A 72,089-nucleotide genomic window follows, 5' to 3' on the forward strand; every position below is an offset into this window, starting at 1 on the left:
GATTTCTCTCACAGTATTAGGGATAAAAGTCCCAACATCACCAGGTCTGTCGAGAGGCTCCTCCCTACAGCCCATCATAGCAGATGGCATCCTGGGTGACTATGGAGGGGGAACCACATTTTGAAACAGGAAGCCAGGGGTGGGAAGGGCCTGTCTTGCTTCTTCTAGCAGCCTACTTGCAGGGCATGCTCCCAGTGACCTGATCACCATCCCCTCTGCTCTACCCCTTAAAAGGTTGGGCCGCCTCAGTGACCAGGTTAGGAATAGCCTCAGAAACCTTGAAGGCAAGTACCTGAGTGGACTATGTGGACATGTGTCCACAATTGATTGTAAGGTCCCCAGTGACAATTGAAAAGGCTGCGGCCCCCGACGTCCAGGTGCCTACTTCTGGCGGTTGCTGCGGCAGTCAGGGGACAAAGCACACGAAGTCCCCAGAACCCACCCAAGAACCCCCTGAAACGCGGCTGCATTTGATGGCTGGCAGGTCAACCACAGCTCTGAGCGGACACTGGGTCTTGCATCTCAGCAGCCTGGGACCAGCGAAAAGCAAGCTGGACTCTGAACCAAGCTCAACAAACTGCGGGCATTTTCCACCTCCCAGCCTCCCTTGCAACACAGAGGAAGAGGGAGAGAGCAGAAAACACAGGACCTAATTGAGAACACCCTCAATTTTCTGCAGGCTTTCTCTACCCACCCTCCACTTGACAGCTCTCACATGATTGATCCTATTTTTCACCTTATCTGCATACCGACACATCCAGCCAATCAGAGCCCGCCTTGCTCTATATAACAAATCTGGAGGCATGCGCGTTTCAGAGATCGTCATAGGAGGAAGAGAAAGAAGAATTCAGACTCTGGATCCTGGCTAGGGAAGCTGGCTTCAGACCATTAGTAGGAGGAAGGCGCATCCTGTTCTGTCCAAGGCAAGTGAGGGAACCCACTCAGGCTGCCCCTGCTCCAGCCTCTTAAGACTCACGTGGAGGAAGCCTTGCTCCCTCCTCAGCCTCCCAGACTCCACAATTTGGCGGCAGATGGGACTCCTCTGTGCCTGCAGCCCTCGCCAGCCCGACAGACAGGAGACCAGCTGCTGCTCCTTCTTGTCTGTGACCTGCATTCTGACTTCTCTGGGTGCACCCCAAAGCCTGCTGGGAGCATGGAGCTAGAACACCAGCATCCTCTTGGTTGGCATCCTGTGGCTACTGGGGGTCCCACATCTTTGGCTTTCCTGCTTCCCCCATCTAAATTGTCATTCCTGCATGGCAAGTGAGGTTCCCCTGTCTTCCTTTGCCATATGCCCATCCCATGATCCCCATGCTCGGAGAGGGGAAGACAAGATCCTGAGAGGATTGAAGATTCAATGGTCTCGACAGCGTGCACACTGGGGACCAAACCCATGACACACTAACCTCAGAGGACACAGAAAAACCTGGGTGGTGTAGATGGGACTAAGGGAACAACGGGTACCTTCGCCTTTCATTTTCACTTTTTTTCATGGAATCTCCACTGCATTTGATATTTTTAAAAAGTACTTCAGCACTGGAGAGATGGTTCAGCCATTAAGATTGTGCATTGCTCTCACAGAGACTCCAATTCAGGTCTCAACACCTGTGTTGGGCAGCTCACAACCTCCTGTAACTCCACAGGCACCTACACTTAAGCATACCACATGCATACACATAATTTTTTTTTTAACAAAAAGAAAACAGCACACCCACGTATACTTCAAACCATATGGCTCTGCTACCCAAGGTAGAATTCCAAGGGAAGGTTTTGGTGAAGGAAGAAGAAGATCAGTTAAAGATGGCTACAATGGATCAAGGGCTCAAGGGCAGACATGAGGGGGAGGGGCTAGCACTGATTTCTGACATCATCTACCTCCCAAGGACAGGGAGTTGCATTGGGGATTCCTTCAGTGAATATAAGATACACTGTCTAAAAGAAGGCGGGGCATGAAAGGTCCCCCCAAGTTTATGTGTTGGGAACTGAATCTCCTGACTATGTGGTGGCAGGGCCTTAGGGAGGTGATGAAGGGTAGATACAGTCATGAAGGTGGGCCTCCATGGTGGATTTAGAAGAGCCAGAGACCTGAGCTTACACACTGCTCTGTCTCTCATGTGACAATGTAGCACAAGATTCTCCAAGGATTCCAAAAACTGGGAGATGAATAAACCTCTTTTCTTTATAACTTATCCGGTGCTTAGCTGTGGCATTATAGCTAAGGAAATTCAATGTCAACAAAAAGTAGGGCACACACAACCTTAGCTGCAAGGGAGGCTGGGATTGGGACAGGGTTGTCACAGCCTCTGGCTTACCTCAGGAGCTCACTTCCTCTCTAGCCCAAGGATCTCCACTGATTTTTTCCCCTCTTTCTTAATTTTTTTCCTCTTCAAGTCTACCATGAATCTTTCTCTTCTCGTAAAACAAACGAGCTATCTCTAAATGGAAATGTTCCAACTTAACCTTGTCCCTTGTTCACAGAGCCTCCCCCAGCTACCTCCTGGAAACAGGTTTTTCTCCACATTATTCAACAATCTTCCTCCCTCCCTCTCTTCCTTCTTCTAATTTTCTTTCTTTTTGTTTTTCAGTGCTGGAGTTGGAACCCAAGTCCCAAATGGTCATGAATGCCAGGCAAGTGCTCTGCCTCCGAGCCTGCAATCTACACTCCCAGGCTCTGCAATCTTTCTATGTGCAGGTCTGGGTTGTTTGTTGTTATGTTTTCCTTGATGAGTTGGTTGGTTATTGGCTGGTTTTCCACAACACATCAGAATTCTGAATTTACATCTTGCCTTTCTGAAGGGAATACCCAACAAGTATGAAACCAGCCAAGATCTAAGTCTAGCTGGCACAAGAAGTGCCCAAGTCAGCCATGCCTGTAACTGTCCCTGGCTTCCGACTCTGCCCCACAACCTGTCCCTCTAGTGCTGGAATTAGAGCCTAAGTCTCCTGCATGCTAGGCAATCATTGTAGCACTGAGCTGTATCCTAGCCCACTGCTTCATCTTTTAAGAAAGAGCCAATAAATACATTTTAAAAATTGGGTGTTGGTGTGTGGAGGGAAGGGCTGGGAGTTGGCTCAGTGGTTAAGAGCACTTGTTGTTGCAAAGGACCCAGGTTCAATTCCCAGCACCCACATGGAGGCTCAACACTTCCCTGGACACCAGGCATGTATGTGGTGCAGATGTACATGCAGGCAAAACACTCATATACATCAAATAAAAATAAATTAATGAAAAATAAAATACATACATTTGAGAGAGAGAGAGAGAGAGAGAGAGAGAGAGAGAGAAATGGTCTTTCAGCTTAGTAAATCTGTGCCCTGAGTATGGTGGTTTCTTCCCCCAGGGGTGGGGGGTGCATGGTGGTAGGTCTCATACAATGCAGATGTGCCCCACAATGGCCCTACTCTTGGAATTCAATATGATGGAGTCACATCACTGAGCTTTACCTGTGGCCCGTCTACTCCATCCCAAGGCCCCCCTCTGTGTCCAGTGCTCAGCCCTCCCCATCACTACACCCTTCTCATCCAGGACCTCAGCTCCTTGTTTTCCCTCACTTCTTCCCAAATCAAATTCTTACCTGGCCAGCACACTTCCAGGAGTGTTCCCAAAGGAAACAACTGTCTCTCCGTCTCAGCTGCTGTCCTCATTACTCTGACCAAACACCCAACAAAGCAGTCTAAAGAAGGCAGAGCTTCCTGGGGCTCACAGGCTGAGGGTGCCATCCATCATGGTGAGCAGGCAAGATCAGAAAAGGGGGAGGGACGAGCAGGTAACTCAGTCTGTGACCCCAGCCCATGGGTGGTGCCACCCACATTCAGGGTGGGTCTTGCCTCTCTCTCACACACACACCCAGAGGTGAGTCTCTTAGGTGATTTGGAATTTAGTTCAGTTGATGATAAAAACCAGCCATCGCACACCCTTAGGGCTCAGGCTGCCTGCCCGTCTGTCCTCAGTGTCTCCCACACTTGTTGTCTCTTAATCATTAGAACCATAAGTTTGGGGAATGCCTCTAAGGAGCATAGTTTCTGAAACTCGGAAGCAAGCCCAGTTGATTATGGAGGCCTGTGGACCGGAAGAACAGGTGTGTTCATGCACCAAGGCAGATGGGGTCTGGATCAAGTCTCTGAATTGCTTTGTGGTGCCATCACATGACCAACGGGTGACCCTGGGTACTGTGATGGAGTTCATGCCTAAGAGGCTTTCTTACTTCCTCTCAGGAAGCCTTAAGACGTTTGAAGATACAAGCACAGGCGACGGCTCATGCTTAGGTGAGCTGAGGCAGGAGAATTGCTACAAGTTTGATTGCCAGCTTTGGGCTATAAAATGAGACCCATTTCAAGAAAACTGTACAGAGCAACTTACAAACCCTATCTTTCCAGTGGCCTCATGGATAATAACGCAGGGCTCTGAGGCTCCAGTCCTGGAAGCATTGTGATTGGGAGCCATGACCCATTGGAGAAGAGGGCACCTTCCTGGCCTTGACCCACCGTGGTCAAGAGCAGCAGCAGGTCTGAGGCTGGCAAGGCTGTAAGTGAAGACTCAGAGAATCCTGGGGAAGGCAGTCTCCCCCCTACATCCATGCACACCCCTGCCAGAACCTCCTCCAGCCCATACTTTAGTCCTGTTTGTATGGTCACTGCCCAGGGAGCCATTTGCTCTACCTGGTTCCCAGGCTACCCTGGTCCATCCACCCTTCACACAGCATCAGCTTTTGAAAAGCATGGTCCAGATCCTGCTGAAGATCCACAAAGGCATCACAGCCCATAGATGGAAATGCTATTACAGACCCTTCTTAGTGGCTCCCATAACAAGACGGCCTCTGCTGTCTCAAAGCACCAATGTTGAGGATGCCATGGCCTCCACTCCCCACATTACAAGTGACCCCAGTCACCCATCAAAGCCCAGATGTCAAGATTACTGCTGGAGGAGTGTCTCCCAAGAGCTCCTGGTGGCCTCTGAGTGCCAGTATCTAACCCCCCCCCCCACACTCTCATTTTGTCCCCTGTAGTCTTGGACCTTTTTTTTTTTTTTTTCATACTTTCAGCTCTACAATCTTATCACTAGACAGTGTCCACAGGAAACTTGAGACCCCTGGCCTTCAAGTACCTCCAGTCACATGCAGTCACCTAGGAGTCCTGAAAAGGATTTCTAACCTTGTCCATGGGGTGGTGGTGGTGGTGGTGGTGGTGGTCATGGTGGTGGGGAGTGGGGATATGGGTAGGTGTGGGGGTAGGGTGGTGGTGATGGTGGTGCATTTGGTGGTGGTGGTGCATTTTGGAACCTCCCCAACTGATTCCAGGTTACAAGCAAAGTGGCAGAGCAGGGCATACTCAGAGCTGGTGCATACTCTCTGACAGAGCAGGGCATGCTCGGGGCTGGTGCACACTCTCTGACAGAGCATGGTGTGCTCAGAACTGGTGTGCACTCTCTGATAGAGCAGGGTGTGCTCAAAGCTGGTGCACACTCTCTGACAGAGCAGGGTGTGCTTGGGGCTGGTGCACACTCTCTGACAGAGCAGGGTGTGCTTGGGGCTGGTGCACACTCTCTGACAGAGCAGGGCATGCTGGGGCTGGTGCACACTCTCTGACAGAGCAGGGCATGCTCGGGGCTGGTGCACACTCTGACAGAACAGGGCGTGCTTGTGGCTGGTCCACAGTCTCTGACAGAGCAGGGCGTGCTCAGAGCTGGTGCACACTCTCTGGAAGGGGGGGGGGGGTCAGCTTTCCTGCTGGCTTTCCATAACGAGAAACTTTAAGGCCATCTCCCTTATAGCTTCCCTGGCTTTTCCTTGTCACTTCTCTTCTGAAAAACAAAGATGGCTGTTGTTATGCTTTCTGCAGTGAGTCAAGCACTCCCAACAGCCAGGCTGACTGCAGGTGTGAACCAATGGCTGTGGAAAGAATTTACCTTCCGGCTTTCAGGATGTCTGCATCTGTAGCCTTACAGACTCTGCTGGGCAGCCTTGTGCATGAAACATGCCGGAAAGCAGCTGTACCATGAGCTGGGGTAGGGAAGCCCTGGTGTCCCTCCAGCCCTGTGGGGTCCCAGGGAGGGAGGACCAGGGGACAGACAGGTCTGAGATGACTCAGGAGAGATCAGGGGACTATTTCATCTCAGCTTTACTTTGATAATGGTCTGGATTCTGTCTTGCCCATGAGTTCCTACCCAAATCACTGCACACGCTTTTGGAGGGAGCAGTGCTGGCCAAAGTCTCATACATGCTAGGTGAGCTAACCCAGGCAGTGTTTACACTTTCTGGACAGCACCATCGGTCTGGATGTGGGTTGTCTCGTCTCCATTGTTTAGCCTGTTAGAAGGCTCTCTGTCTCTTTGTTTGTTTGTTTGTTTGTTTTGTTTTTCAAGACAGGGTTTCTCCGTGTAGCTTTGTGACTTTCCTAGAACTCACTTGGTAGCCCAGGCTGGCCTTGAACTCACAGAGATCCGCCTGGCTCTGCCTCCGGAGTGCTGGGATTAAAGGCGTGCACCACCACCGTCCAGCCAGCTCTCTGTCTCTTACAGGGAGGGGCTGTGACCGATCTCAGAGGCTTCTAAGTCCCTTTGCTTCTACCTTCCAAACAATGGTCTCCCTGTCCCCAAGAGGAGCTGTGGTTCCATCTTGCTGGTCCTGGAGACCCCTCAGAGCCAGAGAACAGAAGGAAGTAGAGTCATGCAGAATTCTCTTCAGAGAACCACACCCCTAACCACTGCTCAAAGGCCTGAGGCTGCCCTGGACAGGGAACTCCTGGTCTGCAGCAGGGTGTCTTTTTCTTGAGCAGTGGCTGCCCCCCTGAGGGCAAAGGCAGCAGCTGTGTGCAGGAAAGCCGATGGGCGAGACATTGCCACATGGAGCAAGCCCTGCCATTAACTGACCAAGGAAGAGGTTTCTGGAAACAAGGAACCCTGGAGTGCTGTGTAAGACCCACCAGAATATGTGGCCCAGGGGTTCCTGGGGAAACTGAGGAGGCACAGGCAGGCTGCCTGTGTGAGGGTGGTCTTTGGGGAATGTGGGAGGTCCTGGGGGGCTGTGTCTATACCCTTTAGAGAAGTTAAGTATAAAGAATGATCACCTAGTGAGAGCGGAAATCAAGGAGACTGTTGCATACAGCAGGCTGCCCAGAAACATAGGCCTGCAGGCTGTTGTCCCCTAGAGGAGGGAGACACTGCTCATCCCGGGAACAGGGTAGAAAGCAGCACTACTTGATGCAGTCACTAGGGGTCCTTCTTGAGCTGCCTAGCTCAAGTGGAGACATGCTTCATGCTTCTCACAGTCTGAGCCCGGAAAGGCTAGCGAGCAATGTCAGATCCCCTGTGCTCACCTAGCCACACTCTGGAAAACTGAGAACTTTAAACACCCACAGTCCAGATGCCTGGCCAGGAAAGTCACCTCTAAGTGGCAGAAGCACCACTTAAATATTTGAATATGTCCTGATCTGACACAACCATGAGATTGATGGCACTTGATTTCCCTTTTCAAAAGCCGCCACCGAGAACAGCCGAAGAGGTAAACAGACGACTGTGTAGGAACCCAGCTGGTTTCCCTGGCGTGACATCAATTTCACAAACATCCCACAATAGTCTAAGCAGAAGTACGGCTCTATCTGCACTGGCCCTGGACAAAGAGAAGCTGTAAGAGTGCAAAATCAAACACCCTCATCATGGGCTGGGGTGTGTGGAACCAGAGTTTAAGGCCTGGCATCATAGCAAGAGCCCACCTTCTCCCAAGAAGATACCATAAGGAACAGTGACCTTGATACCCCCGATACGAATGAACATCACCATGGAGCCACACAGCACACCAAGGTGAACTGCTGTTTCCTCCCGTGATCACGGGGCTGATGGGAGCTGGGTTTACTTTCCACTGGGCAGCATGGGGATTGAGATGGGGGACCAGACCATGAACTGCTCGTTCAGGAAAAAACATCCAAATTCATAAGTCTAAGGAAAGACTTTACTGGATGCACGTTGCTTTGACATCCTCAGACAAGCTATAGGGAGTTGGGATAGCCTGAAATGGCTTCCTAACCAGCGACGGGCACCTCGGCCTGCATGGTGACAACCATGTCACCTCTCATGGCTGCTGGAAAGCTTATAGCTGTTAGCATTGAAGAACCAGCTAAAAGGTGGCCGTGGGAAGGCAGCACCAGTGGCCACGAGTGCAGCGCTTGTCTTCTCTGTGATGGTGCGTGAGGAATCCTACAGAGACAACAGAATGGCTTAGAGCAGAGGTTCTCAACCTGTGGGTCACAACCCCTCTGGCAAACCTCTGTCTCCAAAAAGATTTACATTACCATTCATAACAGTAGCAAAATGACAGGTGTGAAGTAGCAGCAAAATAATTTTAAGGTAGGGGGCCACCACAACATGAGGAAATGTATTAAAAGGTCGCAGCATTAGGTAGGTTGAGAACCACTGGCTTAGAGCTCAGCATAACACACACACACACACACACACAATCCTATCTATCTATCTATCTATCTATCTATCTATCTATCTATCTATCTATAGGTACAGATAAAACTAGGGCAGTCTGAATCAGATCAGCTGTGACATCATCCTGTAGTTTCCAAAAATATCACCACTGGGGACATGGGCAAAGCACACATGTAATGGCCCTGTGTTGTTTCTCACAGCTGTGCATGAACCTAAGGTCTTCTCAGCCAAGGTTTCAGCTGCTGAAATGTAAGGATGGCTTCAGCCAATCAGAGACAAGACCCAGAGAAAGGCTGGGAGGAGAGTGGGATACCACATTTGTGCTTCCAGGAACCAGGCTGAGAAACAGGACCTCATATGGGAAATGGCCCAAGAGATCAGAAGGGCCCAGTAGAGAGCCATCTGCTAAGGGTGTCTGTTCCTACTTTACTGGAGCATGGTGGGAATATCAGGGTCTAACACCTGTGGAGCAGCCTGGCACAGTCTCAGCCAGGCCTCTGGGCATGCAGCTTCAGCACAGAGCCTTGGCCTTTTGGACTGTCCAGGGGGCCTGGTTTGGATCTTGTGGCCTTGGGGGTTAACTGCAGGCAGGCTGCATATGTTGGCTGAGCCTGGTGTGTGGTGGATGCTCAGGAAATGCAGCTTCCTTCCCCTTGGCTCAGAGAGGAGAATCACATTGAAGGAGTGAGTTCTGCAGTCTCTGGGGGCCATCCCCCATCCTTTCCCAGATCCCTTCCCTTTATGGGCAACAAACCAGAAAGAGAAACTGTTGCTTGGAAGCCTCCTCCATGGGAGACCCTTCACGAGGCAGCCATGCTCTCAGCACTGTTTTTTAATTCCATTTATTTGTTTTGTGCATGTCTGGGTGTGTGTGTGCTGTGGCACATGTGTGGAGGTCAGAGGATCATTTATGCTTCCACCATGTGGGTTCAGGGAATTGGACTCAAGTCTGCAGTCTGTGTGGCAGGCACCTTTATCCCCGAGCCAGCTCATCGGCCCCAGAGCGGTTTTACTTCTAAATAAGCCCCACAAGGCTAGGTACAGTTCAGCATTTGTGGGTCTGGAGTTCTAGCCCCAGCACCACAATGTGGATGAGGAGGAGAAAGAGGAACACTTTGCAGCCCACTAGGCACAGGGCCCAAGAGTTGCCCTGGGAACATAGCACACTGGTTTCTGCCTGCTCCATCCTCTCTATGCCTCAGCCTCCTTTTCCATAGCCTAGGGTTTATCATAAGGGTTCAGTGAGGTGACAGATGAAAGGATGCTGCCTTGTACCCAGCACCCAGCACTTGCTGTTATCATTACTGACCCAGGTAGCTAAGGAACACATCTCCCCTGCATTGTCACCTGGGGACGGGGAGTGATGTCTCAATTGACTGAAGACGAAACATTTATAGTGGCACTCACATAATGAGGCATGTTTTCAAGTCCTGGGCTCCTGCTCATTAGTCCTCATGACACTGCACAGAACTTACTAGCCTCATACTCTTCAAATGGAGAAAATGAGGAGTGGAGAGACTGAACCACCAACACAGTCCCCTGGGGCTGGAGCCAGGGAGGAGCTGCCTCTCAGTGTGGACTGTGCCCAGTGGTTCTCTTCAGTCCCCACCATCCCCTGTAGCCACGCGACACAGTTGCTCTTTCTCCAATGCAGTTAGTTCTCAGTACTCACACCTGTCTCGAAAACTGTAAGCCAAAAGCCAAATCAAAGGCCATGGGCTTCACAGAACATGAGCAATGTCCATGGGTGATTGAATGTGCTAATACGTGTCCCAGGTGCATTCCCTGTCTGAACAGAGTCACCCTGCAAGATGATAATGGTTGCATACTGCTCATATCTCTAGAAGTTCCCTGCAGCCACAGTCTGGGGGAGCAGCACCTCTGGCTGTTCCCACCTGCTCAGCCGTGGTCCTAGGAGGGTCAACACTGAAGTCTCAAGACTAGGGCTTCCAGGCTCCATCCCCAGGCTGTGTCCTTGAGAGCCTGTCTAAGTTGTGGGGGTCATCCTTTCACGTGATCCACACACATCCTTCTGTGGCACAAATACGTCCCTCCTGAGAAAGTCCCAGGGGCAAAATGCGGCCCTACGAGCCCTTCCAATTTCCTGAAGCAGTGTAGATAATGCAACGAAGATGACCAGATGACCAGATGCTCGTGGGTGACAGTGACCGTGACGATGAGGATGCCGGGCAGCAGCACTTCCCATAAGCAGCTTGGAGTGATCTAAGATTCCCTGATCCACGACACCCCCACATTCCACCCCACTAGGGAATTCCCTTGCTAAGGAGGGAAGGGGTTCTCATTCAGTAGCTTCAAAGAACCCATGAGAATTTGTTATTTGTTTTAACCCACCCTTCCCCTGTTTATCCACTTCTGGGAATCTAGCCTTGGAAGAAGAAAGGAGGCAGAGGTGGGGGGGAGGAATGGGGAGGAAGAGGTGGAGGGAAGAAAGAGAGAGACTTACACTCAGTGACTTTGGGCAGGCATGCTCCTAAGTGACCATGGGGCTGTGGCTGTGGGGAAATATCTGTCTTGTTTGCTTAAATTTGTTACTTCAGAAACCTTCTGAAACTGGACCTGATCAGATGCACCAATAATCCGAGGCTGAGGCAGGAGCATTACTGCACATTTTAAATCAACCTTGGCTATAGAGTAAGAACGTGTTTGAAAACTAACAACAAAATCCACCTTTTTGGCTGGGTGTGGTATAATCCCAGCCCTGAGGAGGCAGAGGTTGCAAGACTGCCCCAAGACAGAGGCTACACAGTGAGTCCCAGGCCTTCAGGGTGGTACTGAATCTGGACAGCAAAAAACCTCCGTATTTCTATTTACTTATTTATTTTATTATTGAGTGTGTGTGTGTGTGTGTGTGTGTGTGTGTGTGTGTGTTGCCTGAGTTTATGTCTGTGCACCACATTTTCGTCTGTGTGCCTGGTACCTATAAAGATCAGAAGAGGGCACCCAATCAGCCCCTGGAACTGGAGTTATGGATGGCTGTGATTGCCACGGAGTGCTGGGAATCAGATCCAGGTCCTCTGGAAGAGCAGCCAATGCTCTTAATGGTGGAGCCATCTCTCCAGCCTAACAAATATAGGATCCTGAGTCCCTCACCCATGAAGATGGTCAGCTCTTTTATTCTCTTGGGTTCATTTTCCTTGTTTTCAAAATGAGCATAATAATGATCCTAGCATTGGAAAGTCTGAGGCAGAAGGATTGTTTTAAGACCAAGGCTAACAGTTTCGTAAGGTGGAATTTATTCCTCATTAAAAATAAAAAAAAAGGGCGGTGGTGGTGCATGCCCTTAATTCCAGTACTCAGGAGGCTGAAATAGGTGGATCTCTGTGAGTTCGAGGCCAGCCTGGTCTACAGATCAAGTTCCAAGACAGCCAGAGCTACACAGAGAAACTCTGTTATAAATAAATAAATAAATAAATAAATAAAAGATGAATGAATAAACAAATGAATGAATAATAAGATTAAATTAAGGAGAGATGCAAACAGATATGACCACCATGTACCCTCATCAGGATAAGGGGAGGGACTTTGCAGCAGAATCGGTGACATAAGCCCCTGATGCTGCCTGAGGGTCAATGCCACCTCGCAAAGGCAAGACCTGGCTAGCAGTGTGGCTATCAGGGTCATCTCCATGACAGAGACAGGGGAATAACTGGGTTAGCCCAGGAAGTGCTCTAGTTCAGCAGCATCCCTTAATTAAGGACAGTAATGCTGTGTTCCTGAGCCCATGGTGACTGCAGAGCTCTGGCATGTCAGGGTCTAGCCACATGCCACCTCTTCTGAGCCCCAACCTGAACCCGATTCCTGCCAGGTTGGTGGGAGGGGGGCTACTGAAACACAAACCATCTGCCTGCAGAGGCCTAGGTGCCACCAAGGGTGGGGCACTGCCACCCCCAGGCAGTGGACAGGGCCTCTCGCATCCGTTACTTGCCCCCAGCCCATGCTCTGCCCACCACACAGCAGTGATAGATAGTTTGTGAAACACCCTGAGCTTGCGGTTGACCAGAATTCTGAAATAATTCCATTGAGACCGGAATTCATGCAATGTTCTGTATCCTGATGTGGTAAAGAAGGCGGCCCACGGGGTGGCGGGGGGAGGCAGGGGCTGTGAAGGCCCAGGGATGGTAAGGCAGCCTCCAGGCCCTGCAGCAGGGACTCCTTCTGGCCCCCCTCACCCACGGGCTCCGGAAGGCCCATCTGACAGGAGCAGGGCCCTGATAAGCGCCACCTGACCATGAGGCCCCAGGCAGAGAGATTAATGCTCAAATCGTCAACAACCTCCCACGACATACCCCACGGGGAGCAGGGGCCAAGAGGAGGCAGCTGAGAAAGGATAGACGAGATGTCAGCAAGAAATGGACAAGGGGGCAGCTCAGTCTCCCTGCCTTCTGGTCTCAGCTTGCTATGTCAACCCACACTGGTCTGGGTTGGCCTACCAGGGCAAGATGCCAAGGCTTGAGGAGCAGCAAGCAACATGGCACTCAGTCATGTTCCATGTTGGCCCTGAGCCTGAGCAGGCCCCAGCTAGGCTATGCAGGAAGGTGACTGGTAGTCAGCCAAAGTCCCTGAAGCCGTAAGGCTTCCATGCGGAGAACAGTTCCTGAGTCTCCTCTCCTGTGCCAGGGCTCCAGCCAAACCTGGGTTGCCGGTCCCAGACCTGTCAGCTCCTGGCTGCTGTCCTGAATGGCATGTGGGTTTTTCCTGGATGGTACCCCTTCCCCCAATTCTTGCATCAGACTGGCATCATGTCTGGGTTTGGCAGTCGCTGGCCCATCACATTCAGGACTCGGTCCAGTCCTCAGGTTCCGGCTGACTAAGGTTCCTAAGCTGTGGGGAAACCAGAAACTCAAAAGACGGGTTTTCTATGAAGCAAAACGTGTTCTCTGAAAGCCTTCCCTGTGCTCTGTGGTTATTCTCCCCCGACCTCTTAAGGGAACCCCCCTTTTTTTTTCTGAAGAGATGGTGATACTAGAAAAATCAGAGTCATAAACCCAGGCCCCTGGGGCATTTCACCAACTCCACGGTGACTGGGTTTCACATTTCGATCTCTATACACATTTGTGCTTTCACTGTACATTGTGTTCCCAGCTTTGCTTCAGAGGCTCTGTGCTCTGGCAATTGAGGACACCCCCTTCCCAGCCCTACACCTGGAGCAGAGCAGTGGCCACACCTTAAAGGGGGCCACTCTGTCCTTGACTGTCCTGCAACATGAGCCCCCAAGTGTGATAGCATGTCCCTGGTCCCAGTGCTTGGCCTCTGGCCTCTATGCTGGGTAAATGTTCCCTTCTGTCTGCTGGTGATGTTCCCACCCAAGGACGATGGGAACTCCACATTTCAAGCCAGATGCTGTCCTGAAGAACCCAGACAGAATGGAGTGCCCATGAGGTCTCAGGTCTGAGGATGTCAGGAGACATAGTCTCTCTCTCTCTCTCTCTTTTTTTTTTTTTTCTCCTTCCTCTGTTCAGGCCCTTGGGTGCAATGGCCTGTTAGTGACTGTTTATATGAATGTTAGTCTTTCTCATTAAGTTGCCAAGGGCAGAGGTCACAGCCTCAGGAGCCTTGGGAGCCAGGCTGGAAACAGAGGGGAGGTCCCAGGGCAGAAGCAGAACTCTAGAAGGTACTCAGGAAGCTGCAGCTGCTCTAACCTGGTGTGCCAGGTGCCAGGCGCCATTGCCCATTGGAACTGACTCCAGACACAGACAGTTTGAATGTGCCAAGGAAATCTTCAGACCAGTAAACGTTGAACCTGAATTCCTGGATTTTACTTCTTTGAAACAGAATCTCATTCTGTAGTCCAGAGTGGCCTTGAACCAGACATCCTCCTGCCCAGGATTGTGGACCTAAGCCACTCTACTCAGTTTTGAGTTCAAATTGGTGCTTTGTTTTGTTTTAGTATGGTCTGATGTTTTGAGGCAGGATCTCATGTAACCCAGGTTAGCCTCAAACTCAGTAGACAAAAATGATCTTAACTCTTGATCCACCTGCCTCCACTTCCCCACTTCTGGGATTACACGTATATGCTGTCACTTTCAGCCCTGAATTTACTTACTTACAACAGAATGTTGTATAGACAAGATCCAGGTGCCTGCTAGAAGGAACTTCACTAGGGAGGAATCTCTCTCTCTCTCTCTCTCTCTCTCTCTCTCTCTCTCTCTCTCTCTCTGTGTGTGTGTGTGTGTGTGTGTGTGTGTGTCATACACACACACACACACACACACACACACACACACACACCTCCATAGCCATCTTTTGTGTGGGCCAGGCCTAGGGGAGCTGCTGTGCAGCAGTGCACAGAGACATGCAATTAAAGCGCAACCCTCCAGGGAATCTACTAGAAATCGCCAAGGAAGCTTTAGGTGGGTCGCAGAGAGGGAGAGGTGGGGCTTCCTCTCTCTTCTGGGCACTTCTGGTCAGTTTGAGGGCTTGCTAGCATTGTTTTTACAATTTAAAACATATGCGTACTTCTTGGAGCCTATGGAGGGAGTGTTGGGGAGAGGTGGTGGCAGTGGACGGAATACAAGCTTGGACGTGGAGACAGAATGGCACGCCGGGTGTCTGGGCAGGCCTTCTGCACACACACGTGTTACTGGGCCCTAACCAGCCATCGGAGCCTTCTGGCAGGGCAGGGTGAGGGCCTAGGCCCAGGTCCTGATTTGTTCTGTTGGCCCTCTGTGCTCAGTTTCTGTGTCTGCTCACTGGGGGGACTTAACTCACCTACCTCCCACAGGGTCAGCATCTGAAGCTGCTGACACTCCATGCATGAGCTGGCCTCCACCAGCCAGAACCTCAGAACCCACATGGAGGAGGGCTAGCCCAGCTTTGTCCCAGCAGCCAGGCTTGGGAGGACAAGCCTCTCACATGACATCCATATTCCTGTTGAGTAAATCTCTCCAAGGGTCAGAGAGCCACCGGGTTCTGCTGGCCGCTGTCAGCCTCAGTCTCAGCTTATTGGCTGCTAGCTCTGATGCCCAAGGTAGGCAAGAGAAGGACCCTCAGCCCGAGAACATATGGGTCCCCGTGGACCCAACCCAGAGTCCCAGGGGGTGTTTTCAGGTCCCCAGTCAGCTGGGTCCCCTGCTTGGCTGATCACACGGACCCGAGAACAGTGGAGTGTGGTGTGACCGGCCCGTTTGTGGGCTGCCACTGGCTGTTTTGTTCAGAGCCCTTATAGCAAAGTGTGGCGTCTTCAGCTCTTTCCCAGCATTCCCTAGCGTCCTCCATAAGAATTTCTACTTTGATGTGTACAGGGGGCAGCTGCCAGAAACTAATGGGGGCTGGAGTGTGGCTCAGCAACCTAGTGGACCCAAGCTCTGGGTTCTGTCCCAGCACCAGGAAAAAAAATGGAAAGGAACCAGTGGTATAAGGGGGCTAAACCCAGAATATGAACCTTACAATAAGGTGGCAGTGTGGGGACCTCACTCGTACCTTGATCCTCACCAGAGCCCTCTGGCTGGTTCCTAGCATGAACTTACGTCAGCTCAGAGAGTGAGGCCAGCAAGGGCACCCACAGCCGGTGCGAATAAAACAGGGAATGAAGGGTGGGTGGCCCCAGTGTCCAGGCTCCCTCCATCTCTGCGCACAGACACCCACCTTCTCTCCACCCCAGGGTTGGATTTGCAGGGCTTGGGGCGCCCTCTTGTGGCGATGAGGCTCCAATTCAACCCCTACCCCAACCTCGAGATGCAGGCAGTAAGATGAAATTGGTCCAGCTTTCCCTGACCCTGTGCCCTGGGTCCAGGAACACCACCCCACTTTGCAAAGGGGAGACCAAGCCACAGGCTGAGTGCACAAGACAACTGGAGGAGGCGGAAGTGCTGCCCAGCACGTCTGTGGTACATTCCAGGGGGCGTGGAATGGCCGCTATGTGCTCCGTTGCAGGGCTCCGTGACCCCAAAACAAGAGATTATTCTCTTCTATAGAAAAAACCCCAAGTTACTCTACATCCCTGACCTAGAAAGTCCCCACAACGGCCACTGAGTCTCACTCCATGCAGTGAGGCATAAGGGACCCATGGTGGGAGCTGAAGGAGACCAGTCAGTGCCTTGTGATCGGCAGGCTGGGTCTTCACATCGTTAGCAGTGTGGTGTGCACCTGCCACTCAACTTGGACTTCTCAGGGAACAAGATTCCACCTTGGGCCACCACCAAAGGATCCACCTCACAGGCTGACTTATTTGAGGCTCACACCGCTCTGAAGAATTAGTATTATTGCATTTTAAGTGAGTGAGGGGAAGATGGAGGGAGTGTGTGTCTCTCTCTGAGGAGTGGGAGGTGAACAGAAAGAAGATAGAGAGAGGGAAGGTGTTCAGATCTGGTAATGGGTGAATGATGAGCGCTTTGCATTTGCTGATATGATAGATATATCCATTGAGACCAGTGCTGGGCTCTGAATATTTCAAAGTTACAAAATCTACTTTTCAAACATTTATAAACTTTCTGGATAGTCTTTCAAAGACCAATGTTAACATTTCAACCACTTTTGGTTAAAATTTCTCACACAAAGAAACATAATATGTGTTAAAATTTATAAATGCTAGAAGACTGATTTCTTAGTAACCTTCGACTGTTACTTTATACAAGTATTTGGCACATATAACAAACCAAACAGGAAATTACTTTCCTTGTCTTTCAGAAAAACCACAAGTGTTCAGCGGCTAAAATGGAATTAAAATAACATATATGAGACAATAAGTCTAAATACAAAAAATCTATATATGGCAAAACTCACATCTTGAAAACCTAGCTAGGAACTAGTGAGAGGCATGCAGCTGACTGTGAGACTCTCAGGTCAGGATCATGAGCATCACAACTAGATTCCAGACTCTGGAACAAGAGAGAGACCAAGGACCTTCTGCCTGGTAATAAGAAACTTCCCAGATGTGAGGTGCTGGCACAGGAATCTTGAACTTCCATCCCGCGGATCCCTCAAGAAATCAGCACCACTGTAATAAGCCATCCAACCTGCTGTTGTGAAGATACACAAAACCTCACACATCCCTGGGGACACACTCCTCACTGACAGGCACTTAGTGGGATGGTACACCAACATGGGGTGGAGATGTGGGAAGATACATCAAGAAGAGGGCAACATGCAGAGAAAAAAGGAGATAAAAGTTGGTGCCCACCCAAGTCAGCTCATTTAAACCCCAGGTCTTCTGTGCAGGACCCTGGCTGAGCCATCTGGGCCAAGGTCCATCACAAGCACACATGTGGCTTCAGCTTGAACATACTGAGTTGATGGCACTTTTGGGGCAGAGCATGGTAGAAAATGAGTGTTTTATGGGGATTCAGGAAGGGTTGGGGCTAGTCTTATGCAGTGGTTTGATTTTCCCATGGGTCTTTCAACCTTCCAAACCCAGGTTGTCGTGAAGAGTCCACCACTCTTTCATGCACTATGTTATTTTATTATCATTACATTTGTTGTTGACAGGCCATGATCCATGCATGGAGATCGGCTTTGGGGGAGTCAATTCTTTGCTTCCACCGTGTGAGTGTCAGGGATCCAACTCAGGTTGTCAAGCTTGGCAGCAGGTGCCTTTACCCAAGAGCCATCTCACTGACCCTGAACTATTTTTACCCATTTTTCTGCCACATTATGACTCTGCCAGGGCCACCAACCAGAAAGTTGGTTAAATACTGTTTCTGATGGGCTTTCCAGAATTGTGAGCCAAATAAACGCCTTTGCTCTAAGCACCCCTCCCTCAGGAGCAGAAGACAAGGGGCTGAGGCAAGGTCCCTCGGGGTTGTCACCTCTGTGTGTGCAGGTAGACAGTGTCCTCAGAGTCACAGGCAGCCACATTGGAGCTGGCACCTGCCATTCCCAATCCCTAAGAGCTTCTAAAATCCAGCCACAAATACACACAAATCCTCACTGCTGTGTGTAAGTGCAGTATGTACCTCGATGGTTTCACCCACCTGTCACCCTCACAATTCCAGGATGATCTGGACTTCTGTTTGATGGGTACCTCATCCATAAAGAAACATGGACACAGGCACATGCATCCCCACTCAGACATGCCTGCCCAGACACACAGAACACAGCTGGATATACCACTTCCCTGGAGCTAGGCTCCTCTCCTAGGGCAGGCTCTACTGTACAGTGTCCCTACTAACATTCTCCTCCAGCCTCATTCTGACAAGTTAACTGAAGCCCACATAGCCCTCCTGCATCGCTCTGCTGCTCCTGGTCTAACCTCAGATGAAAGTCTGGGTTTGGGGCTGGGGATTTAGCTCAGTGGTACTTGCCTAGCAAGTGCAAGGCCTGGGTTTGGTCCTCAGCTCTGGAAAAAAAAAGGTCTGGGCTCCTGGCAAGAGCTGTGGGAGTCAAAGGGTGGGAGACTATGCCTGTCCCCGCATCCATTCCTCATTTGCATGCTTCCGGACTGACCCACCTTCTCCTTCCAGGCCTTAATGCTGGGCACAGGTCCTGCTCAGCATGTTCCCCCTGACAGCAAGTGGGGGGTAGGTTATAACTTCAACGTGACAAAAAATGTGCCCATACCCAAGCCCTCGTGTGCACCATGTGTGTTCTGCTTCTCAGGACTTGGCAGGACTCTGTGGGTATCAAAGGCTCTGAGGATAGGGACGTTGCCCCAGCCTACTGTTTTCTAGGGACAAGAACAGCACCCAGAATTGACCAAGTGCCTAACAAAAGTCCACCTAGCAGCACGTGTGTTACCCGTGCATACACTGTGCACAGGGACAGTGCACCTTGGTGAAGGCAGGAGCTTGTGTAGTCCAAACGTTGGAATGGCTGTGAGCCTGCCTATGGCTATCTGCCTCACTTACCCACAGAAGACAGAAGTGTCTAGGCATCAGGGTCAAAAGCTCTCACATCTGTCATTGCACAGTGTGCCAGGTGGGAGCCAAAGCACAGAACTGCACCCACCACTCCTGACAAGGCAGCAAGAAAACCTACCGGGCACCTCAGCCTCACCTCTTCCCAGCCTGGGAAGAGATAGGACCTGGGATGGAGAACAAGTCAGTGCCACTGTCCTCCACTCAGGCTGAGCCAGACTCCCCAGCACCACCAGACCCATGGCAAGCAATGCTCTTGGGCATCAGTGCTGAAAAGCCCTCAGGTACCTGTCACTGGACAACAAGGCCTAACTAAGGCTTGGGCCATTGCAGGTTGTGATAGATACTGTGAAAGAAATGACTGGGTGATATGATGAATGGATCGGTCTGAAGGTGGGCAACCATTCCTGGCAGAGAGGGAAGGAGGGAGAGAGAGGCCTGCCCTGGGCTGCGTACTCTCTGGCTATAGAGTTTGTGACCTGGGTTTGGGGACTCAGTAGGAGTGCCATCCTGGCTGACACCTCTACCTGCTGTTGGCACCAGATGCACGCAGACTGATAAAGTACTTGATACACTGTCACTCGGTATAGCCTCCTGGCTGTGGCTGCCCCTGTTGCTGTGGAGGGCAAACCCCTTGTACTGGAGGTCTGTGCTGGGCCTCACAGATGTCAAGTCACAGAGCTCTTCCAGGCCTTCTATCATTCAGTCCCTGTTCTCCTGATGACAATTCAGGATCCAAAGAACAGCAAACACAAGTCTCCAATGAGTGGATGGCCCCAGAGGCCTGTCAGGGATGGTCACAGCCTTCAACAAAGAAGAGCTGGCTCCATGAGTCGAGCCCTGGAGAGGAAGTTGGGTGTTAAAAGGAGGGAGGTATGCTGGGAAATTGATTCCAAGGCAGGAGGTTCTGCAGCCACCAGAGGCCTGGATGGGTGTGTAGTAGAGAGACCAGGAGAAAGGACAGTAGGAGGTAGGGACACACTCTGTCTGCCAAGGATGGCTCCCAACCTTCAGACCAGATCTGTTCATCATATCATCCAGTCACTTCCTACACAGTATCTGTCACTGCCTGCAATGATTCACTCTGTAGTGTCTGTTTCCTCTCCAAGTCACAGGAGGCTGGCTCCTACTTAGCAGCATAGACTTGGTGCCTAAGACAGTGTCTGACACAAAGCAAAGAACTGAGTAAACTGACACCCTGCCTCTGTTTCACCTGCTTGAGAGTGGAGGGCAGAAGGCAGGTGTGTGTGGGGGGGGGGGGGGGAGTGTAGCCATCCATTCACTTCGGAGAGCAATGCCAAAGCTGGGGGTGGGGTAGGGTGTGCCTAGCCTTAGGTGATGGTTCTCAGCATCCTTTCACAATCCCACCCACCCTGCTCTTTCGACTGTTTGGACAGTTTTCTCCTGGAACTAACAGCTCTCCCTCCCTATTACCTCCTCCTTACCCACTAGTGTGCCCCCAAATTCATGTTGGCCTAATCCCAAATGGGGGCATGTGTGAGGTGATTAGGGCATGGAAGGAAACTCTCATTGTGAGATGAGTGACCGACCTGATAAACAATGTCCCTGGGAGGTTCCTCCTAACTTCTCCAACATGGAGGACTCAGTGAGAAGCCCACCCAAGAATGGGAGGAGTCTCACCACACCCAAATGCCCACACCTCCCTCCCAGCCTTCTCCAGAACTATGGTGGCCAAGTCCTGTTTATAGGCCATCCAGGCAGCGTTTCATGATAGCCGCTCAAGAAGACTTTGACATCCATTTTAAAAGGACTCCTTCTGGGTTCCACATCGAGAGTGGAAGTCAAAAGAAGGGACTAGAATCTGTGCTTCTCCCTTGCACATCACCACATGAAAATGTTTCACTCGGTCTTTCCTCCTCCGATCCCTTTGGGCTCCCTGGTTTAGGTCTAGACCAATCATAGGTCACGTGTAAGCTGAGGCTAGATGGCTGGAAGACACGGTGAAGGGCCTGGCCATGGGAGCAGTAGGGGCTCCTGACTCTTGGACCAGGGCCAAAGGGCTGGAGGCTAACTGTTCTGACTCTATCACCTCCCTAGCCTGGTGAACAGAGCAGTACATGCCAAGCCCCAGGAGTCTACCTCCAACATGGCGGCAGCTTGGTCTCAGTGCAGGCCTGCAGAGTCCCCCTGATGCACCGGGGCGCTTCCTGTCCCAGCCTGTGGCCCCTAACCGCTGGCAGCGCGGTTTCCGGCAGGGCTGCGGCCAGGGGCTGCACTATCAGCTCGGCACCAGACACCCGGTCAGGATACTTGTGGTGAAGCTGTGAGGACGACTGGGCCTTCGGGGTTTTCTCCATGTCAGCCTCCAAGACAAATGGAGGCAGCTCAGAACCCGCAGACCTCTGCTGTGCTCTGAGCCAAGACAGGGTTACCCAGGGCTGGGCCCACCTGCCATGTGGCCTTGGGACACGTGAGCTGAGGTGGTAGCCTGGTTTCTGGGCCACCTGCCATGCCTGGACCCAAAGTGAGGCTGTGCATTGCCCAGGGGTCCAAACCTGGTGAGGTGTGGGGCCAGGTTCCCATTCCACTCGGATTTCCAAGAGAAAAACTGAGGCTTTGCTTGCTACTGGGGGAACCAAGGTGCAGGTAGGCTCGGGGATGTGATGGCCTGAGGTTCTTGGCTCCAGGGCGGCAAGAAGGATGGAGACAGCAGAGAATAAGCTGCACCTGCTGTACCAGCCCAGGGATTCCAGAACACCACTGCTGGGCCACCTGCAAACCCACGTCCTTCACCCTTCAGCTTCCTGAAGCAGGGCTACATAAACGCCCGACGCAGTAATACTGGAGCCAGGTCCTTATAAGGGTCCCCTTGACCAGGTGGCTTTGAGCAAGGCCGAACAGAACCAGGCCTTTAAATCAGGAGCAGTACACGCATGCGCCGGGTTGTTCGAAGCTGGCCATCAACTGCGCTTGCTCATCCCAGTCTTGGCGCCCCCCCCCTCTCGCCAGCATTTGAAGTGATGCCAGAGAGCAAACGTGGCCCTTTCAGCCTCGGGTCCACTAGGGGGCGACTGGCGCACGCTCAAAATACCGAGATCTGACGTGGCTTGCTGTCGTCCCCCCCCCCACCCACACACACACCCCCGGAAGGCTCCAAAATACAAAGAAAAGACAGAGGCCTGGGCTTCAGCAGGCCTGGTGTTGCGCCAGGCACCTGTACAACGGGCAGTTGCCGAGCGAGCATCACCTTGACACCGGCTCCAGCTCCAGCAACTCCTAGGACCAGCACAAAAGAGAACCAGCCCCAGTGCCTTAAGCCACTGCCAACCTATGAGCAGGCCGCTCCATCTTAAAGACAGCCTTATCCAGGGCCAGAGGCAGGCTGGATTTCACTGCACTTAGGACTCCTGACCTCCCATCCAACACACCACACACCTGTTCCCTCCCTTTTTGTTGTTTGTGAGACTGGATCTTACATGCAGCCCAGACAGACCAGAGCACCATCCCCCACCTCCCAAGTTCTGAGACTGCAGTCCTGCACCAGCCACCACACCCAGCAGATCTCGGAGGTTGGGAATTTTAGCTCAGTGATAGAGCGCTTGCTTAGCAAGTGCAAGGCCCTGGGTTCAATCCTCAGCTAAAAAAAAAAAAATCCTCACAGCAGATCTCTGTACCCAACCCAACAGCAAATGGCTGGCCTTGCCCACTCCTAAATCCCAGGCATTGCTGGCCTCCTGTCTTGACCTGGATGCGGTGCTCACTGGTTCCTAGCTCTGGCTCATCTTGTATCTTTTCACTTGCCTTCCTCCCCTGGTCTCTCTTCCCTCCCTGCTAAATGTCCACCCAAGTGGCCAGTGTCTCAGGAGGCCCAATACTATCTTGGGAATCTCTTTATTGGTGTTAAGATGGTCTCCTTTGTCTTGATTTTGTCTCAATAACTTCTACTCAGCACCAGAAGATGGACATATTTTTATAATATAAGCATACTTTTTTTGTATGTTGTATTCATTCTTTAATAAAGTGAGCTCACTGTTGGCTTGTAGATATTAAAAATATTCAATAAATGCTTTAAGTAAATTGAAAAACAAAAAGATGGTCTCACCACATTGTTCCAACTGATCTCAAATTTCTTTGCTTAAGTGATCCTCCTGGGCCAGCCTGGTCTAGGGAGAGTTCCAGGACAGTCAGAGCTACACAGAGAAACCCTGTCTCAAAAAACAAACAACAACAACAACAACAACAACAAAAATCAAGTGATCCTCCTGCCTCAGACTTCTAGACAGCAGGCACTACAGATATAGACTGCCACATAGGCCCTAGGTCTTCTGTGTGTGTTGTTTTTAAGACAGGGTTTCTCTGTGTAGCCCTGGCTGTCCTGGAACTCACTCTGTAGCCCAGGCTGGCCTCGAACTCACAGAGATCCGCCCGCCTCTGCCTCCTGAGTGCTGGGATTACAGGCGTGCGTCCCCACCGGGGCTGGTCTCTTCCTTATTCTTCGTAGGCACTCCCACCCACCACAGCCTCCATCCCATGTCCCTAACCAGCTCTGTGCTGGACAGAGCATTTGTCATCCTAAACCACACCTCTCCTTGTCAGGTCCTAACCTGCCGTGGGCATCCTATTTGGAGTTCTCAGGTACCTTGCCATATCTGCAGCAAAACTCCACCAGTTTACCAAAACTGGTCCATAGCTCTCTGTGCTCAGTGGATGGTACTGTCACATCAACTCACCCACCAATTGAAGAAGTACATAGGCCCTTTAATCCCAGCACTCAGGAGGCAGAGCCAGGAGGATCTCTTGTGAGTTCGAGGCCAACCTGATCTACAGATCGAGATCCGGGCAGGCACCAAAACTACAAAGTGAAAACCTGTCTCAAAAAAAAAAAAAAAAAAAAAAAAAAAAGATGGCTGGGCAGTGGTGGCGCACACCTTTAATCCCAGCACTCAGGAGGCAGAGCCAGGAGGATCTCTGTGAGTTCGAGGCCAGCCTGGTCTCCAAAGTGAGTTCCAGGAAAGGCGCAAAGCTACACAGAGAAACCCTGTCTCGAGGAAAAAAAAAAAAAAAAGAAGTACATAGCCACCCACCCAGTAATGGCCTATAACTGAGCGCCTGTCAACACAAAGGTGAGCTTGTCAACAAACTCCTGTATGTCTGCCAGCCCAGCGGTCACATTACAACAGTAGGTTATGATGTGAGAAACAAGAATGAGAACCTGACTCAGTCAGGTTACAAACAGACTCCTGACCGCTGCGTGTTATCTGAAGGAGGAGGACTAGGCAAAGATGGGACTGTACCCCAAGCAGACACTTCACAGCACCCACGAAAGCACCAAAAACCACTCTGCCCCATCTATGACTACAATATGCTCTTGGCTTTCTCATACCAAAGTCTACTGGTCCAGCTCCCGCAGTCAATCTTGATGGGTTTATATATATATAAAATTTTTATTTAAATTTTTTTTTCTTTCCTTTTACATACCAACCCGTTCCTCCTTCCTCCTCTTCTCCCACTGCCCCACCTACCCCCTTCCTCCTACATCAAGGCTGAGTAAGTCCTGGTCCCACTGCTAGGGGACTCACAAACACATCAAGCCACACAACTTTCACCCACATTCAGAAGGCCTAGTTTGGTCCCAGGCAGGCTCCTGATGTTAAGATAAAGCCAAAATCCATGACAGACCTATCAAATTATCTTGTTCTGGACCCGCACCTCTGCAGCCGTCAGACATTATCCACTGTCTTCTACAGACTCCCTGTGGGTCCTCAAACACCTGCCTCACCAGGTCTTTCACACACACTGGCCACCGCCTGGAACACGCCACCCTGTCATCTGTTCCATTCTTAAGCCTCAGCTCTAGACCACCCTCGCTCCTACATACACCCAGTCTAAGCCCAGTGTTCTCCAGGCCTGTGCCCTTCCTCAGTGTGGTCAATTTGAAATCATGAATTTGTGGGGTACCCCCCACGAACCACCTCTGCTCCACTCATCACCCTTTTTCAATGCTTAGGATGTGACACAGATTTAAGGAATACAAAAGGATTAGTTCACCAATGCTCTGTGACTCTCTGGGTCTCTGGGCTTGTATTAGAAAACATCAATGTTCTGACACTTGCCTTGTAAATACTCTGAGAAAACTCAGTGACAAAAGTATTATCTACTGGCCAGATAGATGCTACTGGCCACGTGGTGGCACTTTAACCCAGCACTTGAGAGGCAGAAGCAAGCAGCTCTCTGTGAGTTTGAGGCCATCCAGGGTACAAAGCGAGTTCCAGGACAGCCAGGGCTGTTACACAGAGAAAACTTGTCTGTATTATCCCCAAACTTCAGAATTACATGAGGGATTTCAGCACAGTAAAAGCAAAAGTTCATAGTCCCTCCTTTATTTTCATTTGGTCATACACACTTTAAAAAAAAAAACCATGCATACACTCACAAAAGAACCAGACATTAGGAGTTAGAAAAGTTTAAAACAGGACTTACAAGTGGAAAAAATACCCCAGGCATCGGAACAAATCAAATCAACTACTGAAAATGCCTTTGTTCAAAACACAACCATATTTGTTTTTATATGAGATTTTTGTTTGTTTTGTTTTTTTAAAAAAGGGAACCATTCAGAAATAAGGGACAAGCTTCTTAGACCGCTGTGGGTGGGCCTTGGCCTTTCTTCTGGAGGCCTTTTGCTAATCACAACCTCTTCCCTCTCCCTATGCACTGCATCTGGAATGTAGGCAGCCTAGGCCTACCCTGGAGACAGGAGCTACAGAGCGTCCAGGATGTGATCGATCTTGGTGACCAGCTCCTGGCGTTTCCCTGAGCTGAGCTTTTCATTCTCGATGTACGCATCCTTCTTGAGCTTGCCAGCCACCAGCCTCTCGGCCTCCACTGCCGACTTCAGTACCAGTTCCTTGACCTGTGCATCCAGCTTCTGCATTTCACTCACCTGGCAGAGACAAGATCAGGGAAGGGTTTGAGAGGTGCCCTCTCACCTGACTCAACAAGCCCCATCGGCTGCCAGGCCTACAGATCCAGAGCCCCACAGGAAGTCCCATAGAGCAGTGCCAATGGCAGAGGGCTGGCACGCAAGAAAACAAGCCAGGCTCCAAACAGCAGCTTCACCACCCACAGGCCATGTTCTTTTCAGCTCTGACAAGCAAGGTGCTTTCCACCCTAACAACTGAAGAGTGGAAACCACAGGACCCCAGTGTGGAATACTCCTCTACACCTTGTGAACACATGCTGCTGTGACTGGTTTAATAAAGAAGCTGATTGGCCAATAGCTGGTTGGGACAAGGTTAGGCAAGAGAACCAGACTAAGGACACTGGGAAGAAGAAGGGCAGAGTCAGAGGAGTCACCAGACATGGAGAGGGAACAGGAGATACAAGACGAAAGAGAGGTAACACCACATGGCAGAATGTGGATATGGGTTAGTTTAAGTTGTAAGAGCTAGTTAGCAATAAGCTTGAGCTATCAGCCGAGCATTTATAATTAATATTAAGTTTCTAAGTGGTTATTTTGGAAGCTGCTGGTGGAACAGAGCTGATCACAGTACTGATGAAAAACTCTGCCTACACTTCAGCATCATGACTAGCACACAGGCTCCATGAGTGCCCCCTCTCTCTACTAGGACTAGAGATTAGTTATGACAAAGACCAACAGGTGATATCCACTGTCACCTGTGTGCCAGGCTCCAGAAGCAGGAAGGACAGAGAAGGTGTCCTGCCTTCAAATGGCTGACACATAAAACCCAGGTAAGCAATGCAGGGCTGTTTCACAGCGCTGCTGCAAAGGAACTAAAGGGCTAGTAAAAGGTCCAGGGCGGAGGTGGAGGAGCTAACAGGAGCCCAAGAACTCGGAGGGCACTTTTTAAAGTAGGTAGTACTTCCTTTACAGATAAGAATAGCTAGCTCCCACAGCACATGACTGACATGAACCACACCTTTCAGGTATTGTGAAAGACTACTGACTTCCCATTATCCACAAGGATGCTCAGACACAAAAATTAGGTAATGTGCCCCAAGTTTAGATAGTCTGGATCAGAGCCTGGGATTTATGTTTGGGTGCCTCTGCACCTCCCCCCTCCCCAACATCTTTTTTGAGAGTCTCACCCCCTGGCCAGGACTCACCTTGACCTCATTATGTAGCCTAGCAGGACTTCATCTGGAAATACATGCCCCTACACTTACACATGCATTTCCAGAGTGCTGGGGTTAAAGGCGTGGCCATCTGGAGCTGAAGATGGCATCTGGAGAGGGGGATACCGCTCTTACTGCCAACCACATGGACACAGAGCTCGAGAAGCTGCACAACTCCTCCAAAGCCAGCCTACAGATACCACAGGTTCGTGTCCTACCACAAGTACTGGCTGCTTGAAGAGCCTAGCTTACCCCAGGAGCAGGATGGGTGCTCTTCTGACAAGTGGGAACAGTCCCTGAAGTGGAGCGCCACAGACAAGTGACTCTCAACACTAGTACTTACTCTGTCACACAGGTCAGAGCCTTCTGTCTTCAGCCTGGACTGCAGCACAGCAATCTCACTGGTCACAGCTTTGTGCTCTGTCTCCAGGCTCTTCTTGCCACTACTGAGAGTAGAGGCATCCCGGGACTGCTTGTACCTATTGATGGTCTCATCAAAGTGACGGTAGAGGCCTAATCTCTTGTTGACCAGGGTCAAGACCTGCTCTGTGATACAGGCCACTTTCATCCTGGCTTCTGCAGCTGGATCCTGGAGGGCAGAGAGACCATGTCTGTCAACATAGGCCGGTGCTCCCTCCCACCCATCTGTCATAAGATGCCTACTGCCACCAGCCAACGGAGGTCACCTTAGGAGGCTGGGAGTCAAACCCTTCTGACACTCAGAGGCCCAGGCTCTACAACCAAGACTGGAGGAGACATCAAAACGAAGCGAACACCACTTTACAGTTCCACAGGCACATGGTCGTGACCAGGACAGTAATGGTAGGACGTGCCATGAAACTGGCACAGCAACAGCTCATCTCTAGTCATGGAAGACTTCGGGGAAACTATCACATCTCACCCCTTCAAAGGTTTTCAGAACTTCAGGAAGGAACAGGAACTCTTTCTGCCATTTACCATTCCTTAGAGGCCCCACCCTCCCTGGTTCCTCTCACTATGTGTCCACTGGCAAGGCCTGCCTGACAACTCAGAGGCTGGCTTAGGTCTGGTGACACAAGTTACTTTTACATAGTAAATCCTTACAACTTTAACACGAGGTAGATATAGACATAGTAAACAACTGATCACTCAGTGTCACCTCTGCAGAGGTAAAAGTAATAATGGGGACTGCTCTGTGAACTGACAGAGGGGAATTCCAGGGTATACTTGACAAAAGGAAAATGCTAAGTACAAAAAAATACATTCAGTCTCTACCTTTAGAGTAAGAAGAGATAATAAAAAGTATCTGCCTAGACCCACAGCCAAACACTAGGTTGAGGGCGAGCCCAAATTAGAGATGGCAATTGGGTCCTTCCCCTTGGAGCTCTGGGAAACCCTGAGGAAGAGGGGAAGGAAGAAATGTAGGAGGCAGAGGGGTGGAGGACACCAGGAGAACATGGCTCACAGAATCAACTAAGCAGGGCTCACATGGGCTCCCAGAGACTGAAGCGGCAATCACGGAGCCTGCCTGGGTCTGTGCCAGGTCCTCTGCACATATGTTATGACTGTGAGCTTGGTGTTCTTGTGGGACTCCTAACAGTGGAGTGGCGGTGTCTCCGACTCTTTCACCTGGTCTTGGGACCCCTTTCCTCCTACTGGGTTGCCTTGCCCAGTCTTGATATGAGAGCTGAGAAAAAAATTTTTTTTAATTATCTGCCTAATTTTTTTAAAACCACAAAAACAGAGAGGCTACCAGGGACTGATGAAATTAATTTCCTATAAGACAAGAAGGGAGGACAAGGCAGAATTGCCATTTTAGAATTCTGAATTTCAAACATAGTAATTCATAACTAAAATTAGTATTAGCAATGTCTGGGTGTGAGGCACACACCTTTAATCATAGCAGTACTGGAAAGCTGAAGGAAGTAGATCTCTGAGTTTGAGGCTGGCCCGGTCAACACGGCAAGTCTGGACCAACTAGAGCTACATAGTGAGAACTTGGTTCCCCTGCTCCCCCAACTTAGCAATGATGGAAAGGAAATTAAACTGAAATTCAAACACAAATAAGCAAACTTAAGATTTCAAATAAAAACACAGAAAAAGAGAACTAACCCAAGTGCCCAGGGGACACAGTAACATCACGATCTCCATAGGAACACAGAATTACATCCTTCCAGACTGTGTCAGAGCATACCATGAGCGTGGCAGTTTTGAAGCCACTGTTAACCAACTCAGCAAATGAAGACAAAGGGACTCTGCTGGGCGCAGGAGGCAAGAAGTAAGGGAACATAGGCAAGAACCCTAGGCCAACTGGATTGAGTTAAAAGCAACAATGTTCCTTCTTACACGTTTTCCCTCTAGCTGGCTGCTCAAAAGACAGAGCAAAAATGACCCCCACAAGCACTGATCACACCCAAAGCACAGCCTATCTCACTGGGTGAGGCCTGTTTGGCTCCTGCCTCTGGTGCCCAGCACGGGGTCCAGACTCCCTTATCAAACAGTACTGCTGGTAATAATGAGAAAGAAGGGAACTGAAGGGAAGGAAAGAGACAAACAAAGAGAAGATGGCCTTCAGTCAGCAAGCAGAACCCTAAGGAAAGAAAGGTGGGGGCCAGGTTGGCAGTATCTGATGAAGTCTGATGCCATCTCCCCACAAGGCACTCCCACAAGGGAAGGGACAGAAGGTACTGCTGACATGACCAAGAGGACATGCCACCTCCATGTTCAGCTGAACAACATGTAGCAAACAGTAGAACCACCACCACCAATCACTCAATGGTTCTCCTGCCTCCCCTAGTGTCCAGGGTGTTTCCACAACCAAGACAAGGCAGGAAAGCAGGGACTTAACATAAGGCTCAGTGGCCACCTGGTACACCTGAGACCCTGGGTTCCACCCCCAGCACCACATGGGGAAGAAATGTCTCTCTAGTGAGAATCTGCAGAGGCCTGGAAAATGTAGGGACTTACAGCCACAGGTCCTATCTAGCTCACTGTGGAGATGTGTGTGACACATCACAAGGGCACAAGGACACAAGGACTGTCAGAAACAGATAGAAGACAACCAAGTACCTTGGTGATGGAAAAGTCCAGACGGACATAGACGATGACGGTGAAGAACAGAATGTAGAAGGCAGCCACAACCAGCAGAGGCTCCTGTAGCATGAGCACTTTGTTGAAGGTGTAGTGCACCTGCAAGAGCCAGGAAGAAGGTATCAGGAAAGAGCAGCTCAGATCCACAGACCAAAGCCACTGCTTTCAGCAGCTCCAACAACAAATAGCACAGCCACTCACCACAATGTCCTGAATGTGCTGCTCAACCAGATTTTTCTTGTAGGCCACAATCACTGGGCGGCCGAATGTGTCGAGGTAGGTGTAGTGCAGCTCATCTGCGGCACGGCTAATATCATAAGGACTGTCTACCTGAATGTTCCTGGAACACAGACACAGTACAGCCTCAAACAAAGCACAGCGACAATGAGGGTGTGGGCTGCAGAATTCTAAGGCTATCAGGAGGCTAAATTCACCCTGCCCGCTACAGGCATCTAATATCAGAAAGCTAAAGACCAGGCTGACAGTCTCCCTCCAGCACTCACAAGGATGGGCTCACAAAGTGAACACAGCCTCCCAGTACAGCCCACCTAGGGCGCGTCTCTTAGCCACCTAAAGAGTGCCTTGGGAGCTATTCCGAATGCTCCCTCCTCATAGGAATCAGTCTCTTTCGGAACTAGGGCATGTTATTACTTTCTGGCCAGGCCTGCAGTCCCTAGGGGAATAGTAACACAGTAGTTTGACTTGAAGGAATAACCCCTCCTCCATGGACTAGTCAAAGCATGTCAACCTGGTCATCAGAATGGATATATGAACCAACAGACACCATTCAAACACTGTGACACAAACTATAAGCAACTTACACTAAGGATAGGAGCCATAGAAGTGCTCATCTGCTCCTACCAAATGGAGTCCTCCAGAGGCCCCTGGCTCCTTCCTCAAGTCAGCAGTTCTCCTACACACACACACACACACACACACACACACACACACACACACTCACTCCTGCAGTACTGGAACTTGACCCCAGAGCCTTACAAACAGTGAGTTACACAGCCCCAGCCTTTGTCTTCCCACCTTCCTTCCCAACTCCTAGCTCTTTAAGATAAACTCTCACTTTATCAACATCTCTTTCCCAAGCTGCTCCAAATGACCACAGATGATTCCTCCTATTTATTAAGACAGACTCTGAGAAAGGCCCAGGAAACAATGGTGACACAGCTACTCCACTCCCTCATTCTTTGTTAACACAGCAACGTCTACCAATTCTTCTTTATTAGATAGGCACTTGCTACATATAGCCCAGGTTGGCCTGGAATGTAGCCCAGGCTGGGCTCCAACTCAAGATCCTCCAGGCTCACTTCCCAAGTCCTGGGATTATAAGTGTGCACCTCTGTAATCCCCTCCACATTCCTCCCTGGCATTAGACTCAGGCCATTACTCTGGTTTATTGAGGCACCTCTGGCTTCTGCTTCAGACATATGGAGGCACTATGTTTTTGGAAAGTTTCCTGACTAAAGCGTGTGCCCTCCTCTGAATCTAATTTTCCCTTCCCAGCTTTAGTCAAAGGTTCCACAGAAAGGCTTCTCAGTCAAAGCTATTTAATGAGTACCTACACTCTACCCCTAGAACACAGGTCTCTCATGTGACACCAGACACTATCAGAGAAACGGGGTACAGAGGAAAGAAACAGTCACTTACTTGGCTCCCTCAGGCAAGATGATCTTCACTGTCAGAGAATCTATCACTTGCTCATCAAACACATGGTCCACAAATCGCATCTTCAGTGCATACTGGTCACCTGAGAATCATCAAGTACAGGCAACAGTGTGAGCAGAAAACAAGATGGCTGACAGGAAATTACAAGATATGAACTTTCTCCTTTTATACAAAGAGAGAGAGATGTTATCAAGAGTTCATTGGCAAGAGCTGGTGGGTTGAAAGATCAAGGTGACAGTTCAGGCTTTTTGTCTCTTCTCCAATCTCCACAGAAAGACAGAACAACTATAAACAATGTCAAAATTCTCAGACACTTATAACACAGCACCCTCTTCAGCTCAGATCACCCACCACAGCTGGGCTTGTGGATCTGAGACATCTCCTCATAGGAGGGTCATGGGACCCTCAACTGAGTATCTAGCATGACTGTCAGATATTTGCATAAAAGTATGCCCTAATGCACATGTCAGCCGCAGGGCCTCTAGGGAAGGGGCTAGACTAGTTATTGCTAGGGAAGGCTAAGAGAAGGGAGCTCTCCATTTGTAACTATGGGGAAGTCATCATCCATGCCAACTTTCCAGCATGGCTGCTTTAGGTCACCCACACTCCTGCCAGTAGCCCCTTACCTAGACTCTGTATTTAAGCCTGATAAACACTGGTTCCCCAGGGGAAATTGATGGACTCTAACTTTGATCTGTCACTGGGACCTTATAGGGGAGGGGGCAGTAAGATATGGCCTAGTCTTCCCAATCCCTGGAAAGAAGTTCTCACAATACAACAACAGCCAAAAGACCTGCAGGTCAGAGTGTGTGTGAAGGAGAAAGCAAGAGGAAGCTACGTGGCAACTGATGGGAGAAAGAAGAGAAGACCCACAACAGTTAAGAGTGTCTCCAGAGAGCAGAGCAGGTCAGCAGATGAATCCCCAAGGAATCTTACGCCTGGCTCAGCAGGAAAGAGACAAGCCTGGAGAGCCCAAGTCCTAGCTGCCTAGCCCTGAAGAATTTGAAAAGATACCAGAGTAGCCCTTCAGAAAAAGAATAAAAACTGCAGCCAGGCAGAGGCAGGTGAATCTCTGTGAGTTTAACACCAGCTTGGTCTACAGAGTTCCAAGACAGCTGGGGCTACACAGTGGAATCCTGTCTCGAAAACAAAACAAAAACTGTAAAATGTAGAAGAGCCAAGTGAGCAGTTTCTTCCACCCCCACAGACGTACTGGGGACTGAACCAAGGACCTCACACAAGCTAGGCAAGCACTCTGCCACTGAGCTACAGCCACAGGGGTGAAGAAAGCTCAGAGGGCAAGCCACACATTACTGGATGCCACACAAGAGCACAGAGAACTGAACCATAAGAAAGGTGTCCTAAACAAACCCTACTTTAAGTTCATACCAGAAACCAGCATTAGAAAAGTTAAAGGTGCAGGCTAGGGCGATGACTCAGAAGGTAGGACACTTGCTACCAGACCAGATGACCTGGGTTCAATTGCTGGGACTCATAAGGAAAAAAAGAACGACTTCCAGAAGCTGACCTCTGACCTTCACATGAATACTGTGTCAAAGGTATGTCCACACACATGCACACAAAATAAACAGATAATGTAATTTTTACAAAGAGAGAGAACAAAGAAGGCAAGTATGCCTGTAATTCCAGCACTTAAGGAGAGACTGTCTCAAACAAACACACAAACAAACAAAAATAAAAACAAAAACAAAACAAAACAAAAAACAAAGAAAAGAAAGAAGCTGAGACAGGAGGATCTCAAGTTATAAGAAAGACACTATCTCAAAAAACTGGTGCTAGCCGGGCGGTGGTGGCACACGCCTTTAATCCCAGCACTCGGGAGGGAGAGCCAGGTGGATCTCTGTAATTCGAGGCCAGCCTGGTCTACCAAGTGAGTTCCAGGAAAAGGCGCAAAGCTACACAAAGAAACCCCGTCTCAAAAAAAGAAAAAGAAAACCAAACAAACAAACAAACACCCTGATGCTGTTCCTCTGCAATCCTGTCATCCCTGTACTCTTCAGAACCAAAAATCTCCCTGTGGAATTAGACAACAAGTGTACAGGCAAATGCACTGTAAATGCTTAATTTTCTACAGAGATAACGTACAGTGAGCCCCATGACATAAAGGCATAGAATTTCACAAGCTCAGAGCAATGAACACCCCTAGTTCTCATATTATGGACTTAAATACCATTGTTGAGCACACCAAGGCTTCTTGGAGTGATGGCTGACATAAGGTCTGGAGCACAAACTATACAAGTTTACAAGTTAATCTCCCCTCCCCCAGGGTTTCTCTGTGTATCCCTGGCTGTCCTGAAACTCGATCTGTAGACCAAGCTGGCCTGAACTCAAGAGGTCTGCCTGCCTCTGCTTCCTGAGTGCTGGGTAGGATCAAAGACGTGGGCTATCACCGCCCAGCACAAGTTGATCTTTTTATAAGACAGTGAAGAAGCTAAAAGAGATTCAGGAGTTTAATTTGAAGAGGTGCCCAAACACTAAAGGTAGATGAATAGAAGCATCAACTTGAATACCAGCAAAGAAATATATGAACTTTACACGATATTTAAATCTTTACTTATATAATGACTTAGGAACGGGAGCTGAACGTATCTCAGTGGTTCCACAGCTGCCCAGGGCTCAATCCACCCAAAGAGAGGAAGAAGGAAGGAGGAAGGGACCAAGTATGCCAGTAAAACCATCAGTAACCCAGGAAATCATGAGTACTCCTGCATGGACCCTGACTTTCCCTACATCAACTGCAGCCCAGGAACCAAGGGAAGTGAATCCTTGCAAATTCCAATCAATAAATGACAAGGAATGGTAGATTAGAGCAAAGACTTATAGTGAGCACCAACAGTGGAGATGTAGGACCTGAGCATCCAAAGAAGACACCACACAGAACTGTGCTTTCTAAGGGACGGGCACCTCATCACCTCTAGTCAGGCCAAAGCTCGCCCAGAACAAGGGACAAGGGACAATTTGCAGAAAACAAGAAAGACAAAGGGTGTTGTACTGAGTGAGCAGTCAGCAAGTCTAGACAGCAGTTACAGTGGAAGAGTCCAGTTCTTCAACAATAAATTGTAAAGGAAAGGGGAAGAAATGTATACACAGGGAGACTAAGAAACAGTATCTTAATAAGGACAAAACTTAACAAATAGTATCTAAAACTATGTAAGTGGTAATTAAAAAAAAAAAACAAAAAAACAAAAAAAAACCCTACAAGAACAAGCCTTTAATCCAGCACTCAGGAGACAGAGGCAGGTGGATCTCTGTGAGTTTGAGGCCAGCCTGGTCTATACAGCCAGCTCAAGGACAGCCAAAGTTATAACGAACTCAGCCTAGAAAAATAAACAAATAGATAAGAAAGAAAATATGATAGAATGTTTATAATCATTGGCTCTGGGTATTTGTATATAACCTTTTTAAAAATTCTTCATCTCTTTTGGAGACAGGGTCTCACTATGAAGCTCTGGCTGACCAGGAAACACTATGTAGACCATGCTGGCTTATAACAGAGATCAGTCTGCCTCTGCCTCAAAAATGCTAGGATTAAAGGTGGCCACCACCAAGCCTGGCCTTCAAACCTTCCCTTATTCCTGGACTTTATTATTATTATTATTATTTTAAACGATTCCAAATTAAGAGCTAGGTGGGCCTCAGTGGTATTTGCTTGGTTGTGGGTTCAGTCTCCAACACTACACAAAAAAATAAAACATCTGTGAGTACTGAGATGGGCCAGTTAGATGCTTGCTGCCAGGATGGCAACCTTAATTCCATAACTAAAAACCAAAGAGGAGAAACCAGCTCCAGAAAATTGTCCTCTGACTGACACACATGTGGCGCACGCACACACACACACACACGCACACACACACACAAAGAATTGAGAGAAAAGGAAATTCAAGAACTACATCTAAGAATTTAATTAGCTGATTTAAAAAAAATTTTTTTTTAAATAAACACCTACAAGAAGTTAAAAGAAGCTGGCCCTTTGTAATTCTATTCTTACTATGTTCAACACTCACCCAGATTATAGAGGTATTCATAGCTTGGGAGGTTGTAGCCAACAATGTAGTGTGTCTTCCACCCACCAAAGAGAGGAAATCGAGGCCGGATTTCCATTTCCACGGAGTCATCCAAAATAAGGAGGTGGCTGGTGGAAACATTACCAATCTCATCCCGGTAATACACATCCTGGGCAGCAGCAGGAAGGATGGTCTGCAAGAGAACAGAAATGCCTTCTAGAAAATCCAGGAACCTCTGCAGAAATATGACCTAGTAAGCATGAAGCCTGTACCAGACCCCAGACAGTAAACCTTTGAAAAAAAATTAACTTTTCCCAAGGTTTCAGAAGATCCAGACATCACATCTATTTCTCAATGAATGATAGAATCTTTTTAACAGGAAACAAGATATTTGCAAAGACCCTTGTGTATACTAAAGTTATAAGAAGGAAATTAAAGAGACAAGGAATTGAATCAAACTGTCAGTGGTTGAGTTTACACAGATCTCCACCCAACATGCTTGCACATCTTCTAAGTGTACTGACAAGGGAGAATGTAACATTTGTCCACATGAGTATTTCTGTAATATGTAAATATATAAAAATATTTGTAAGACTTCACTTAGACAAAGGCACTTTCCATCTATTACTTTTTTAATAGTTTAAGATGACTCTGAAGGAAGACCATACCCACGCTTCTCAGTTGTCTTCCCATCTGAGAGGCTCTTTCATTCTCTTACCTTCATATTTAAAATCTGTATTACATGAACATCACACACAAGCATACAACAGTAAGTTAGTAAATATAAGTTTTAGAGTCTTTTTCACAAACCAACTCTACTTCATAAAAACAAAAATAGCCTAAGACATGGTAGTATACTTCTGCACTTAAGAGGAAGCACCAAGGAGCTCAAGGCCATCTTCAGATACATATCAAGTTAGAGGTCAACCTTGGTTACACCAGACCCAATCTTTTGTTTGTTTGTTTGTTTGTTTGTTTTTTGGTTTTTTGAGACAGGGTTTCTCTGTAGCTTTGGAGTCTGTCCTGGACTAGCTCTGTAGACCAGGCTGGCCTTGAACTCACAGAGATCCACCTGCCTCTGCCTCCTGAGTGCTGGGATTACAGGCATGCGCCACCACCACCTGGCCAGACCCAATCTTAAAAAGCAAGCAGCAGGGATGGAAAGATGGCTGAGCAGTTAAAAACATTTGCTGCTCCATCATGAGGACCAAAGTCTGGATCCCAGCAACCATGTCAGATAGCTTACAAATACCTGTAACTCCAGCTCCAAGACATTCAACACTTTTCTGGTCTCTTCAGATAGGGGCTCATATACTCACACAACACACACACACACACACACACACACACACACACACACACACACACAATCTGTAAACCAAGGGAATGTTTAGGTGGTGGTATTATGTTTTTTCTTTATTCCAACTTTCTAAACAACAAAACAACTACAGTCTAGGGCAGTGGTTCTCAACCTGTGGGTCATAACCCACTTGGGGTCACAAACCACTTGGAGTCACCTAAAACCACCAGAAAACACAGATATTTACATTTCTATTCATAACAGTAGCAAAATTACAGTTATGAATTAGTAGTAAAAATAATTTTATGGCTATGTGGTGATGGTGCACACCTTTAATGCCAGCACTCGGGAGGCAGAGCCAAGCAAATCTCTGTGAGTTTGAGGCCAGCCTGGTCTAAAGAGCGAGATCCAGGAAAGGTGCAAAGCTACATAGAGAAACCCTGTCTTGAAAACAAAAAAAAAAAAACAAAAAAAAAAAGGTTGGGGGTCACCACAACACAAGGAACTGTATTAAAGGGTCACACCTTAGGAAGGTTCAGAACCACTGGTCTAGGGCCAGGCAGGCACAGTGGCACATGTCTACAATCCCAACACTTAGAAGCCAAGGCAGGAGTATCGAGTTAAAGGTCAGTCTAAGTTACACAGGTCGTTCGCTCGTTGCTAACCCGTGCTGCACAGAAAGAAAAAAGAAAGAAAAGCACTACTGATATAAATACAGGATGCTATTCACGTAAACACAAGAACGTTTTTCTTTAAAGGTCCTTCTGATGAACATTGATTTTCAATATCACCATTAGTTAATCCCAAAAAAACTGAAAAGCAAGAGAAAGAACACACTGATAAAGACACAGTTCCCACAGTGTCCAAGTTGGCCACTCATACCTTAAAAGATCGGATGGAGGAGATGCCACTGTCAGGCTGTCTCTGGTAATCATAGCGGGAGAAAGGCCCCTTCAGCACCGCGCCTGTATGCTTCAAGTCCACATTCTCCTCCACAGCAATATTACCCCAGTGAGAAACCTCGATGACCCGGGTCATACTGGTGATGGTTAGGAAAGGGCTGTTGTTCTCATAGTGTACTTTAAAAGTATCCTAGAAGGGAAGGAAACAGTTCACCACCTTGGCAACAGAGAAATCATTATTAGCTTAAAAGAAATTAACTAGAAAGGGCCTATGTATCATCACAGAATGGTTTACCAAGCATTAATATATGGAGTGGTTTTTGGATTTATTTCTAGTGTGTGTGTGCCTGTGTTGTGTGCCATATGTGTATAGGCACCAAAGGCCAGAAAGTGTTGGCATCACAGGAGATTATGAGCAGCCAGATATAGGTGCTAGGAAATGAACTTAGGTCCTCTGGAAGAGTAGCATGCGCTCTTAACCATTGAACCATCTCTCTAGCCCCTGCCAATAGAGGTTTTTTATGTTTTGTTTTTGAGAAAGAGTCTTGCTCTCAATTTTGTCATCTTCCTGACAGACTGGTGAGTACTGGAATTATAGGCCTGCACCACCACTGTCACCTTTTTGTGTGTGCGGTCATTTAGGCCTATAATCCCAATATTCAACAGGCAGAGGCAGGAGGATCACCATGCGTTCCAAGGCCACCATGGAAAACAGAGACCCTGTCTTATAATACATAGATGGATTAGATAGATAGATAGATAGATAGATAGATAGATAGATAGATAAGGCTGTGGCAGGATAACTATTCACACTGCGTGAAGATGTATGTGTCTTGGGTCACCTGCCTAAGGCACCTGGTTGCTTTAATAAAGAGCTGAATGGCTAATAGCTAGGCAGGAGAGACTAGGTGGGACTTCCAGGCAGAGAGGAACTCAGTCAGAATGAATCTAGGAGCACGGGAGATGCCAACATGGAGAAAGTCGGATGTACAGAACGGAGGAGAGGTAAAAAGTCATGTGGCAGAATGTTGATTAATAGAAAAAGATTAATTTAAGTTATAAGAGCTAGTTAGGAACAAGCTTAAGTAAGCTAAAGGCTTTCATAATTAACAATAAGTCTCCATGTTATTATCTGAAAGATGATAGCCCAAAAAAGTCCAACAAGAAAGTCCAACCATATAAGGCCAGGAGTGGTGGCACACACTTTTAACCCCAGCACTTGGAGACAGAGGCAGGCATATCTCTGAGTTTGAGATCAGCCTGGTCTATAGAGGGAATTCCAAGGACAGTCAGAGAAACTCCGTTTCAAAAAACCTAAAAATAAAATAAATAAAAGTGGGCGGAAGTCCAGCAGTCTCACAGCCTTTGCTCTAGATGATAAATATAAGCAACAATTCCAGGTCTCCATTGAGCGGAAATTCTGAGTTCAAGTGTCCGCATATTTCCTCAAGGTCTCTGCCAATTCTCCCAGAAGTTAGCTTTGTTTTACATTCTGTAGGAACAGAAAGATGTCTCAGGGCATTTGCTGCTGCACTTAGGACCCACATGGGAGAAGGGAAGACTACCAAAAGCTGTCCTCTGGGGTCAGACATGTGCTGTGGCACTCACACCAACACACACCACACACATACACAAATAATAAATAAGTAAGCAAGTAAGTAAATAAAAATTTAAAGAACTCTCTGGTGTTGGGAATTTATATGGATCAATGGCAGGGTGCCTGCCCAGCACATGAAGGACCTAGGTTCGATGAGGAGTAGGTAGAGGGCCTCTCTGGTCACTGAGTAATTCTAATGCCCTTTTATGAACTTGCCCATAACTCTATAGGAAGGTAATTTAAAATTAGAATGTTAGCAAAATACTCTTCTTCCCAAAGTCCATGAAGATAAGCAGATATTTTTTGTAACTTTACAAACTCTTATTCTCTCACTTTCTAACCACATCTTTTCAACCCCAAATGTACACACACTTGTGAGCACTCAGACTCAAATACACCCACATGCAGGCGAGCACGCAAGCATACATACACACAAAAGCTTACTTTCATTTTTAAAGTGCTCGTGGTGCTTTGTCCTGTTTTTGAAACAAGGAATATGAAGCCTGGCCAGCCTCAAACAATCCTGTTGTCTCTGCCTCCTGAGTGTTGGTGTTACAAGCAACTGTCACCGGGCGGTGGTGGCGCACACCTTTAATCCCAGCACTCAGGAGGCAGAGCCAGGAGGATCTCTGTGAGTTCGAGGCAGCCTGGTCTACAGAGCGAGATCCAGGAAAGGCGCAAAGCTACACAGAGAAACCCTGTCTCAAAAAACAAAAAAACAAAACAAAACAAACAAACAAAAAGCAACTGTCATCATCATTCCCAGCTTCAAGATGTTTGCTTGAGCTGGGAATGGGAGCTCACACCTGCAATGCCATCTGTCCAGGGAAACCGAGGCAGGACTGCCACAATTTAAGGTCAGCCAAGGCACAGTGCCAAAAATTTTTTTTTTTAAATTTCATGTTTTGATTTGCAATTTTTACTGTAGAATCTATTTCAGAGCCAGAGAGGACAACAGTTAAAGAGTTTCCTACTGGTCGGCAGTTCACATCTCTAGCTCCAGGGATTTGACCCCTCTAGCCTCCAGAGACATCTGCACTCATGTGCAACATACCCAGCCCCCAATCCACAATTTATTTAAAAAAAAAAAAAAAAAAAAATCTTTTTTTTTTTTTTCTTTTTTTAAGACAGGGTTTCTCTGTGTAGCCCTGGCTCTCCTGGAACTCACTCTGTAGCCCAGGCTGGCCTCAAACTCACAGAGATCCACCTGCCTCTGCCTCCCAAGTGCTGAGATTAAAGGTATATGGCCACCACCGACAAGCTAAAAAAAACAAATCTTAAAAATATATATCTACTATTTCTGAGCCAGGCATACTGGTGCATGCCTATATCCCAGGAGTTGGAAGATAAAGGCAAGATCAAGACTTTGAATCATCCTCAGCTACACAACCAGTTCCATAGGCTACATGAGATCCTGTCTGTCCCCTCCCCCAAAATCTATTACTGATAATATATGCAGAGAAATGTACATTATAGTGTTAAGCAGGAAAAAAGCAAAAGAAAACAAAACCCTAGCCATTCATCCAAACATTGGCAAATAATCCAAGGCAGCAATCAGAAATGGCTATCAAAAAAAGTATACATTGTAGTTATTAAACACATGAATTATGCAATACTATATATAACATGATCTCTACATTAATTCTATCTCTAAGCACAAGAATTCTGCAATTTATATAACAGCATCATCAATATTATCTCTAGCCAAGCATGGTGCTACACACCTGTAGTCTCAGTACTCTAGAGGCTGAAGCAACAGCCTGTGTTACAAAAAAGACAAGAACAGAGAGAACTCCAGGGAGCCAGTGCTGTAGCTCAGTGGTAGAGTCTTGTCTAGCATGTGTGAAGTTCTGGGTATAATCCCCAACTTGCCAAGAAAAGTGAGTGTGAGCTGAAGCAGGAATGACCCAAATTTGAGGAAGCAAGACCAATCTACAGATCAAGGACCAGGCTAGGCAGAGCTACACAAGACCCTATATCCAAAAACCTTACCTCCCTGCCAAAAAAAATTATAAAGGAAAAAAAAGGAAGGGAAAAGTAGACCGTCACAGAAGAGGATGTCAAGACTGTAAGAGCCAGAGGTTAGGGAAGACCAAACCAAAACAGTGTCTTCTAGACATGTAGACCTGACAGGACCACTGCGCTCGTGAACTCCCAGCAGCTGCACAGTCAGTCAGCACACTAGCATGGAGTGGGAAGGAGTGCATGAGCTCCTCCCCTAACTGAAGAGCTAGGGCCACTGCTCCTGGTAGGGTGATCACTCTCCAGAGAATGGCCCCACACCCAACACATATGCGGACAAAGCAAACTGGAGTCAATGGGCTTCTAAAGGGGGTGGGGGGCAGGAAGGTAAGGATGGATATGGGAAGAGTTAAGGGGAGGAGCAGAAGGTGAATACGACCAAAATATATTACACGACATTCTCAAAGAATAAAAAAAACATTTATTTTCCTAAGTTTAAAAAAGAAGAAAAAAGGGAAGGTAGAAGAGAAAGTAAAAAAGCAGGTAAAGAAAAGAGATCAAGGGTTGGGGATTTAGCTCAGTGGTAGAGCACTTGCCTAGCAAGTGCAAGGCCCTGGGCTCAAGGCCCTGGGTTCAATAAAAAGGGGAGAGGAGGTGAGATGGCTCAGTAAAGGCACTTGTCATCACACCTGACAAGGACCTGAGTTCAATCACCAAAACCGCATGGTGAAGGAGAGAAGTGGCGCTAACCACTGGCGAGCCCTCCTCTGATCCACGCACAGACATAAACAGTTCAAAGAAAAGAAGCGGAAGGGCAGCACTGGTAACAGGACAGGAAGCACCGTGACAAGCAAGCAGGTCTTCACACCAATGTCTCCACTTGGACATTTTTAAATTTTCCACAACAGTGTCATATTTTGTGTGTGTGGGTACTCTGCCAGCATGTATGTCTGTGTGCCACATGCATGCAGTCCCAGGGAGGCCAGAAGAGGGCAGTGGATCCCACAAGACTAGCTACAGACAGCTAGCTGTGAGCCGCCATGTGGGTCTGGGAGGTCAGCTCAGGTCCTCTAGATCAGTGGGTGCTCTTAACTGCCAGGACAGTTGTTTTCTTTTTGACACAGGGTCTCACTGTCTATCTCTGGCTAACCTGGAACTCTATGTAGACCAGGCTGGCCTTGAACTCAAGAGATTCTGAGTTCTGGGACTGAAGGTGTACACCACCTTGCCCCACAACAAAATTTTTTATCATGAATTTCTCTCCCAAGAGTACCAATACCGAGGCCCTTAGCCTCTGGGTCAGTTTATTATCATAATCACCCCAGTTTCTCTCTTTGTTTATCACTAACCTACCCAGAATGCCTCACTGCCTTCTCCCATGATGCCCACTTTCCAGACTCTGAACTCAGTTCCCAAAAGGAAGTTACTGTGACTACGAGTTACTTCAGGATAGGTTCAGAACAATTTCAGAATGCCACCCAGCACATACCATCCAAGCCTGGCAGTGATGGTCTCTGAAACCTACCTGACTGTAAGCAGGGATATCTTTGAAAGGTCCATAATCCAAGATGTCCTCAGATCGTGATGGGTTACCCAGCTTTGTGTAGCTTTCCACATTTCTGGAGGCAAGTTTGACTCGCATGGTCTGGGTCTTCGTTGGATAGGGAGAGTAGAAATAATGGTTGCCCTCAAATACCACAAACTGTTTCTCTGACTGAGTTATCTGAGTTGGATATGGATGAAGCACATGGGTGTAGACAGTTTCCACAACGACTGAGATCTTGGACCCAGGATCAAGAGCACCTGGAAGCTTGACTGTGAAAAATCTCCCACTGCAGGAAGACAGCAAGAGAATTAAAATTAAAGACACTGACCAGGCATGGTGGCACACACTTTAATCCCAGCACGCAGGAGGCAGAGGCAGATGGATCTCTGTGAAGTCTAGGCCAGTCTAGTCTACAGAGCAAGTTCTAGAAAAAACAAAAAAGACTAAAGATACTGAAAACAGCTAATATTTCAAGTCATAGTAAATTCCATACTCAAGATAAAAGTTATCAACCTTTAATATCTTAACTTAAGCCTTTAAAGACGGGTGTCCAGATGTCCATCCTAGATTTGTTTTTTTAATTTTTTTTAAGATTTATTTATTTATTATGTATACATTATTCTGCCTGCATGTGTCACTGCAGGCCAGAAGAGGGCGCCAGATCTCATTACAGATGGTTGTGAGCCACCATGTGGGTGCTGGGAATTGAACTCAGGACCTCTGGAAGAGCAGTTAGTGCTCTTAACCTCTGAGCTATCTTTCCAGCCCCCTAGATTTGTTTATGATAGCAAGAATGTAAAAACTACCAGAGACATATCAAGTGACAGACCTCTGATCCCAACACTTGAAAGATGAAGACAAAATGTAAGAATTCAAGGTCATCCTTAGTGACAAGAGAGTTTGAGGTCAGCTGGAGCTACATGAGACTCTCAAGAAAATGGGTGGCCAGAGAGACGGCTCAACAGTATGAGAATGGCTATTCTTTCAGAGGAGCCAGATTTGGTTCCCAGCACCCACATAGCAACTCACAACTCTAACTTCAGTTCTAAGGGGATATGACACCCTCTTCTGGCCTCTCAGGGTCTGCATGCAAGTGGTGCACACATATATACAAGCAAAACACACACACAAACACACACACACACACACACACACGCACACGCACACGCACACGCACACGCACACGCACGCGCACGCAAATCAACTAATTAATTTTAAAAAGAGATCCTGTCTTGTGGAAGACCCACTTCCACATTTTCCCTCAGGGTGCTCCTGAGGAGGGTGAAGTGAGATATATTTAGATAGAAGGACAGAGGGGAGAGAAACAGATAGAAACACAGGACAGCCTCGGGAGGGCTGGATCCTTATCCACCGGCCCCTTCTGTCTCTTCCAAAGGGTTATTTATAGGAATGTCAAGGGGTGGAGCAAAAGACCTCCCCCTAGCTCAGCCAAGTGCAGACCCTTCCAATCACCTAGTAACCATGCATGTGGTCAAGCAATCCTCTAATGCAGCCCTGCTGGGTAAAGCAAGCTCAGATCTCACTAGGAAACCTTTGTGGGCCTCCACACTGTCTTCAAAAACATTTTCTTTAAAAAATGCTTATGAGCCAGGTGGTGGTGGCGCACGCCTTTAATCTCAGCACTTGAGAGGCAGGCGGATCTCTGTGAGTTTGAGGCCAGCCTGGGCTACAAAGCGAGTTCCAAGAAAGGCGAAAAGCTACACAGTGAAACTCTGTCTCTAAAAAATAAATAAATGAAAATTTTAAAAGAATGCTTATGGGCAGGGAGATGTGTGAGCGGATAAAAGGCCTACTGTCAAGTCTGACTACCTGAGTTCAATCCCCAAGACTCACATGGTAGGAGAGAACCACTCCTGCAAGCTGTCCTCTGACCTCCACACACCAGCTGTAGCATGCATGCAAGTAAGTAGACACAGCCTATAAACAAATGAACCTGAATTTTCTAAGCCATGAAATGAATTTTTGTTAGACCTAGTAACTCATTAGTAAAACCTTGAAGGCCTTTTTTGTTTTGTTTTGTTGGTTTTTTGTTTTTTGGTTTTTTTTGTGTGTGACAGGGTTTCTTGGTGTAGTTTTGGTGCCTGTCCTGGAACTCACTCTGTAGTTCATGCTAGCCTTGAACTCACAGCGATCTGTCTGGCTCTGCCTCCCGAGTGCTGGGATTAAAGGTGTGTGCCATCACCGCCTGGCAAAACTTGAAGGCTTTTAAACATGTTCCCATGGAATTTATCCTCAATGATTAGATGACTCCATTTAGATCTCACAGCATTGTACATCATATTGCTATGTAAAGTTCAGACTAAGACAATACTCCAAGCTCTCTATCTTCTCCTAGGACAGTTTCATCCCCTTCTTGGCTTCAAGTATCAGATCTGCTTCTCTTTTTACTGCCGGTCCTGAGTAAGCGGTGTTTATGTTTCTTCAGCACCTCTGCTGACGGCCCAGTCAACTCAACATACCAGTACCATTCCCAGCAGACCCTGCCTCTGTTCTCAGCACTGCCATGTAGACAACTCTAAGCTAGACAACAAGGCATTTCCTGATAGCTCTACCTATGCTATCCCAAATATCTGGTCAGTCCACCTTAGAAAGGCCTCTCAGTCTGTTTGCTTACCTTTTCCCCTTAATTTTGGTTTCTCGGACTTCTAGGTTGCTGTCTTCCTCATCTTCTCCCTTTACCTGTAACAGAAAGAGTAGTTTATTCGTTTGTTACATTTTCAAGTTCTCAATTTTAAGCCGACTATTAACCAACTGTGGTCGGAATGAGAACGCCCCACAAAGGCTCATGCTTAAATACTTGGCCCCAGTTGGTGGAACCATCTGGGAAGGATTGGGAGGTGTGGCCTTTGTGGTGGTTTTAATAGTAATGGCCTCCATAGACTCAAGTGTTTAAATGCTTGGCCCATTGGGAGTGTCACTACTAAGGGGAGTGGCACTATTAAAAGGTGTGGCCTTGTTGGAGGGAGTGTGTCACTGTGGAGGCTGGCTTTGAGGTCATTTATGCTCAAGCTACGACCAGTGTGCCAAACAGTCTCCTGCTGCCTGAAGATCAGGATGTAGAACTCTCAGCTCCTTCTCCAGCACCATGTCTACCTGTACACCACCATGTCCTACTCTGATAATAATGGACTAAACCTCTGAAACTGTAACCCAGCCCCAATAAAATGTTTTCTTTATAAGAGTTGCCATGTTCATGGTATCTCTTCACAGCAATAGAAACCCTAACTAAGACCCCCTTCTGGGAGGATGTGTGCCACTGGAGTTGGGCTAAGAGGTTTCAAAAATACTCCAGTCATTCCCAATGTGCTCTATGCCTCCTGCTTGCAGATCAAAATGTGAATTCTCAGCTGCTTCTCCAGCCACCTGCCACCTCTGCTCTAATGCTCTGAAACTGTAAGTGCCAAAGAAGTAAATCCTTCTTTCTACTAGTTGCTTTGGTTTTGATGTTTTATATCATAGCAATAGAAAAGAAACTAATACACCAACTTTCTTACAATATTTCCATTAAAGTAACTTTTCAAAGTTTGTGTGTGTGTGTGTGTGTGTGTGTGTCTGTGAGAGAGAGAGAGAGAGAGAGAGAGAGACAGACAGACAGACAGACAGAGACAGCAAAGACACGGCACATATCTAGAGACTGAAGCAGGATCTCTCCTGCCGTTTCTGCTATGGTGGGTACTCCAAGCTTTCTGGCCAAGCTTCTAGATGATTCTTTTGTCTCTGTTTCCCATCTGAAGGTGCCAGTGTTGATATTACAGATGTGGACCACTGCTCCAGGCTTTTAATATGGGCTTCAGGACTCAAACTCCAATCATCAATCAAGCTTGCACCATGAATGCCTTTACCCCCTGAGCCTTCCCATTGGTCTAGAAATTTTGTTTGTAATGCTGGAGATTGAAGTCAAGGCCTTATTCATGCCAGGCAAATACCTTTACCAGTGAGCCATATCCCAACCCAACAATTTTTTTCTTCTACCTGAAACATAAGATTATTATCCTGAAACACCATCAAAGACTGACTGATGCATAGACAAAGTTCTATAAACATCCTATAAACATTTTCCTGAACAATCAAATACACATAAAGACTTTATCTCCATATCTACTTCCCAAACGTTCCAAAGACTTCTTTCTGAACATTTTTTTAATACCAAAATATCTGTAAGCACAAAATATAAGGAAACAACAAAAATATAAGGAAACAACAGATGTCCCATCTGTGACTCAAACTGTGGACCCCACAGAGTGGCAGCAGTAGCAAAGGCCTTGGGGAAGGAGCCCTAGTGGCCTATGGCACATTCTTGTACTTTCATCCTTTACTGCCACCAGACATGTAACCAGATTAACTCCAGAAGGCTGCTGAGGCTTCCTGAGGTGTTATCTGGAGTCACAGACTGTGGCAGTCTATGTGGAAAACATACACACACTCCACTCACCCTTAGCCAGACTAAGGGCAGTAATTCTCCACAGAGAACAGAAAGCTATGAAGAATAATTTCATGTGTTGTGCTGAGCTGAGACCTGCACTCATGGCCTAGTGCAGCTAAGCATGTGCTTTCCCACTGCACCACAGCCCAACCACACAGGAAAGTGTTGTCTTTTGTTTTGAGACAGAGTCTCACATAGTCCAAGCTAGCCTCAAACTCCCTTTTGAACTACTGATCCTCCTGCCAACTGCTGAAATTATATAAGCCATCATCACCATATCTCAACTCCAAAAGCAATTTCTTAAGTATTATTTTTAGTATTTCAGAAAGCCCCAAAAGTTATATAATCATTCTCAATGATATCATAGGCTTTAAAAAAAAATCCATTGCCGGGCGGTGGTGGCACATGCCTTTAGTCCCAGCACTAGGGAGGCAGAGCCAGGCAGGTCTCTGTGAGTTGGAGGTCAGCCTGGTCTACAGAGCAAGATCCAGGACAGGCTTCAAAACAACACAGAGAAACCCTGTCTCAAAAACAAAAACAAAAAACAAAACAAAATCCCTTATTTGACTAGAATCTTGCCACAAGGATAACATTCTAGTACACTCATGTGTATTCAGAAATCTTTGTTAATGCATAGCTTACTTATAGTCATGAAAAATATTCATTACTTAGTAAAAGGTAAGAGAGAGCCAGGCATGGTGCTACACAACACTAGTCCCAGTACATGGGATAAAGAAGAAAAATGACCCCAAGTTCAGGGTCATTTTTAACTATCAGCATTCTGGAGGCTGCAACAGGAGGATTCCAAGTTCTGATAGTCTTAGGGCTACATAACATGACCCTGTCTCAAAAAACAAAACACTACATAATCACTATTGTCCTTCTACCGGTTCCTAAAAGGAACTGTAATCCATCCAACATCACCCAAGTTTCCAACGCACTATGTGCTCTTTTTTACATTTATCATCCAGCTGTTTCTCACCAAGGTAAGGACTATAAAGCAGTTCATATATTCAACTGGTCTTCCAGAATTGACACAACTGTGAAAAAACCGGTGATGTAACTGCAGAGCTGAAACTTAAGACCTAATCTTATGTCAAGGCCAGAAAGCAGGGTGGCAATAATGCAGGAAAATACAGGGTATGGAACAAATTAGACTTTCATTTGCGGGGTTAATAGCTCCAAGGCCAGATGCTTCCACAGCCATATAATAATACCTATACCTCAAAAGGCTGCTATAAAAGTGGAGAATGCATTTCAAATACCTGCTGCAACCTTTTCTTTCTTTTTAATGTGTATGGGTGTTTTGCTTGCATGTATAATTGTACACCCTGGAACTGGAGTTACAAATGGCTGTGAGCCACCATGTGGGAGCTAGGAATTGAACTTAGATGCTCTGTGCTCTTAACTACTGAGCCATGCGGAGTGACCCAACCTGTGTGCATTCTCCACTTCGACAGCTATGATGAGACTGTGATCTGATTATATTGTGACTTCATTAAGTCATGACTGGCTTTCACAAAATAGGGCTGAACATTCAAAACATTCACAGGTGGCGCTGTCACTTAAATTAAGTCATGAATGTCTTTCCAGAAACATTTGAGTGAAGCTGTGCTTCAGGTGAACAAGGGTTCAGTGTGAAGGAGACAGAAGTCATTTCAGTGACAATTTATAAGCCCAGCTTTATAGCTCCATACAGTCAAGAGAATGTGGTGTGCTTAGAAATGTGATACTGTAATAACTAGTCTCCTCCTAATAAATTGGGTAATCACTTAATGGATATAGTTTAATGAAAACAGTAATAAAAAGCAACATGTGTGAATAGTCCCTCTATTCCCAAAGCCAACGATTTCTTTCCTTGAAAGCTGTAAAAGCGTATTCACTGAAAAAAAAGGCACAGAGGCTAATGCTGAAGTGTTCCAATGAGAGACGGTTGCGGAGGAGGAGACTGGGTTTCACCTTTCTGTACAGCAGAGGGGGCTCATTATTACTTGAACGACTTTTCAAGTGTGAACATTTAAAAAAGTATTCAGCAGCAGCTTTTAAAGGTGTGAGTAATGACAAACTTGGATACCAGAAATCTCTTATATTATTTCCGAACGCTGCTGTCCAGAGAGAATATCAAACAGACAACTGCATTCAGGAAGTAATCGATTTAACTCACTGATGGTCCTTCACTGGACGAGCACGTCCAGGGGACAGGGGGGAAAGCTAAGTGCCCGAAGTACCGCACTTGGCCACAGCCAAGACGTTCCTGTGGCGTGGAAGGTGGTCGCCAGGGGACCAAGGGGTCGCCTGGACTCCGGAGCTGCCACGTACGTGGGCGGCACCCGACGCTCCAAAGCTTGTGCTGACGTGTCGGAGAGGACACGCGGACAACAGGGGCGGCAGACCCCGACCTCTCCGCTGTCCCCTCCACACCAGCCTATCAGACAACCAGACGACGCCTCGTGGATCCTTAACGCCCTCAACTTCCCGCTCCGCCCCGGCCTCCCCAGGGGTCCCCGGCCCCTCTCTCCGCTCACCTGCACGCCGAGATGCGCCAGCCGCGACTCGAGTTCCGGCTCCAGGGCCAGAACGAAAGAGCTGGGTCGTGATGTGGAGCCGCCGCCCGGGTGCGCCAGGACCACCTCAGCCGTCACCTTGGCCAAGTGGCTGCTCAGGTCCACCGTGCGCTTCACCTCCTCGTTGACCAGCGGCTGAACCTCCGAAGAGGCGCTGCCGGGCGCCGGGGCCAGGGCCCAGAACCATAACAGCAGCAGCAAGCCGACCGGCGCCTCCATGACCGCGAGCTGAGCGCCGGCGACGCGCGCCCCGCCCCCCCGCCACGGAGCAACCGCTGATTGGACCACAGCTACACAAGATGGCGGGCCCCCGCCAGAAAGGACCCCGTCTCCGGGGCAACCGGGCAATCGCGGGGCGCCTGAATGAAAAATCTTAAAGCGCCGGCCTACCTCTTGAGAATGCACCGCTGTTCTTCACTACCAAGATGACACTTTAATGTGGCGTCATCCAAGGAAGTAATTCTATATCCTCATACGGCAGAAGAGCAGGAAAGAGTTTCCCTGGGGCAAGCCCCTTTACAAAGGCGTCTTGAGGATGGTTTCCTCCGGTGCCATCATTTCCCAAAGTCATACTGAAGTTAATGATTTTAAACAATGAACCTCAAACTAGTGCCCAAACTCTCTGCTCAGCGTACTGGTAAGAACACCTGCCAGACAAGGAAGCTTGCATAGTAATGAAAACATTCGCTGGCATTATTGGGCCTTGAAACCATAACACACACACAAACACACACACACACACACACACACACACACACACACACACACACCTCTACCGGTAAACCTTTCCTCTCCAAGCCCCCTGCACCATGGCGAGACTGCTGCCCTTTATTTGCTCTGAAGGACAATTCTGCTTCTGTAGAGATCTGTCTCCTCTTTCATTCCCACGTAGTTGCCTCAATCCCGATCTAACGAACACTCCCCAGTACTGCTGCTTGAAGGATTTAGTTTCAATGTACATTTTTGGAGGAAATGGAAATAGTCAAACAATAGCCCCAGCTAATGGCAAGAGAGAAGGGAGGGAAGGACATGCTCCTCCCTACAGAGCAAAAGTCAGAAAATTAGCACCTGCAGGCCAACAGTCTATCTCTGTCTATAAAGTTTTATTGGAACACAGCCACATTTATTTGCCTGTGGCTTATGATTGCTTTCACACTACAACAGGAACACTGGTATAGTTGCAAAACAGACTGTGTGGCCCACAAAGCAAAACTGCTTACTGTTTGAACACTAATACTTACAGGAGGCTGAAGAGATGGCTCAGTGGTTAAGAGAACTTGCTGCTCTCCCAAAGGACCTAAGTTCCTCCAGTTCCCAGCACCCACACAAACAGTTCACAACTGCCTCGAGCTCAAGAACCAGGGGATCTGATGTCCTCTTCTGATTGCCACTGGCACCCACACACATATGTTCTCTCTGTTCCTCTCTGTCTTTATCTCTCTCTCACACACATAAATACACATTTAAAATTATTTTTTAATGCCACCTGGGTGTAGTGATGCATGTATGTAATCCTCCAGTACTTGGGAGGCTAAAGAAAGAATACAGCAAATTCAGGACCAGCACAGGATAGTTTGTCTTACTGTAACAATAACTATTAAAATAATAATGATAATAAGAAGTAACCACTGCTACTCTATTATCAAGTTCACCAAGGCAAAGATCTGTAAAGGGTAGCAGGGACAACACAGCAGCTGCTTAGGATAACAGTCCAAAATTAGAGACAACATTTTTTCAACTCTTCCAATTTAAAAATTATAAAGTTAGGTGGCTGGAGAGATGGCTCTGCAGTTAAGTGCACTGATTGCTCTTATAGAGGACCTGGGTTCAATTCTCAGCACCCACAAGGCAGCTCACCACAATAAGCCCAGTCTCAGCAGCTCTAACATCCTCTTCTGGACCTCACTGGCATTGTAGGAACATGGTAAAGAGACATATGTGCAGGCAAAACACCCTGACACAAAATAAATATGTTAAATAACAAAGTTATTATTAAGAGTGTTAAGAAAGGAACTAGGTAGATGGCTCAGTCATAAAATTTTTGCCACATACGCGTGAAAATCTGAGTTTGATCCCCAGAAACCATGAAAAAAAGCCAGGCACAGTGATACACCCTTACAATCATAGCACTGGGAGTCAGAGACAGGTAGATTTGCTTGCTACCTGGAGTCTGCTGTCCAGCCTAGCCTACTGGCTGAGTTTCAGGCCAGTGAGAGATCCTGTCTCAAAAAACAAGGTAGACAGCTCCTAAGGAACGAAGTTGTTCTCTGGTTTCCTTTGCACACATATGTGCATACAAGCACAAAGAAAAGTGTGAAGAAGGATTGGGAACAGCACTTACTAAGCATGCTAAAGGAATTTAGAGGTGTTGCTCAATGGCTGAGCATATGCTTCACAAGTACAAGACCTAGGGTTCGATCCCCAGAGCAATGCACACATATACACAACTCTGGGGGGAAAAAAACTGGAACACATCAAGCAGAAGACTTACACCCAAAATAATAGAAAAATACAAAAGAACAAGAAAAACAACAGATAATATAATAGAAAATGAGTGGAAGAATTTGAATAAGCATGTCTAAAATATGCAGGCTACCTCAAATCACTTCCTGTTGCCTGTGCAAGATGTAGAACTCTCAGCTACCTCTCTAGCACCATGTCTGCCTGCACATTGCCATGTCCCGCCATGATGATAATGGACTAAACCTCTAAAAATGTATGCTGGCTAGTTTTGTTGTCAACCTGACACAGCTAAAGTTATCTGAGAAGAACTCAGTTGAGGAAATGCCTCCATCAGATTGGCTGTAGACAAGTCCGTGAGACCCATATGTCAAACTTCTACTTGATGTTATAAAACACTCAGGTTGTGCTATTGATCAAGGGAAACACTTTTCTTGTGAAGACTGTGATGGAAATGTCAGTGGAGGGTTTGATGCTTTAACATCTCAGATTGTTTTATGCCAGAATAATATCCAAAATGAGGCCCACATGAGCAGAGTCATCACCTATGAGCTCATTCACGCATTCAATCATTGTTGGGCTCACATCCACTGGTTTACCAATGTCAGACATTTGGCCTGCTCGAAGATTCGAGCTGTAAGCCTCAGTGGAGACTGTTGGCTTGTGAATGGAATCTTCAGGTTGCATTTTGGATTAAAACAACACCATCAGATTTGTGTGGGGGACAGAGCTGTTCTTTCCATCTTGGCCGTTTGGAACATCAGCAAAGAAGAGGCCCAGAAGGCTGTGGATGAGGTTTTTGAGTCTTGTTTCAATGACCGTGAGCCTTAGGGCAGGATCCCACATACTAAGATAAGATGTATGCCAGATACACCCACAGGGACTTTCCGAACGATGATTGATGATCGATACTACTCAAACATATGAAGGTGGTGGCTGTCAGTATCCCTGTTAAGTACTGTGGATACAGTGCAGAAGGCAAGGTGTTCTTAGACATAGATGTATACAATGTAAATGATCAGTTATGCACTGTGGATACAGTGCAGAAGGCAAGGTGTTCTTAGACATAGATGTATACAATGTAAATGATCAGTTATGCACTGGGGATACAGTGCAGAAGGTGCTGGTTTTAGCATGTGACTACAAATAATGGATATGGCAAAAAAGGAACTCCTTAAACTGCAAGGCAAAATTGGATGTTTATAGCTAATCATTTAGTAAATAAAGTAAATAAATGACATTTTCGTATTCTCCATGGTATAAATAAATAAATACAGGCTATAATAACTCAGTGAGAGGACATTTGCCTCATATGAACAAAGCCTGGGTTCCAGCCCCAACACTGAGGTAAATAAAAAAAATAAATAAATAAATAAATAAATAAAGTCAATACAACTGATATGATCGACTTATCAACAAGGTTTATATGACTCCCAATTTCACAAGTTTCAGTCGTGATTGGTTAACCCTGTTGCTTTAACTTTGGGGCAACCTGTTATGATAGAGCAAAACTGGTCACTTAATAGCCAAGAAGGAAAAGAGAAGAGGAAAGGTATCTTCCCTGTGACTTTAGGAATCCCCACTTGGCCCGCCTCTTACAGTTCCACCACCTATCACTAGTGCCAAGATGGAGGTTAAGTGTGCTGGTTAGTTTGTGTCAGTTGGACACAAACTAGAGTCACCCAGGAAGTCACCTCAGATGAGGAATTATTCCCATCAGACTTGTCTGTTGGCATGTTTGTTGGCTAGTTTTCCATGGTCAGGCATGATTTCCCCCCTGTTGACTTAAGCCAATTAGGCAGTTGTTGGTTACTGCCAAAATATTAGTATCACTATTGTACGACTGGAGATATTTTTGCCATGCCTGTGAAGAGCTGAGAAAGTCATGAGTGAAGTGCTGAGTAAATGTGTGCTGTCAACATGGACATGGTCATGTTAAGAACCCCATAGCCTTAGGTCCAGAAAGATTGCAAAGCCTTCCTCAGGGGACTGAGTGCTAATGTTAACAATGTGTGCAGAAAATGTCCATGCTAGCCTTCCCCACCTGGATACTTATGGCCTGATGACTGCTCACTTACAGAGACTGTTTCTACCAAGATTGGTTAAGCCTGTTCCCTTGATCCAGCTGTATACCATAAACCCTGACTCCTTGTTTATCTTTACATAATAACCCCACCTCCTTGTTCAGCTGTAGGAAATAGCCTCACCTATCTGTTCAACTTTACATAATAAATGCTCTGAGCTTCCAAGATGCTGCAGTTTCTTCATCAGAGATCCCAGTCTGCCCAATGCCAGCATTTCTGTGTGGCCATGTGTCCAACCATCCATATTTTCTTCATTCCTCACTGCCCCCAGTCAAGCCCATCCCTTGGGTGGGATGGATGTGGCACATGCTGGTCATTGTTATGGTTCATAGGCATCACAGCTAGGTAGGGCTATGGATTGCTTCCTTCCCCTGGAAGCTTGCATAGCAACTTCTAATACTATGAAAGCTAGTCCTCAGAGAATGTTTTCTCATTAATGATTGATGATGGAGAGCCCAGCTCACTATGAGCAGTGCCACCCCTGGGGAGGTGGTCCTGGGCTATATAAGAAAGAAAGCAGAGCAAGCCATGGAGAGCAAGCGAGTGAGCAGCATTCCTCCATGGCCTTTGCTTCAGTTCCTGTCTCCAGATTCATGCTTTGAGCTCCTGCCCTAACTTTCCTCAGCAATAGACTGATGTAATAGTGAAGCCCTTTCCAACAGAAAGCAAATAGCAACGCTTTTAAGTATTTACTGAATTTTATTTTGTGTCATATGTGTGTCTGTGTATACAATAGGGTTTCCTCTGTATCCCAGGCTGGCCTAGAACTCACTGTATAGTCCAGGCCACCCTTGAACTCATAGCAATTCTCCCACCTCAGAGTGCTGGTACCATAGGCCTGTCCTCAGTGGTATTCTAACTTGACTTATTCTTATTTTTCTCTCTCACTCTCTAAGCCTGCGGTAGCTTTGCAAAATAAGACAAAAGAAATCATGGTGGAAACTAGCCTGGTACTGCCTGGAGGGTAGAGAATGGTGTGACAGTTCCTCTAAAGCTCAATCCCTGTTGCGGCTTAACCCACCAGCTATTCCATGGGAAAGTCCACTGAGAAGGTTTGTCTTGGGCTTTGCCCCAGAAGCATTTGTGGGAAACAACAGTGAGGATCTTTAAGCATCACTGTTACCTGGGGTGGTGATAACAGTTGAGCAAATAACAAGCTGATTGAAGCATCTTAAAATGGAGGAGGAGTTTGGGGATCTAAAGTCTGCACATATGTAGGACTGGGCACAAGCAGCAGAGGACATAAAGGGCTGTAAGATCTTACTGTTGGCCGACCTTTTGGCTCTGTGCACACTTGGAAGGATGAGACAGAGTTGTAAACTGAAGAATCTACCTGTGCTTGTCAAGCATGGCTTGGACCCAGTTGAGTTTATTGAACACAGCAAGAGGAAAGTTCAGCCAGTCTTGGTGCAAGGTCTCTGTACTGTAGATGAGCTGTAAACATCTGGGAAGAGGAAGCAGCAGTCTACACTCTCTGTACTCTGTAGCACAAATCTTAGAAGGTCTTATTAATAAAATCAAACCTGAAGCCAGGTATTGGGCTAAATGCTGGAAGATCAGAGAAGTAGAACAAGCCACAGCCACCTTGCTGTGGATATCACTCTGTATAAATAAAATGCTGATTGGCCAATAGCCAGGCAGGAAATATAGGTGGGACAAGCAGAGAAGAGAATTGTGGGAGGTAGAAGGCTGGGGAAGACAGCCACTGCCAGCCACCGCCAGGAGAAGCAACATGAAAAGACACTGGTAAACCACAAACCATGTGGCAAAGTATAGACTAACAGAAATGGGTTAATTTAAGATAGAAGAAGTAGATAACAAGAAGCCTGCCACGGCCATACAGTTTGTAAGCAATATAAGTTTCTGTGTGTTTACTTGGTTGGTTTTGAGCATCTATGGGCCTGGCGGGTGAGAGACATTTGTCCTGACTGTGGGCCAGGCAGGAAAACTCTAACTACACCACCTCACCTTGCCAATTCCTCGGCTGATCCTGTTTCCTCAGACTGGATGACTCTCAGCTGAACTGCTGCTCAAAAGCCTAAAAACTTAACCAGCCTAGTTCCTCGTCTTCACGCCTTAAATACCTTTCTGCTTCCTGTCATCACTTCCTGGGATTAAAGGCTCATCTTACCACATCTAGCTGTTTCCAGTGAGGCTTTGAAATCACAGAGATCCAGACGGATCTCTGCCTCTGGAATGCTAGGATTAAAGGTGTGTGCTACCACTGCCTAACCTCTATGTTTAATATTATGGCTGTTCTATTCTCTGACCCCCAGATAATTTTATTGAGGTGCACAATATATCAACCACAGTACCAAGGAAGGCTTTGCCAATTCCCATGTGTCTGAAGCATTAGTCTTGTCAACATACATACACTCAGGCCTTCATTCATTCCTTACACATTCATTCAAGGCTTCCTCCACTCCCCATGCAATCTAGCATCAAAGGTAAGTAAGTTTCCATGTGCTCACAGAACAAAGTTGGGAGATTTAGTAATTCTAAACATTTAAGGAAGCCTCTCTCCAGTAACTTTCTGGTCATTCAGCTAGCTGTTCACACTGATCAAAGAAAAATAAGACTAGGGGCTGGTGTGGTGGTGTACTTATTTAATCCTGGCATTCTGGAGGCAGAGGCAGGTCTACAGAGTGACTAGGCAAGGGCTATGTAGAGACCCTGTCTCAAAAAGAAGAGGAGAAACAGAGAGAGACAGAGAGACATACAGAGAGAGAGAGAGACAGACAGACAGAGAGGAGAGAGGAGAGAGAAAGGAAGGGAGGAAGGTTGAGAGAAAGGGAGGGAGAGAGGGAGGGAAAAAGGAAGGAAGGAAGGAAGAAGAAGAAAAGAAAAAGATTATTAACATTACTGAAAAAGTAGACAAATAAAAACACAGACAACGAGGCTGGACAGATGGCTCAGTAGATAAGAACACTGGCTGCTCTTCCAGAAGTCCCAACACCACATGCTGGCTCACAAACATTAGTAATTCCAGTTCCAGTGGATCTGACACCATCTTCTGACCTCTATGAGTATCAGGTACACATGTGGTACATAGACATACAGTCAGGCAAAACATTTGTACACATTATGTGTGTGTGTGTGTGTGTGTGTGTGTGTGTGTGTGAGAGAGAGAGAGAGAGAGAGAGAGAGAGAGAGAGAGAGAGAGAGAGGAGAGAGAGATTTCTTTAGGTGTGATGGCAAATGTCTGTAATCAAAAGTACTTGGCCGGGTGGTGGCAGCGGCGCATGCCTGTAATCCCAGCACTCAGGAGGCAGAGGCAGGTGGATCTCTGTAAGTTCGAGGCCAGCCTGGTCTACAGAGCTAGTCCAGGACAGGCTCCAAAGCTACAGAGAAACCGTCTCAAAAAACAAACAAACAAACAAACAAAAACACAAACACAAACAAAAAACCCAACCAACCAAATAAACAAAAAGCACTTGAGGACACAGAGGCAGGAAGAGCAGGTACTGAAGTCCATCCAGCCTGAGTACATGACATCCTGTCTCAAAAACAAAAAAGCAAGCAAACAAGATATGATTTCAATATGTTGTGCTAGGCCAAGTGGATAACCATATGGGAAATCTTTTTTTTGTTTGTTTCTTTTATGATTCTTATTTTTCTTTTTAAACTAATTTTTTTCAATTTTGGGGAAAATCATTTATATATCCATTTGAACTTAGAAACTTTATTCTGCAGCATGAGAGGCAATACCATTGCCTCTCCACAAACTTTTAAACTGTTTTCAGGCAAGAGAGATGCTCAGTGGTTAAGAGTACCGGCTGCTCTTCCAGGGGACCCCGTTTCAATTCCCAGCACCCACATGGCAGCTCACAACTGTCTGTAACTCCAGTTCCAGGGGATTCAGCACCCTCACACAGACACATATGTAAGCAAAACACCAATGCACATAAAATAAAAAATAAGACAAAGTAAGTCATTAAATTGTTATCACCCCAGGATTCCTATCACCCCCTTTTGATCTCTGTGTTTAATTTTTTTGTTCTCTCTCTCTCTCTCTCTCTCTCTCTCTCTGTGTGTGTGTGTGTGTGTGTGTGTGCTCACCTGCATGTATGAATGTGCATATTTCTTTGCATGAATGCAGGCAAGCATGTATGTATAGGTCAGAGTACAATACCAGACATTGGTCCTCATCCTCCTCCTGACTTGAGACAGTGTCTTTGCTGGTTTTCTGCTGCATATGCCAGGCTAGCTGGCCCTCAGATTTCTAGGGGTTCTTCTGTCTCTACCTCCATCTTCCTGTAGGAGTGTTGTGATGACAAAGTCTTGTTTAGCTTTTATGTAGGTTCTGGAAATTCAAACTCAGGTCCTCATGTTTATGTGGCAACTTTTTTTACACACCTCTGCCCCTTTCTTGGCAACTTTCTTGTTTCCTCTAGGCTGCAACTCCAGTCTTTCCGGGTCTCAAACACCTAACATCTAAATGTTCTGATTCTTCCAGCACTCAGGAGGCAGAAACAGGCAGATCTCTGTGAGTTCAATGCCAGCCTGATCTACAGAGCAAGCTCTACCAGGGCTACACAAAGAAACCCTGTCTCAAAAAGCCAAAACAAACAAATGTTCAAACTCTTTCCTCTTCTCATCCTATATCAGGATTTCGACATCTATCTTCCTTACTTCCTCTTCTACTACATTAAACTAGCTAGGGGATTTAATATCTTATTTTGGTTCCCTAGATGGAAATATATATATGTGGAGAGACAGCGAGAGGAAGAGAGAGGAGAGAGAAAGAGAGAGAATTTAAATCACAGCTGGATATAGTGGCTCACTTGTAATCTCAGCACGTAAGAGGCTGAAGCGGAGGATAGCTTCATGGCATCCTTGGCAACAGAATGAGATCCTATCTCAGAAACAAACAAACAAAACAAACAAAAAAATAAACACTTCTGACCTTTGCAGGCACCAGGCACACCATGTGGTCTGCATATATACAAGCAGGCAAAACAGTCATACACATAAAATAAATACGTTTTATAATAAAACAAAAACTGACACTGTAACTAAAAACTCGTTAAATCTCGCAACGATGAAGGCGAAGGTCTGCAAATCTATCTCAACCAGAGTTTAGCCAAGTGCGTGAAGAGGAAGAGACTCAGTTTTGTCCCCGGAAAACTTTAGCAATGTTCTCAACTCCTGGCCTCCAACGCCAAACCGACAGGCCCCGCCCCTGCAGGCTCCGCCCGCTGAGTAATCTCAGACTCGGTGGTGAACTCAATTCTTTCTCCTGCTTGTTGATTTCAAAAGTCAACCCGGAAGCAGAATTCCCAAGTCAAAGACCACATACCTGATAAAGCACGGCCGCCAGGGGGTGTGCAAACCGCCGTAACGTGGTGCAGTTCCTCTTTAAACCCAGCCTGCGCCTCTGAAAACGAAGGCTTGCAATGTACCTCCCAGCCGCTTCCCACGAGTGTGGAAAGGCATCCTTGCTTCAAGGAAGGGCAGAGATTCTACCCACGGAGCCACCACTCCGGAGTTTCTGTAACTACGACGCCGGGAGAAACCTGAAGGAGAATATGGCGATGCAGCGCCGTGCCCCATGGCTGACAGAGTGAAGCCTGGTCTCCTAGCTATTGTGCTTGGGTGCCAGGATAGCAAAAGTGGCACTCCATGTGACGTCATGGCGATGTTTCCTTGCACCAAGTTGAGGGGTTTCCAGGAACCATAACTTGACTGCAGACGATCTCCCTTTTCCAGTTTTCAGCCACAAATCGAAACCCAGCGTGGTGAAACTCTTTCAGTGCTAACCCTTAACAGTGCAGAACAGTGGTTTATACACTGACATGAAGCTGTGGCAGTTTAGAAAGGCAGGGAAAATTAAGGGGCCATAGAAGAGAAAGTGATCCTTTACCTGGAGTTACCTGAGGGTCAAAAATTGTGATTCAACAAAATTCTCTGCGAACATTGCCTTCACAGACGATTCTTATTAAATAGGAATATTTCAAAGAATGTTACAATAGCTGAATTGGTGGGGCACCCATAATCCCAACACTAGGAGAGCCTAAAACAGGGGGATTGCAGTGAAATGTGTATGGATAGGCCATTGTTTGTTTTCAGACAGATCCATGCAGGTAAGGATACATACGAGCTTGTGTAGCACTGTATTTCCAAGAAATAACGAACTGGTAGCTGCCCAATGAAAGAACAGTTTATAAATTATAAGTTTATAAATTATGATGCTTTTGTTGCTATTGTTTGGTTTTTAAGACAGGGTTTCTCAGGGTAGCTGTGGCTGTTCTGGAACTCACTCTGTAGACCAGGCTGGCCTTGAACTCACAGAGATCCAACTGGCTCTGCCTCCCAAGTGCTGGGATTAAAGGCATGCACTATCCAGCAGGGATCCAGTTCTTAACACTGGGTCATCTTGCCTCTGTCTGACCTGTCCATTTGTGAGTTGCTGTTTACCTTAAATTGCAGGATGGCAGATCTGGCAGATAAACATTCTGTGAGGGAAATGGACATTGGCCTCTGAGCCAGCGCTTGCCTTTCCAGGAAAAGGAGTTTCCCCAGCATCAGAGTGGTGGTTGTAGATCCCCACCCTACCTCAGCGGCAGCAACTCCTTTGACTCCTAAGGCTGAGTCCCTCAGCTCTGACCTCTCAGCCTCAAGATACAGGCACGTTGAAGGTAAGGCTCCCTTTCCTGTTTCATCATCTTTCCTGCCTGCTTTTCGGTCAGGGTGAGTAGCAAAATCTAGTCAGTTAGGATCCTCCAAGTCTAGCTTTTCTTCTGGGGTTCTAGACATAGACCCAACACATCTGAAAAGATTAATGATAGAGTTTGCAGGGATAAAACTTTCAAGGTTGGTAGGTATTACAAGATACCAGGAATACAATTCCAAGTGACCGTCTGAGCCCTCTTGGAAATTACATGTAGTTATTTTGGAGGAGATAGAGAATGAGCAGGGGCATGAAGATCTATCTACCTGTCAGCTACATCCCTGCCTTTCTACTGTCCACACTCCTGTGGCTTTTCAGGTGACATGTGCTTTGGGTTTAGAATTACAAAAAGCAGGTAGCATTAAGTTAGAGTCGGAGCCCAACTCAGGCTTAAAATCATTTGGAAAGATGTTTTCAGTGCTCAAAAAATAAAGTAGCAGCCAGAGTGAGGTCAAGATAAGCCCCTCCTTCCACAAAGAGAAAGAAAACCCAAATATAATGTAATCAGCCAAGCCATTTGATACCTGTACCAAGTACTTGATAAGTATTAGCTGTGTATTATCCTAGAACAATACTTCATAGCTTGAGACAGTGCAGTTTAGCCTCTAAGTTTCTTGGGGGCTTAAAATATGTTAGTTCCGTAGTCATCTTAGAGAACACATAGGACACTAGGGAGAATTGGGCTTCATCCTATGTATCCTTTAGTAGTTTACTTAACCTTTTCCAACTTCAGCCCCATCCTAAGGTGAAAATTGCAAACCTCTTTCAAGGGTAACAGTGAAAATTATTAGAAGTAATTTATATAACCAGGCATGTGGGTTCACATCTGTAATCCCAGCTGAGTCAGGAAGAGCTCAAGTTTGAGGACAGCCTGGGCTACATAATAAGACGCCGCCTCAGACAAAACAGAACAGAACAGAACAAAGCCCCCTTGCCAGTCACCACCACACTGCTTCAGGTTCAGTACCAGGTTGTTTCACCTGCTGACCCTTCTGACTGATGTTAAAAAGGAATGTGCTCTGGGTGGGTGGTAATCCCAGCACTTGGGAAGCAGAGGCAGGTAGAGTTTGAGGCCAGCCTGGGCTACAGACTGAGTTCCAGGATAGCCATGTGTCTGAGGCTCATCTTCATCCTTTTCTTTCCCCTCTTTTCTTTTCTTCCCAGGCTGTCCTGAAACTCAGACTCACTTTGTTAGCCAAGGATGTCTCTGAACTCTCTTCTTTTTGTTTTGTTTTGTTTTTTGAGACAGGGCTTCTCTGTGTAGCCCTGGCTATCCTGGAACTCACTTTGTAGACCAGGCTGGCCTTGGACAATTTTGAACTCTTGATCATCCTGCCCCACCCCCACCCTACCCCCAAATCTGAAGTGCTGAGTATACAGTCATGCACCACCACACCAGACTCTTATCTTCATACTTTAATATGAATTGGTCTTGGATACATTTTAAAATATATTTAATTATTGCAAAATGCACATAGCACAAAGCTTAGCATCTTACCCTTCTGAAGTGTGTAGACCAATAAAGTACACTCACAGTATTTCATAAGCAACCACCAGGACTCTCTTCATCTTGCATAACTGAACTGAAAGTATACCACGAAGCAGTAATTCCTCAATTTGCTCCAACCCCAAGCTCTGGCAACCAGCAATCTGCTTTTTTGTCTCTCTGAACTTTACTCTTCTATAAAACTCATTTTGATGAGACCATACAATATTTATTCTTGTGTAGCTGGTTTATTTAATTCAGCCAAGTGTTTTCAACATTTCAGGTATGTTCCAGGACACAGCAGAACTTCATTTCTCTTTATTCTGAATAATCTATTGTATTTCTATAGTACATTTATCCATTCACCTGTTAATGAACACTTGGGTTACTTTCACTATACCGCTATCAGCATTAAAATCGCTGTAAATATGGGTTGCAGACATACTTTAATACGAGGAAATTCTGATAAGACCAGAGTCAGTTGATTACATTTTATATTTGACTAAGTAATTCTGCTTTTGTAAAAAGCTGCTATGTGCTCCGGGTAGTAGTGGCACATGCCTTTAATCTCAGCACTTAGGTGGCAGAGGCAGGCAGATCTCTGTGAGTTCAAGGCCAGCTTGGTCTCCAGTTGGAGTTTCAGGACAGCTAGGACTGTTATACAAACAAACAATAAATAAAGAAGCAACAACCAAATAGCTACTATGTATCATGTTTTCAGGCAATATGAACGTTCTTAGAAGTTTCTTTTGTGATTTGTTTGAGTTGGTTTGGTTTTTAGGTTTTGCTTTGTTTTGTTTGGGGTTTTTTTGACACAGGGTCTCAGATACTGCAGGTTGGCCTCCAACTTGCTTTATAGTTCAGATCGGCCTCAAACTCCCAATGTAGCTGAAGATGACTTTTAACTTCTTATCCTCCAGCCTCCACCTCCCCAGTACTGGAATCACACCACTTAGGACTATTTAAATTTGTTTTATTAGCTCGGGCTGTCCTGGAACTTGCTATGTAGCCCACACTGGTATCAAACTCATGATCTTTCTGCTTTAACTTTTTTTTCTTTTGGTCTTTTTGAGACAGAGTCTCTCTGTTTAGTCCTGGCTGTCCTGGAACTGGCTCAGTAGACCAGGCTGGCCTCGAACTCAGACATCCGCCTGCCTCTGCCTCCTGAGTGCTGGGATCAAAGGCATGTGCCACCACTGCCCGGCTTATTTTAACATCTTGATCACTAGGATTGCAGGTGTGTGCCAGAAGTTATTTTTATTTCGTTTTAAACACAGTTTCTCACAGCGCATCACAAGCCATGCCAGCCCTGTAAGGTTTAAGATTCTGTTTCAACACTGGTCTTCCTTTTTACCCTGGAGCAGCAGACTTTAGGGATCTTGTCTACAGTTTTATTATTTATTTGTTTGTTTGTTTGTTTATTATTTAGCAATGGCATTGACGTGTAAGAACTCAAAGATAGAAATCAAAGACTTTTAAAAAACAAATGACCGTTAAACAGTCAGAAGCACCTCCAACTTTATTCATATGTCAAGTGTGGATTATCAGAGGATTCCTCTGACAGGGTCGTGCTGTGTAGGGAAGGGCCCACCTAGGCAGCAGTGTTGTATTTGATGGTAAGTGTGTGCACGTGGTAATGTTTATAATAAATGGGATGGTCTGAGTGCATCAGCCGCATTTTGTATGAGGAAATTTCTAGGCCTTCGCATTGGTTAGCACACATGTACAAAGCCACTGTGATTAAGATTAGTGTCCTCATAAAAGGGACAGAAGGAGCTAGCTGACCTTATCCACCATGATGAGCACAGCAGGAGAGTGAGCCAAGAGCAGCAGACCTTTACTGGAAACAACATCCACTTGGCTTGATCTTGGATTAGCAGCTTCTACAATTGGGGAAAATGACATTCATTCAGCTCATACGTGATCTATGTTATAGCCCAAATGGATTAAGATAACTTCTGACCGTTTCATAAGATAACTTTCTTTATGTTGATTTATTTATTTGCACATTTATGCTACCGCCTAAGTTTGAAGGTGAGGAGACAGCTGCTGGGATTGGTTCTCTCCTTCATGTAGGACAGGGGAATTGAACTCAGGTCCTCAGGTTTGGTGGCAGGCTGCTTTACCTGCTGACTCTTCTGACTGATTTTTAAAGTAATGTGCTCCGGGTGGGTGGTAATCCCAGCACTCGGGAGGCAGAGGTAGGCAGATTTTTAGGCCAACCTGGTCTACAAAGTGAGTTCCAAGATAGCCAGAGCCACACAGAGAAACTCTGTCTTGAAAAAGAATAAGAAAGAGAAGAAGAAAAAAGGAACGTACTAAACTGGGCAAGGTGTATACAAGTGAGCACAGCTGTACAGGAAACTGAAGCAGGAGAATACTAAGTTAAAAGCCGACTTGGGCAACACAGTGAGACTCTGATATTGAGATCATCTTTTTGTACACTGTGTGAAGACGTATCTCTGTCCTTCCTCACCTGCCTAAGGCACCTTTGGATTGGTTTAATAAAGAGCGGAATGACCACTAGCTAGGCAGGAGAGGAAAGGTGGTAGGAAATATGGGAAAGAATCTGAGGCCAGGAGATTTCATCAGCCAGACACAGATGGAGGAGAGGTAACAAGCCACATGGCAGAACGTAGATGAATATAAATGGGTTAATTAAGTTTTAAGAGCTAGCTGGAAACAAGCCTAAGCAAAGGCCAAGCTTTCATAATTAACAAGAAGTCTCAGTGTCAGTACTCAGGAGCTGGTGGTCCAAAGAAAGAACTGACATATTTGCCTCATACACTCTGCCTCAAAATAAAGTAAAAGTGGGAGGAGGAGCTGGGGCTACAGTAGAGTTCAGTGGAGAGCATTGCCTAGTGTGAGACTCTTGGTTTAATCCCTGGTGCCGCTGCCAAAACTCAAAAAAGGCAAGGAGGCGAGAAAGCTGGAAATAGTGGACCACACCTGCGATTCCAGTGTTTAGGAGAGTCTGGAGTTCAAGGCAGCCTGAGCTATATGGTGAGCAGGATGACCTTTTAAGAAATAAAGAAAAACACAGCAACAAGTAGATCTCTATGAATTGGAGGCCAGCCTGGTCTATATAGCAAGTTCCAGGTTAACCAGAGATACATAGTGAGACCTTGTCAAAAGCCAACAAACAAAAAAAAAATTTAAACCAGATGTGGTGGAATGTTTCTTTGATCCCAGCACTCACAAAGTAAAGGCTCACAGATCTCCAAGAGTTCCAGGCCAGCCAGGGCTTCATAATGAGACTCCATCTTTAAAAAAAAAAAAAAAAAGGAAGAAAAGAGGACAGAAATATACTAGGCAGGCACAACCATGCTTGTAGTCCCAATGCTTGGAAGATGGGGACAGGATGACCAAATACTCAAGGTCTTCCTCAGTTACTATGTAAGTCTGAGGTCAGCCTAGGTTGCATGAAGTTCTGTCTTATAACACACAAAAAATTAAAACACCATCAAAATGCCAGGTAAAATATAATACAACTTTCAAAAAATGAATACAGAAAATAATTGATACTAAAATAATAAATGTGGCTCTCTCTGGAGTCAGAACTACACAGTTTCCTTCCAGATGGTTCCTTACCTCTTTTCTTTGTTATTTTGAGCATGTTTTAGTTTAATAAACATGGATAAAAGGCCTGGTGTCAAAGGATTGCAATCCTAGCTGCTCAGTAGGCTGAGACAGAAGGATCACAAGGTCCAGGGCAGCCTGGACAATTTAGAGTGTGTACTTGTGGTAATATACTGTGTACCTGAATAAAATTACCTGAGGATCAGAGGACAGAAGCAGCCACTAGATTAGACACAGAGGCCAGGCAGTGGTGGCACACACCTTTAATACCAGTACTGGGAAGCACACAGGCCTTTAATCCAGGAAGAGATGGTAACAAGGTGTGAGGAGATAGGAACTAAAGGCTTTTCAGCTGAGGAACACCTTTTGGCTAGAGGCCTTTTGGCTAGAAAGCCTTTTCAGGTTGAGAAGTTGGTGAGGTAAGAGGTGGGATGGCTGTGCTTTTGTCTCTCTGATCTTTCAGCATATACCCCAATATCTGGTACCAGGTTTTTAATTACAAGACCATTTAGCAATTCGAGGTACATGTGGTAGTTTGAATGAGAATGGCGACCATAGACTCTTACTTTTAAACACTTGATCCCCAGTTGGTGGAACTGTTTGGAAAGAATTAGGAGGTGTGGCCTTTTGGGAAGAGGTGTGTCCATTGGGGGCAGGCTTTGAGATTTCAAAAGACTCATGTTATTTCCAGTCTTCTCTCTCTCTCTCTCTTCCTCTCCACATCTAATTTGTGGATCAAGATGTATCTGTTGCCATGCCTTTGACCTGCCATCATGGACTCTATCCCTCTGCAACTATAAGCCCTAAATGAAATGTTTTCTTTTATAAGTTGCCTTGGACATAGAGTGCTTTATCATAGCAACAGAAAAGTAATTAAGATAGTGAGAACCTGTCTCAAAATAAAAAGATGAGGTGACGGGGGGTGTGGGGGTGATGGGGTTATAATGTGTAACAAGCTTTCTCATCAGACTTTCTTTGGGACTGCCAGCCCCCAAATGATGACATGGAGACATTATTAATTGAGAAAGCTTGGCCTCAGCTTAGGCTTATCTCAAAATAGCTCTTATAACTTAAATTAACCAGTTTTTATTAATCTACGTTTTGCCACGTGACTTTTTATCTCTCCTCCATTCTGTATGTCTGACTCACTCCATGGCTTGCTGGCGTCTCCTACTATGCCATATTCTAACCCTGAGTTCCTCTCTCTACCAAGAAGTCCTGCCTATTCTCTCTTGCCTAGCTATTGGCCATTCAATATTATTAAACCAATCTTTATTAAACCAATCACAAGGCGCCTTAGGCAAAGACACATCTTCAGAGTGTACAAAAAGATTATTCCACAACAAGAGTGCAGCACATCTTTAATCCCAGCTCTTGGGGGGCAGAGGCAGGGGTCCAGTCTAGCCAGTGCTACATAACAAGATCCTATCTCAAAAAAGAAGTGGGGTGGGATAGAGGGAGAGGAGGTGCTGGGATATAGCTTAGTGGTAGAGCACTTAACTAGCACACATGAAACCCTGGGTTCAATCCCCACAACCCCTAATTCCACTAAGTAAAAAAACAAAAACAAAAACATAAATGTCTTCAGCCTAATAATTACCCAAAGGGACATATGAAGACTTCCTGGTTGACTCTGTCTAAATGAACCTAACCTCAGTGAGAGAATGACGTCTGAAGAAGAGCAGTACATGCACCTTGACCTCAAATGGATGCTCTCTCAAAGTTGTTAAAATCCCACTGTAGAATCGTGATGTGCTTAGAACACTAGTTAAGGTGGCAAGTTCCTCAGCAATCATGGAACACAAACCTCTAAGTTCTGGGCTTCAGCTGTTCTGTCAGGAAGTATCCATCCCTGCACTGAAGTTCCTGAGGTTGTACTTACTCACTCACTCTTGGAAGCCTGACATACTTTTGTAGTGCTCTTGCCATGGGCAGGTCTTCCCTCAGCTGGAGCTCCAACCTGAACCTCTCTTTTCTTCTTTAGAGTGGCTTTGACATTTCTACCCAGCCCCAGGCAGGTGTTGAGACACTTTCCAACTTCCACCAGCAAGCCTCCAGCCAGTCCTTTCAGACCTCCTCCAAGTCCCTTACCCAAATATCACCTCTCTCTCAGTCTGGTTGGTTGTCCAATCATTGAGATGCACCATTTCCATTGTGTGCCCATGAACTATTTTTTATCCAGAACCCAAGTATAGTATCTATGCCAAAATAACTAACAAGGGGCTGGAGAGAGTTCGGAGCACTTGCTGTTCTTGCAAAGGACCTGGGTTCAGTTCTCAGCACCTGCAATCATCTGTATGTGGTTCAGAACCACCTGGTTCCAAAGAATGGGATACCCTCTTCTCTGATCTCCATGGGCACAAGGCACACATGTGACACATACACACACACTCATACACACACACACACAACAACAACAACAACAACACTCATGCACACAAAACAAATTTTTTGTTTGTTTGTTTTTCAAGACAGGGTTTCTCTATGTAGCTTTGCGCCTTTCCTGGAACTTGCTTGGTAGCCCAGGCTGGCCTTGAACTCACAGAGATCCACCTGCCTCTGCCTCCCGAGTGCTGGGATTAAAGGCATGCGCCACCACCCGCCTGGCTACAAAACAAATTTTTAAAAACCACAACAAACAAGTTAGGGCTTGGTCATTCCATTCTATAAAAGAAATTTGATGTATTCTTTTATCATTTGATAGAAAATTCAATACATGAAGAGGGTATGCTCGACGGTACAACACTTGCCAAGTACACACAAGGCCCTGGGTTCGTCTCCAGCATCTCAAACTCAGGCTGTGGTTCTTCAACCAGACACACATTTCATCATCTTTCTCATTAATTGAGAGGTCACCATGGAGTCACTAGAGACCAATGCCACTTTTATGCTTAATCTTCCTTATCCTGTGGCTTTCAACTTTTCACTGTCCCCTCAATTCAAAGATGATTGTGACACTTCCCCATCACTGCCCAGTTTCAGACAGGATGAAGGGGGATACAAAGCCACCAACTGTACTTTCTGGTTTAGTCAGTTCTTCCTTTGTGAAAATTTCAAGGAAGCACACCCACCAGCTTCTACTTCCACTCTGCCACCTGGCCACTTGCTCCCTGCACAGAACACTGACAGAAGTAGTTTTTGTTTTATTATTAATATTTTATGTGTGTATGCGTATGTTGCCTGTATGTATGCCTCTGCACTGTGAGCATGCTGGAACCCATAGAGGCAAGAAGAGGACATCAGAACTGGAGTTATACATAGTTGTAAGTGCCTTGTGGGTGCTGGGAATTGAGGTCTAGTCTTCTGGAAGAGAAGCCAGTGCTCTTAACCAATCAGTACCTCTCCAGCCTCAAGATATAGTTCTTTTTTTTTTCTTCTGGTTTTTCAAGACAGGGTTTCTCTGTATAGTCCTGACTGTCCTGGAACTCACTTTGTAGACCAGGCTGGCCTTGAACTCACAGAGATCCACCTGCCTCTGCCTTCTGAATGCCGGGATTAAAGGCGTGTGCCATCACCACTAGCACCACCCATCATGTAGTTCTTTTTTTTTTTTTTTTTTTTTTTTTTGAGACACGATTTCCTGCAGCCCAGGCTGCTTCTGCCACCGGAGTGTTGGGATCACAAGTGTGTGCCACCTTGCTCAGCTTTAACCACTGTTGGGGACATTATTTTAAGGGTGTCACTTTTGTTTGTGTTGTATTTGTTTAACGCTGTGAAGCTGTGTTACTGTGCCTGTCTAACACACTGACAAGTGTAATAAAGAGCTAAAAGGCCAATAACGAGGCAGGAGAAAGGGTAGGCATGGCTGGCAGGCAGAGAGAATTAGTAGAAGGAGAAATCTGGGCATGAGAGGAGGAGGACATCAGGGGCCAGCCATCCAACCGCACAACAAGCACCAAAGTAAGAAAGAAAGGTGTCCAGAAACAGCAAGGTAGAAGCCCAGAGGCAAAAGACAGACGGGTTAATTTAAAGTTAAGAAAAGCTGGCAATAAACAAACCAAGCTGAGGCTGGCATTCGTAATTAAGAATAAGCCTCCACGTGTGATTTATTTAGGAGCTGGGTGGCAGGCCCCTCAAAAGAGCCAAACCAAACAACAAACTACCTTTTCTAACTTTAGGGCTTCTCAAGGGCTTTAAAATTCCAGTATACAGATTGGGTGTGGTGGCACAGCCCTGTGGTTCTAGCATTCTGGAAGCTGAGACAGAATTTCCTGGGATACATAGTGAACTCTAGTCTATCTTGGACTACATAGAGTGAGACTCTGCCTCAAAATAAACAAACAGGTGGATAAGTAAACAAATATAATTGCAGCATTTGTTGGGAATCTTCCGGGAAAGACAAAACTGCAACCATGGTGCACACATTCCAGAAAACAGAATGAGCCTAATGAACCCTGCTACTTTGTCTTCTTCATTTTTAAAATACATTTTATTTTGAGCCAGAAAAAGATGCCTCAGTGGTTAAAAGCACTGGATGCTCTCTGCAAAGGACCTAGGTTTGGTTGCCAGCACCCACATAGGGGCTCATAACTGTCTCTAACTCCAGTTTCTGGGGATCCAATGCTCCCTTCTGGTCTCCACTGACACCATGCACATGTGGTGCACAGACGTGTGCAGACAAAACACCCATACACATAAAAATAAATATACGGAACTAAAAAACAAAATCAAATAAATTCTGGTTGTCTTCATATTCAATTCCAGCCAACAGAAACAGAAGAAAGAAAAAAGGGAGCACACACATTCCATTTTAATACTGGGTATCAACCCCAGAGCCATGCTCAAGTGCTCTGCCACTGATCCACACCCCACACATTCCTCTGTTGTAGAACGGTATTTTAAGGTGGGTTACTTTTGTTTATGTTGCATTTGTTTAACTCTGTGAAGCTGTGTTACTGTGCCTGCCTAAAACACCTGATGGTCTAATAAAGAACTGAATGGCCAATTGTAGCATGAATCTTTTTTTTTTAAAGATTTATTTATTTATAATGTATACAGTATTCTGTCTGCATGTATCCCTGCGGACCAGAAGAGGGCACCATATCTCATTTATTTCAGGTGGTTGTCAGCCACCATTGGTTGCTGGGAATTGAACTCAGGACTTTTGGAAGAGCAGTCAGTGCTCTTAACCTCTGAGCCATCTCTCCAGCCCCTGTAGCATGAATCGTAAAGGGACTTATTAATAAAATCAAACCAGGTATTGGGGTGAATGCTGGAAAATCAGAGAAGCAGAACAAGCCACAGCTGCCTCACCTCTCCAGTTCCTCAGCTGATCCTGTTTCCTCAGACTGGAAGCCTCTGAGTCCTCATCCAGAATGAATCTCAGCTGAACTGCTGCTCAAAGTCTAAAAGCTAAACCAGCCAAATGCTTCTAGTTTCTGGTCTTCACTC

The 72,089-nt window shown here is 46.7% G+C and overlaps 1 protein-coding gene and 1 pseudogene across 1 annotated transcript; one reads left to right on the plus strand and one right to left on the minus strand.

Annotated features, from left to right (window-relative positions):
- Nucleotides 1–25,552: 25,552 nt before the first annotated feature.
- On the minus strand, nucleotides 25,553–50,683 carry Rpn1 (ribophorin I). The gene is made up of 10 exons (XM_036182604.1): nucleotides 50,381–50,683; nucleotides 46,047–46,111; nucleotides 43,391–43,697; nucleotides 38,287–38,496; nucleotides 36,105–36,297; nucleotides 32,062–32,161; nucleotides 30,604–30,742; nucleotides 30,382–30,501; nucleotides 27,677–27,922; nucleotides 25,553–26,140 (listed from the first exon to the last, which is right to left on the minus strand). Exons 1-10 carry the CDS (start codon nucleotides 50,636–50,638, stop codon nucleotides 25,958–25,960), a joined length of 1,821 nt encoding a protein of 606 aa, XP_036038497.1. The 5' UTR covers nucleotides 50,639–50,683; the 3' UTR covers nucleotides 25,553–25,957.
- A 330-nt stretch (nucleotides 50,684–51,013) lies between these two features.
- On the plus strand, nucleotides 51,014–53,806 carry LOC118580109 (annotated as a pseudogene).
- Nucleotides 53,807–72,089: the final 18,283 nt, after the last annotated feature.

This window comes from Onychomys torridus, chromosome 3 (assembly GCF_903995425.1).
Source record: "Onychomys torridus chromosome 3, mOncTor1.1, whole genome shotgun sequence".
Taxonomy (NCBI): domain Eukaryota; kingdom Metazoa; phylum Chordata; class Mammalia; order Rodentia; family Cricetidae; genus Onychomys; species Onychomys torridus.

What these genes read in the sequence shown, in the direction of transcription:
- Rpn1 (XM_036182604.1), bottom strand. Translation starts at nt 50,638, where the DNA reads ATGGAGGCGCCGGTCGGCTTGCTGCTGCTGTTATGGTTCTGGGCCCTG. An exon ending in TGGCGCATCTCGGCGTGCAG is followed by an intron (nt 46,112 to 50,380) that starts GTGAGCGGAGAG and finishes TTTCTGTTACAG; the next exon opens with GTAAAGGGAGAAGATGAGGA. An exon ending in ATATCCCTGCTTACAGTCAG is followed by an intron (nt 38,497 to 43,390) that starts GTAGGTTTCAGA and finishes CTTCCCTTCTAG; the next exon opens with GATACTTTTAAAGTACACTA.